Source organism: Pan paniscus, chromosome 17 (genome assembly GCF_029289425.2).
Source record: "Pan paniscus chromosome 17, NHGRI_mPanPan1-v2.0_pri, whole genome shotgun sequence".
NCBI lineage: Eukaryota > Metazoa > Chordata > Mammalia > Primates > Hominidae > Pan > Pan paniscus.
Window position 1 is genome coordinate 34,951,274 of NC_073266.2, and position 71,856 is coordinate 35,023,129.

Below are 71,856 nucleotides of genomic sequence, written 5' to 3' on the forward strand. Positions count from 1 at the left end.
CTACTTGAGTGATGGCATCATTAGAAACCCAAACCTCAGCACCATGCACTATAACCACGTAACAAATCTGCCATGTACCCCTAAAATCTAAAATTTAAAAATAATAATAAGAAATAAGAAATAGGGCCGGGTGCGGTGGCTCACGCCTGTAATCCCAGCACTTTGGGAGGCCAAGGCGGGCGGATCACGAGGTCAGGAGTTCAAGAGACGGCCAACATAGTGAAACCCCGTCTCTACTAAAAATACAAAAAATTAGCCAGGCATAGTGGAGGGTGCCTGTAATCCTAGCTACTCAGGAGGCTGAGGCAGGAGAATCACTTGAACCCAGGAGGCGGAGGTTGCAGTGAGCCGAGATCACGCCACTGCACTCCAGCCTGGGTGACAGTGTGAGATTCTGTCAAAAAAAAAAAAAGAAAGAAAGAAAGAAAAAGAAAGAAAGGAAGGAAGGAAGGAAGGAAGAAAGAAAGAAAGAAAGAAAGAAAGGAAGAAAGAAAGGAAGAAAGAAAGAAAGAAAGAGAGAGGCCGGGCACAGTGACTCACCCCTGTAATCCCAGCAACTTGGGAGGCCAAGTGGGGTGGATCACCTGAGGTCAGGAATTCAAGACCAGCCTGACCAATATGGTGAAACCCCGTCTCTATTAAAAATATAAAAAAAACTAGCCAGGCATGGTAGTGGACGCCTGTAATCCCAGTTACTCGGGAGCCTGGGCAGAATTGCTTGAACCCAGGAGGCGGAGGTTGCAGTGAGTCGCGACTGAGCCATTGCACTCCAGCCTGGGCAACAAGAGTGACATTCCATCTCAAAAAAAAAAAAAAAAAAGTAGTAAGAAATAAATAAAGCATATGGCCAGGTGCGGTGGCTCACGCCTGTAATCTCAGCACTTTGGGAGGCCGAGGCGGGTGGATCACGAGGTCAGGAATTCGAGAACAGCCTGGCCAACATGGTAAAACTTCATCTCTACTAAAAATACAAAAATTAGCCGGCGTGGTGGCGGGCACCTGTAATCCCAGCTACTTGGGAGGCTGAGGCAGAAGAATAGTTTGAACTCGGGAGGTGGAAGTTGCAGTGAGCTGAGATTGTGCCATTGCACTCCAGCCTGGGTGACAGAGTGAGACTCCGAATCAAAAAAAAAAAGCATAAAAAAACCGAACAACTTTTTAAATGAAAACAAACAGACAAACAAACAAAAAGCACTGAAAGACAGTAAAAGAAATTGGAAAATAACATCTTCAAACTTCCAGGTCCCCAGGGTCCCTGAGTTGTGGCCAATGAAAATGAAATGTCTCTCTAGGCTTCCTGGTAGCCAGGGCAAAGTGGACAGCATTTAAAAAAGTTAGTCTCTGGAGTACAGGCCGTTATTCTAAGTAAAGTAACTCGTATGTTCTCACTTAAATTGGGAGCGAAGCTATGGGTACACAAAGGCATCCAGCTTGGTATAATAGACACAGGAAACACAGAAGGGAGAGATAAAAAAACTATATATCAGGTGCAGTGTACCTATTTGGGTGGCTGGTGCACTAAAACCTCAGACTTCATCACTACGTAATTCATCCATGTAGCCAAAAACAACCGGTACCCCTAAAGCTATCGAAATAAATAAACAGAAAGAAAAAAAAGGTACTTGAAGTGCATTTAGCCCCCAAAATTTTAACCTGATAGAAATGAAACAAGTAAAGAAAATGACCATGCAAAGTCCTCTTCTTTCAACTGTAGAATAAAAACTGTTTGAGCAGAAAAATAGATTGTGGCAACTCCTGCCACCTAAATTTTCTGAACATAGAATCAGTTTCACAGTTAATTAACATTCTACAATAATATCGTAGTTAATGGCCATCAATTTATTAACATTTTATAATTATATTAATTATGGGATATAATTATAAATAATTATATAATTAATATTCTGTAACTAATGAATATTCAAACAGGAAACAAGAAAATATTTCTAAAAGCCTATTATGAATACTTAGAAAATCTCATAGCAGGCAATTGGAAATGCTGTATTTTTTAAATCTTTATAAGAAGAAAAAGATACGTTCACAACTTCTCAGATTTCATTCTATAATTCCTAGCTACACTAGAAAACAAAGATGATTGACTGATTTTCCTAAAAGCCTTTTATTAGGTAGTGGGCATTATGCATACATTATTACCTTATTTAATAAAATGTCTGTTGTTCTGTTAGAAATTTTCTACTTGTTATGATGTTGATATATGCCATTTGGAAATGTGAATTTATTTTTCTCCAAGAAAAATTTTCATGTTTGGAAATTTTTAAGAAAAGAGTCTCATTCACTTTGCAGACACCAAAACTTTCAACACCTCTTCTCTTTCAGAAAGCTACCAAATGATTTTGCATACATTGCAAACCTAATGTGTGAGCTCACAGGAGCACAACTTGCTAATCACAACATTGATAAATGACCACATAGAATGAAGTACAGCTATTGCATCTTTAAAATCAACTCTCTTTTATTTAACTGGTTTAAGTGACTTTTAGTTCTTAGCAAGCAAGTGGTCCCAGAATATGGTGGGGTTAGTTCTGACATCCTTGTTAAGTTCAACATCCTTTGGGGTTCAATCCAAGAATGTGTCCTTCTCTCTAGGAAGTAAGCAATATTTCAGTCAGTATTTTTTTTTCTTTTCTTTTCTTCTAAAGCAGACCTGACAGATGAGATGTCCTGGTTTTCCTGTTCAGACAAGGCCCATATCAGAGCCCGTGACTTTCGAGACCTGCTCGTCTGTGAGCAGGAACTCTTCATTTCCCAGATGTATCCCTTTGTCACGCTCGAGGGTGCCACCCTTTCCACCCTGCAGCCTCAGCCACTCCTCACTGGGCAAAAGACTTATCACTGGTGTCTGTGCTGTGACCCTGGACAGTAGTTTCAGCTGCGTTTAAGCCAACAGCTCTGTGCCTTTTAACACACATTAGGACGACTCTTCCTCAGTGTGAAAGAGCTCACAGAGGACTTCACACAGAAGCTGCCATTTTCTAAGGTCTGTTTAATATCTCTGGCCCAGACCTGGAAAGACTATGCTTTGGCACTGAATTTATTCAGCAATTTCTTTTCTTTCTTTCTCTCTTTTTTTTTTTTTAAGATGGATTTTTTGCTCTTGTCACCCAAGCTGGAGTGCAATGGTATGATCTTGGCTCACTACAACCTCCACCTCCTGGGTTCAAGCAATTCTCCTGACAGCCTCCCAAGTAACTGGGATTACAGGTGCGTGCCACCATGCGCAGCTAATTTTTGTGTTTTTAGTAGACACGGGGTTTCACCATGTCAGTCAGGCTGGTGTCGAGCTCCTAACCTCAGGTGATCCACCCGCCTTGGCCTCCCAAAGTGCTGGGATTACAGGCGTAAGCCACTGTGCCTGGCCGATTTCTTTATTAAATATAAAACAATGGACTAAGCTGTCCCCACCCCCTCGTAGCCACATTCTACTGCTTGAAAGGTGAGAAAGAGGGAAAAGGTTGCACGCTGCAAATGCAATAGAAGCAAACCCAACAAAAACTGGAAAATGGCCAAAGCATTCTACCTCTTACGAAATACACTCATAGACACACAAAGTGATGAATTGGAGTGGAGATAGGCAAAGATTTATGGAAGAAGTGGAGTTTGACTTGCAGGCTTTTGACAGCCTTCAGAGCAATGATTCTCAAACATCTGTGTTCCTAAGAATTGCTTGGGGCCCCCAAGCAGATCCTAACTTTGTAAGTCTATTCTGACAATCTGCCTGGATTTCTCACAATTCACCCAGTTGAGGCTAATGCCAGAGTTCATGGGCCAGCCTCCAAGACTCTGCTGTCCAGCAGTGCTTTTCAACCTGGGAAGCTTTGAGAAACCTGCACAGCAAACCAATTATATTAGACAAATGCACCTATGTTTTGCATGTTTTTGTGCCGCTGAGGTTGAGAATCCCTACTGCAGAGGTATTTGAAGCAAAAGAAGTAGGCTGAGCCAAGGCCGTGAGGAAGGTGGGAGCAGTGAGTGTTTGAAAACTCAGTCACAGGGAAGTATCATGGCTAGAATGACCCACTCATCATGGGAGTTGTATTTTAACTCATATTACAGGGCAAAGACAAGTAAGAACTAGTGGACTGTGTACCAGAAAAAAAAAAAATCTATCCTCACCTAAAGCATTACTAGGAAATGTATGACCCACTTACTAGCGGGACACAAACAATTTCTTGATTTGTATCTAAGGGGCATTTGTCTGGGGCATAAATGAGTATATCAGTCCGGTGTGAGGTTTCCCGTTGAGGTTAAACTTCTTGGTCAGCCTGGCTCTTTGGCAGTCATTCTGAGAATTAGAATGCAGCAGGCAGAAAGCTCAACATTGTACAGCACATTCTGATATAGTGACTAGCTTTTATTGGCTTATTTTCCAAAATATACTTTGCAATAATATGTGAATCAATTACTATGAAATGAGACTTTTCTGCATAGATACCTAGCACAGAGAATCAGCATCTTATAAGGAATGACCTAAAATGACAGTTTTCTTTTTTTTTAGAGACAAGTTCTCACTATGTTGCCCAGGCTGGTCTCAAAGTCCTGGCCTCAAGTGATCCTCCTGCCTCAGCCTCCAGGGTGGCTAGGATTACAGGAACAGCCACTGTACCCCGCGACAATTTTCTTATCTACCACTTTCCTGCTTTTATATAACCCCAGAATGGAGACTAATTGGTCACTTGTAGTCCATTTTAAACATAGTAACTAGTACTATTAATTCTCAGTTAGGAGCCCGGTGCAGTGGCTCACACCTGTAATCCCAGCACTTTGGGAGGCCAAGGTGGTCGGATCTCTTGAGGTCAGGAGTTCAAGACTAGCATGATCAACATGGTGAAACCTTGTCTCTACTAAAAATACAGAAAATTAGCCAGGCATGGTGGTGCATGCCTGTAATCCCAGCTATTCGGGAGGCTGAGGCAGGAGAATCACTTGAACCCAGGAGGCAGAGGTGGAGGTTGTGGTGAGTTGAGATCGCACTGTTGCACTCCAGCCTGGGCAACAGAGTAAGACTCTGTTAAAAAAAAAAAAAAAAAAAAAAAAAGCCGGGCGCAGTGGCTCATGCCTGTAATCCTAGTACTTTGGGAGGCCAAAGCAGGTGGATCACTTGAGGTCAGAAGTTCAAGACCAGCCTGGCCAACATGGCGAAACCCCTCCTCTACTAAAAATACAAAAATTTGCCGGGTGTGGTGGCACGTACCTGTAATTCCAGCTACTTGGGAGGCTGAGGCAGGAAAATCTCTTGAACCCAAGAGGCGGAGGTTGCAGTGAGCCAAGATTGCACCACTGCACTCCAGCCTGGGAGACAGAGTGAGATTCTGTCTTAAAAAAAAAAAAAAATTCTCAGTTATGGTCTTAAAGTCTGAGAGGCCAATTCCTATACAAGAAAAAGATAGTGATAGTCTGTGTCATGAAAAGATCCTCAGGCACACTGGCCCGTGGACAGACACCTTGCTGCAATCAACCTTTACAGCAATGAATTTCCTCTACAACCAAGCTCAAGATTTCTCTCTAGATACTTTATACAAGAATGAGATTTGAACAATAAGGAAGGAAACTGCAGATCCTGAATTTTCCAAGACAATTTAGATGTTAATCAATTTTGTCTATAGGTATCGATATTGGTACACATACAACCCAGAAAAAAAAAAAGTCCTTTGTCAGACCAAGCGTCCTGGTTTTTAGTTCAGAAGCATCGTGTTCTTCCTTCCCTCAAATCACTGCTGCTTCCTCCTCTCTCACTTGGAAATCTATGTGGATTTTCCTACAGATTATAATTTGCTGATCTAACTAGTCTCCAGATTAATCTCTCCTGCTCCTCCCTGCTTTAAAATAGCTCATAGGACTGCTGATCGTATTTATGTATGTATATGTAGACTTAGGCGTGCATAAATATCAGAGATTACATAGGCTTTCTGTGGCCCAAGAGGTGAAATTATTTTGAGCTACCCACTCCATCTTCCCTTCTCTCCCCACACCAGTTCTCTATCTGTGGAAGCCCAAAGTGATTGCATAGGATTTCTATTAATTCTCCAGCAGAGACTTAAAGTCTGGGGTCTTGTTAGCCTTTGGGTTCCTGCTTCCAGATATGATGCTTCTATTCTGTATCATGTTGATTTGGACCTAAACCCAGTCCCTCCTTCCATGTACACACGCACACACTCACACTCACACATGCACGGAGTCCAAATGACTCCATACATTCAGGATGTGGGGTACAAGGAGAAGAGTAGATGTCAAAAGCACCCAAAAGCAGTCTGCATAAAATGGTTCTTAAACTGGCCGGGCACAGTGGCTCACGCCTTTAATCCTAGCACTTTGGGAGACCAAGGCAGGTGGATCACCTGAGGTTGGCAGTCAAAGACCAAACTAGCCAACATGGCAAAACCCCGTCTCTACTAAAAATTCAAAAATTAGCCAGGCATGGTAGTGGGCACCTGTAATCCCAGCTATTTGGGAGGCTGAGGAAAGGAGAATTGCTTGAACCTGGGAGGCAGAGGTTGCAGTGAGCAGAGATCGCACTACTGTACTCCAGCCTGGGCGACAAAGCGAGACTCTGTCTCAAAAAAAAAAAGAATAAGTAAATAGATAAGAAAGAAATTAACTTTACACATTACAATTCTCTCTCTCCATGTGTATATATATATGTGTATACATACATCTATACACATATATATGTATAGATATGTATGGGGGTGGGAGGAAAGGAGACATTAACTGCAGAAGATGAGGTGACACTTTGGCAAAACTGAAAATTCGGAGTAGAAGAGGTCAATAAGAATGTAAGCTCCTGGATCCCTCCCCTAAAATTCTCAGCAATATTGGTGGTTGGAGGGAAGTACTAAATTCTCCCCATCCGGTAAGATGAGGGCTACAGTACATTTAGACAATTTTTTAAAGAAAGGGTGGTTGAACCAGAGGCAGAAAAACTGGAAATTTGAAACCTCAAATTCCAAAAATACACAAAAAGGAAGACACAACCACAGCGACCCAGAGCTGATGCAATGAGAATTCATGGGATAATAGAAATATCAGAAGCCAGAAAGCCAACTTTTCCATATCTGAAATGTGACTACATGCTCTCTGGAGCAATTTGCCTCAAGTTGAATTTGGGTGGGAGGTTTATAATCCAGGAAAATCCTACATGTAGTTATATTGCCAATACTTTAGAAATTTTAAAGCACACCCCTACATGTTTATCTTATTTGATTCTCCCAACATCTTCCTAAGTACCCCTCACACTGCACATAGCCACTGAGCCATGCCGCCCTAGTTCGGGAGCTGGGGCTTTGCTTCCTCCACCACTGAGCCGCTAGTGTCAGTTATCCTGCCCCGTTTTGGGTGTCCATGTGGGGAAAGTCTGGGGCTTTATCTATAGAATGAACCATGGGCAGTAGGCAGGCAGCTGGAGGAACAGCTGCCTTGACTCAAATAGCACAGAAGGCGATACTCTCTAAAACAGAGCTTGCCACCAGGGGTTCTGTAGGGGAGAAAATATTCTTTTCCTTACCCATTGCTAGGTCCATGGCTGAGGTACCTATAGCAAAAGACAGATTAACAAGAGCATACCAATTTATTTAAATTTCATGTAACACAAGAGCCTTTGGAAACCAAGACTCAAAGAAACAGGGAAACGTGTTTTTATGTTAAACTTGATGAAGAGGGGACAGTGGAGGAGAAGTGTGATGAGACAAAGGGAGTGTGATGTAATAGTAATAAACTAGAGGGAACTTAGCAAGGCCAGTTTACTCAGATTCTTCTCTGTGTTCCTGGGTGTTCATTGATAAGGACTGCTCAGCCCAGCGTGGTGGCTCACGTCTATAATCCCAGCACTTTGGGAGGCCCAGGTGAGCGGATCCCTGGAGCCTAGGAGTTCGAGATCAGCCTGGGCAACATAGGGAGACCACTGTCTCTACAAAAAAATGTAAAAATTAGCCTGCAGTCTCAGCTACCTGGGAGGCTGAGAGGTGGGAGGATCGCTTGAGCCCAGCAGGTCAAGGCTGCAGTGATTGTGCCACTGCGCTCCAGCCTGGGCGACAAGAGTGAGACAGCGAGGACTTACCTCAAAAAAATAAAAAGAAGAATGCTCCCTTTCTCTGGGTATACAAAGGGCACCTCTCACATGAGGATCTTATGATCCACTCCAGAGGCAGGTCAGAGAATTCTTTTCTGGCCTTCTTCAGGGGACAATGGCAGAGAAGATTAGAGAGTGAACTTCTTGCTTCTTCAGTTCTCTCAAATATAAGGTGTCATATTTTGGGGTAGTGAAGTCCCAAGCTCCCAAACTGCACACAGCACCTAGCATGGGCTTGGTTTGGAAGACTTTCATTTGCCTGACTCTTTTGCTGTCTCCCTTTGTATCAGCACCTCTCATCACCAGCCCAGACTATCTCCAAGGCCAGGATGCCCCATCTTTCTCTTCCTCACCCCTGCAGCACTGGTCATCTTTTGTGGTGACCTTGGCCTCATCACCCTCATCCCCTCACCTCACTTCCCTGCTGGGGTGAGTCTGCCAACTCCTCACTTCTCTTTTCATCCTATATTTACAGCATAAACCCTATGGCTTGCTGCTCCATTCCCTCTTTTGATTTCAAAAGTATACTTTGAGGCCAGGTGCAATGGCTCACGTCTGTAATCCAAGGACTTTGGGAGGCTGAGGCAGGAGGATCGCTTGAGGTCAGGAGTTTGAGACCTGCCTGGGCAACATGGTGAGACCTCATCTCTATAAAAAACAAAAAAATTCACCAAACGTGGTGGTACATACCTGTAGTTCCAGCTACTTAGGAGGCTGGGGCAGGAGGATCCCTTGAGCCAAAGAGTTTGAGGCTGCAGGGAACTATGACCTTCCTGTTGTGCTCCAGCCTGGGCAAGAGCAAGACCTTGTCTCTCAAAAAAAAAAAAAAAAACAAACCCTACTTTGAAAGCAAAACCAATGAGCAAGATGTATGTCTCTTTCCCTGCCCTTTTGCCATACACTCCTTGTGATCCTCAAGGCCTGTGAGCATCTCTGTCTGAACCTGGAAGAGGATGTACAAAGAGGTGAGGAGGAGGAAAGCACACAGCATCACGGTCTTTCTCCATACAGGTGAGATTTATTACCTGCATTTGCATATGAAGACATTGGGGTGAAGATTTGTAAGTGACTTATGCAAGTTCAGTCAGGCCAGCAGCAGCAGCACCGCTGGAAACAGAACTTCTGACCCATGCAGGCAGGCAGGGAGGGAGGTTTTACTGTATTGGGTGGCTGCTCAGAAGCCCACAGGGATTGGCTAACATATTCTAGACATATAACCCTAACTTTATTGTCAACTTTATGACATGTCAATAAGATTAAAGCAGCAGGCAGGCTGGGTGCAGTGGCTCATGCCTGTAACCCCAGCACTTTGGGAGGCCAAGGCGGGAGGGTTACTTGAGCTCAGGAGTTTGAGACCAAGCATGGTGGTGCACACCTGTAGTCCCAGATACTTGTGGCTGAGGTAGGAGGATCACTTAAGCCCAGCAGGTGGAGGCTGCAGTGAGCTGTGATCATGCCATGGCACTCCAACCTGGATGACAGAGCAAGACCCTGCCTCAAAAACAAAAAACAAAAAAAAACTCTACAAATAATTCACCATGTTTGTATAATATTTATGCTTTACCAAGCACATCACCATCCATCACCTCATTTATCCTTATGAAATCTCCATAACACAGATGTTATTCCCATTTTATATGTGAAGATATTAAGGCTCAGACAAGGTCATAAAACTGGGAATTTGCATAATCAAGAATTAAAGGCTGTTCTTGTCTTTGAAAGTGGAGGTCATTCTCCTGCACTTGGCTGCTCTGAAATCCTTTTATGTTGTTGTGGACAAAGAGTTTCACTCTGTCACCCAGGCTGGAGTGCAGTGGGGCAATCTCAGCTCACTGTAGCCTCAACCTCTCAAGTGATCCTTCCACCTCAGCCTCTAAATTAGCTGGAACTACAGGCGTGCCCCACCAGGCCTGGCTAATTTTTGTATTTTTTTGTAGAGACGGGTTTTTGTCATGTTGCCCAGGCTGGTCTTGAACTCCTGGGCTCAAGTGATCCTCCCACCTTGGCTTCCTAAAGTGCTAGGATTACCGGCCTGAGCCACCGTGCCTGGCCTGCTCTGAAATCCTTCATGACTGACCATCCCTACATCTCTTGGGGTTGTGGGTCATTGTGGCACAAGTAGCTTTAACTCAATTGCTCCATGAGTCTCAACAACTAAACAGTGTTGTAGGTTTGCTTTCTGTATGCCCCAGTTCACTTTATTGCACCTCACAGTCAGAGACCATTTGTCTAACCCAGGCCAAACATCTTTCAAATGGGTGTTTGTTCTTAATGACAATTCTATATGCATGAAAAATTGGGATAGATCGTTCCCTACGGCTACTGGAAAAGTGCTTGCCATAGATGCCTTAGTATTAGACATGGCATGAGAGCCTGTGTCAGTTAGGATATAGACAGTCACAATTAAGAGGAAAGGTAACTAGACCCGGTTGAAACTATAACATAATTTTCTTGGTTCTTCTAAGTGCCAAGTTTACAAACCACATAATCCTCAGGTATGGAATTATCTGGACATTTATGGCACAATCAGGGCTCTTGGACTCCATTCATTATCTCTACCCTCTTCCAAGCATTTGGTTTCTTCATTGTTCTGGCCTCTGTCCTAGTGGTGTAATGGACACATCAGTTCCTGTTTCCACATCTGTGCATACCCTGTCAGAAGGAAATGAGATCAGTTTTGTCCCAGAGGTCTAGGCTAAGCCATGAGTTTTATTCTTAATGGACTGGTGGAGTGCCATGCTGGAACCAGTCATCAAGGCCAAGGCCATGGATGCACCAATTGACTTAGCCCAAGTCCACATTCACCCTTTGAAGCCAGGGCGAGTATCACCTTTTCCTGTACCATATGGTCCCCCAAATGGAAAACATACACTGTTGGAAAGGAGAAAGGGGGAATGGCTACTGGGGAGGGAACGTCAAGTGTCTACGCCTGCAGAGCTTCCCACCCCGCATGCCAGGGCATGTGGAGTGACTAGGTTAAGATATGCTGAGATCACAGCAGGCCTTGGAGCTCACAAAAGGCTGGAACAGCCAGAGTACCCAGTGAGATCTCCATCCTTGAGCCATTGTATACGCTGTACAAATGTGTCTACTTTCTAAGCTTGCCATGATAAGAAAGAATTGCCAAGTACTGTGCTACCGAGCCATTTTGATGATTCTTATGCCATGAAAATAATTTCACAGTAATAGCCTCAGGCAATCTTCTCCTGACGGCAGTACTTTTATGAACTATCTTAAATTTCCATTTCTAGAAAAGGTTGTGGAAAAACTAGTTTGGATAGCACCTAATCTCTGAGTCTGAACATAAAGTATAGCTTTGATATCAAGAATCGATTGAGTGCTCTTCACCAACCTTCCCCATAAGTGGGTTTGGGATTTATCCAGCTAGGTTTGATTGGAGATGATACTAGACTTTAGCCCTCTAGCTCCCCTAGACCAGGGTTTCTTATTTGGGGGCCTCAGAGATAAACACTCTGCCCTCAACCTGGCTTCCATCACAGAGCTTTGGTTCCTAAGGTCTGAAAACAAAATGTAGGGTGAGAAGGAAGGGTAATCCCTCCCCAATGCCTCAAGCTGGTCCAACTCTTAAAGTTACAAAAATAATCTATCCAGAGTTTTTTCCAGGGCTGACCTGAAGCTTGGTGGTAGTTAACTCTTGAACTTACACTGAAAATGAGGACATAGGAGGAAAGGGAAAGAAGGGGCTAGCCAGAGTCCTTTCCTTTCCATCCTTTCACCCAGGCCTTTAGCAAGTGATTGGGGCCTGGCTCTTTCTTACTTTCCCCTCACCCTGCCTTCATTCTAGAGACCCTCAGTGCAAAATATAGAGAATATACCAGTCTGAAGTAAGATGTGTGTTGAGAAATGCTGAGGTGGGGCCAGGGCCACTCATGAGCATGCAGCCCCTGGAGTCACAAAGGGCTTCTTGCTCAGAGGGCCCTGCACTCAGACCAGCACTTTGCTATCCCCATCCTAAAGTAAGATGACAATGAAGTTTGCCACATCGATTGACTCTGCCTTTCATGAAAGATTTTTCTGTAGCATGTGATGCTGTTTGGTGGCATTTTACCCACAGTAGGACTACTTTCAAAATTGGAGTCTGATAAGGTTTGGCTTTGTCCTCACCCAAATCTCATCTTTTTTTTTTTTTTTTTTTTTTTTGAGATGGAGTCTCGCTCTCTTGCCAGGCTGGAGTGCAGTGGCACAATCTCGGCTCACTGCAACCTTTGCCTCCCGGATTCAAGCAATTCTCCCGCCTCAGCCTCCCGAGTAGCTGGGACTACAGCCACCCGCCAGCACGCCTGGCCAATTTTTGTATTTTTAGTAGAGACGGGGTTTCACCATGTTGGCCAGGATGGTCTCAATCTCCTGACCTCGTAATCCACCCGCCTCGGCCTCCCAAAGTGCTGGGATTACAGGTGTGAGCCACTGCGCCGGCCTTAACACTTCTTTTTTTAAAAAAAATCAAGTGGTCTTTAGTATTTTTCTATTGATTGAATGTTTCATAAAATGAGACTATACAGTAGTATATGGATAGAACTTATAAATAAACATATATAGGTAGTACGCCCCCAATTTTTTTTAATTGAGAGTACTTGATCATAAACGTGCTGGAATTACAGGCACGAGCCACTGCGCCCGGCCAAATCTCATCTTGAATTGTAGCTCCCATAATTCCCACGTGTTGTGGGAGGGACCCGGAGGGAGATAAGTGAATCATGGGGGTGGTTTCCCCCATACTGTTCTCATGGTAATGAATAAGTCTCACGAGATCTGATGGTTTTATAAGAAATTTCTTTCCCCTTTTTGCTCGGCTCTCATGCTCTCTTGTCTGCTGCCATATAAGACGTGCCTTTCGCCATGATTTTGTGGCCTCCCCAGCCATGTGGAACTGTGAGTCCATTAAACCTCTTTTTATTAGGCTGGGTGCAGTGGCTCATGCCTGTAATCCCAGCACTTTGGGAGGCGGAGGCAGGTGGATCACCTGAGGTCAGGAGGTAGAGACCAGCCTGGCCAACATGGTGAAACCCCATCTCTAATAGAAATATAAAAAGTTAGCTGGGCGTGGTGGCACATGCCTGTAATCCCAGCTACTCGGGAGGCTGAGGCAGGAGAATTGCTTCAATCCGGGATGTGGAGGTTGCAGTGAGCCAAGATCGTGCCATTGCCCACAGCCTGAGCAACAAGAGCAAGACTCCATCTCAAACAAACAAACAAACAAAAACCGGCCGGGCGCGGTGGCTCACGCCTGTAATCCCAGCATTTTGGGAGGCCAAGGCGGGCAGATCACCTGAGGTCAGGAGTTCAAGACCAGCCTGGCCAACATGGTGAAACCCCGTTTCTACTAAAAATATAAAAACTAGCCGGGCATGGTGGTGGACGCCTGTTATCCCAGCTACTCGGGTGGCTGAGGCAGGAGAATTGCTTGAACCCAGGAGACAGAGGTTGCAGTGAGCCGACACAGTGCCGCTGCACTCCAGCCTCAGCAACAGACTGAGACTCTGTCTCCAAAAAAAAAAAAAAATTCTTTTTATTTATAAATTACCCAGTCTCACGTATGTCTTTATCAGCAGTGTGAAATTGACTAATACAGAGTCAATTCTTTCAAACCCTGCCACTGTTTTATCAATCAACTAAGCTTCCAGAATATTCTAAATCCTTTGTTTTTGGTTTTTTGGTTTTTTTTTTTTGAGACGGAGTTTCACTCTTGTCGCCCACGCTGGAGTGCAGTGGTGTGATCTCAGCTCATTGCAACCTCCACCTTCCTGGTTCAAGCGATTCTCCTGCCTCAGCCTTCCGAGTAGCTGGGATTACAAGCGCCTGCCACCACAGCCAGCTAATTTTTGTATTTTTAGTAGAGATGGGGTTTCATAAAATGAGACTCTACAGTAGTATATGGATAGAACTTATAAATAAACATATATAGGTAGTACGCCCCCAGTTTGGCCCCATGTTGGCCAGGCTGGTCTCAAACTCCTGACCTCAGGTGATCCACACGCCTTGGCCTCCCAAAGTGCTGAGATTACTGGAGTGAGCCACCATGCCCAGCCTTTTGTTGTCAACAGCGTTCACAGCATCTTCATCAGGAGTAGATTCCATCTCAAGAAACCACTTTCTTTGCTCATCCTTAAGAAACAGCTCCTGATCCATTCACGTGTGATCATGAGATTGCAGCAATTCCACCACATGTTCAGGCTCCACTTCGAATTCTAATTATCTTGCTATTTGCAGCACATCTGCAGTGACTTCCTCCACTGAAGTCGTGAGCCCCTCAAAGTTACCCATGAGAATTGGAATCTTCCAAATTCCTGTTAATGTTGATATCTTGACCTCCTCCCATGAATCATAAATGTTCCTAATGGCATCTAGAGTGGTGAATTCTTTCCAGAAGGTTTTCAGTTGACTTTGCCCAGATCCATCAGAGGAATCACTATGGTAGCTCTAACCTTACAAATTGTGTTTCTCAAATAATAAGACTTGCAAGTTGAAATGACTCCTTGACGCATGAGCTGCCAAATGGATATTATGTTTGTAGGCATGAAAACAACATTCATCTTCTTGTACATCTCCATCAGAGCTCTTGGGTGACTAGCTTCATTGCCAATAAGCAGTAATATTTTGGAAGGAATTTTTTTTCTGAGCAGTAGATCTCAACAGTGGGCTTAAAATATTCAGCTCACGCCTGTAATCCCAGCACTTTGGGAGGCCAAGGCGGGCGGATCACAAGGTCAGGAGATTGAGACCATCCTGGCTAACACAGTGAAACCCCGTCTCCACTAAAAACGCAAAAAATTAGCCAGGCGTGGTGGCAGACACCTGTAGTCCCAGCTACTCGGGAGGCTGAGGCAAAAGAATGGCGTGAACCCAGGAGGAGGAGGTTGCAGCGAGCCGAGATTGTGCCACTGCACTCCAGCCTGGGTGACAGAGTGAGACTCCGTCTCAAAAAAAAAAAAAAAAATTTCAGCAAACCATGATGTAAACAGATGTGCTGTCATCCAGGCTGTATTGTTCTATCTGTAGAGCACAGGAAGAGTAGATTCAACATAATTCTTAAGGACTCAAGGATTTTTAGAATAGTAAGTGAGCATTGGTTTCAACTTAAAATCACCTGCTGCGGTAGCCCCTAATAAGAGAGTCAACCTGTCTCTTAAAGCTTAAAGCCAGACATTGACTTCTCTTCTCCAGCTATTAAAGGTCTAGATGGCATCTTCTACTAGTAGAAAGCTGTTTTGTCTACACTGAAAATCTGTTATTGAATGTAGCCACCTTCATCAATTACCTTAGCAAGATCTTCTGGATGACTTGCTGCAGCTTCCCCATCAGCACTTGCTGCTTCACCTTGCACTTTTATGTTATGGAGATGGCTTCTTTCCTTAAACCTCTGGATCAAGCTCTGCTAACTTCCAGGTTTTCTTCTGCAGCTTCCTCACCTCTTTCACCTTTTTCTTCTGCAACTTCCTTCACGGAACTGAAGAGAATTAAGACCTTGCTCTGGATTAGGCTTTGGCATAAGGGAATGCTGTGGCTGGTTTGATCTTTATCCAAACCATTCAAACTTTCTCCATATCAGCAATAGGGCTGTTTTGCTTTCTTATGACTTGTATGTTCATTGGAGTAGCACTTTTAATTTCTTTCAAGAACATTTGGCCAGGCACAGTGGCTCACGCCTGTAATCCCAGCACTTTGGGAGGCGGAGGCAGGCAGATCGCCTGAGGTCAGGATTTCGAGACCAGCCTGGCCAACGTGGCGAAACCCCATCTCTACTAAAAATAGAAAAAATTAGCTGGGCTTGGTGGCGAGGGCCTGTAATTCCAGCTACTTGGGAGGCTGAGGCAGGGAGAATTGCTTGAACCATGGGAGACAGAGGTTGCAGTGAGCTGAGATCATGCCATTGCACTCCAGCCTGGGCAACAGAGTGAGACTCCATCTCAAAAACAAACAAACAAACAAACAAAATAAAACCATTTCCTTTGCATTCACAACTTGGCTAACTAGTTGGCACAAGAGACCCAGCTTTTGGTCTGTCTCAGCTTTCAGCATGTCTTCCTCACTAAGCTTAATCATTTCTTGCTTTTGACTGAAAGTGAAAGACCTCTGACTTCCTTTCACTTCAACTCTTCTGGGTGATTATAGTTATCAATTGGCCTAATTCCAATATCATTTTATCCCCCGGAATAGGGAGACCCGAGGAGAGGGACAGAGATGAGGGAACAACCAGTCAGTGGAGCAATCAGAACACACATGTTTATTGATTAAGTTCATTGTCTTATATGTGTGCGGTTCGTGGTGACCCCAAACAATTACAATAGTAACATGAAAGATACTGGTCAGCCGGGCACAGTGGCTCACGCCTGTAATCGCAGCACTTTGGGAAGACAAGGTGGGTGGATCACGAGGTCAGGAGTTCAAGACCAGCCTGGCCAAGATGGTGAAACCCTGGCTCTACTAAAACCACAAAAATTAGTCAGGCGTGGTGGCAGGTGCCTGTAATCCCAGATACTCAAGAAGCTGAGGCAGGAGAATCGCTTGAATCCTGGGCGGCAGAGGTTGCATTGAGCCGAGATCGCATCCCTGCATTCCAGCCTGGGCGACAGAGTGAGACTCCGTTAAAAAAATAATAATAATAAATAAATAAAATTTCTGGTCACAGATTACCCTAACAGGTATAAAAGTCATGAAAAAGTTTGAAATACTGTGACAGTTACCAAAAATGTGACAGAGACCAGAAGTGAGCATATGCTACTGGAAAAACGGTGCCGACAGACTTGCTTGACACAGGGTTGCCACCAACCTTCATTTGTAAAATATGCGGTATCTGGAAAGTGCAGTAATACAAAGCACAATACAAGGCTAGTACAAGGTGCACTTGTATTAGCCAAACACTGATGCTGAAAACAATGACATATAAAGACAGGGAAAGAGAAGGTACCCCTCAGTTCCTTTTCCTTTCAGTCCTTCCTTACTAAGCCAAAGGTAGAGTGATGGTAGGATATGAGCATATTAAGAAGTGAAAAAAAAGCCAGTGCAGTGGCTCACACCTGTAATCCCAGCACCCTGGGAAGCCGAGTTGGGAGGATCACCTGAGCCCAGGAATTTGAGACCAGCCTGGGCAACATAGCGAGACCCCATCTCTACAAAAATTACAAAAAATTAGTGGGGCTTGATGGAGCATGCCTGTGGTCCTAGCTACTCAAGAGGCTGAGGCAGAAGGATCACTTGAGTCCAAGAGTTCAAGGCTGCAGTGAGCTATGATGGCACCACTGCACTAGGCAACAGAGCAAGACCCCATCTCATAAGAGAAGAAGTGAAGAGGCCCTGCACAGTTGCTCACGCTTGTAAACCTAGCACTCTGGGAGGCCGAGGTGGGCAGATACCTTGAGTTCAGGAGTTCAAGACCAGCCTGGCCAGATGGCGAAACCCCATCTGTACTAAACGTACAAAATTAGCCAGGCTTGGTGGCACACATCAGTAATCCCAGCTACTCAGGAGGTTGAGGCAAGAGAATCACTTGAACCTGGGAGACGGAGGTTGCAGTGAGCCCATATCCCACCACTACACTCCAGCTTGGATGACAGAGCAAGACTCCATCTCAAAGAAAAAAAAAGTAAAGGAAAAAAATCTTAGTTATTTGTATGTAGTGTTTCCCCTGTTCTAGTAAAAATAAAACATATATCTATGCATAAGCAATGAAATAGAAAGTGTGTAACTTAGGTGATTCTGAGTCTAAGTTAAATGCGCTTATCTTTCCCATTGAAAACTGCTACTGCACAATGTAAAGCCAAGTGGTAAAAATTCATGCGAATAATTTTAAATTGTAGTTTATCTCTACTTAAAACAATTCTAAATAGCAAACAGAAAACACCAAGACAAGTTGGCAGAGAGGAAAAAGACATTTGAGTACCTTTAATGATACTGTTTTTTGTGTTTTTGGGAGGGGCTATATATATGTACTTTGCCCTGGGCCCTGTGAATTCCAGAGCTGGCCCAGGGCTGAGCTTAGACACCTTCATTGGAAAACCACTGCCAGAAGATTCAGGTGCACAACCAGAGCTGGGGATCTTGGGTCTATTTCAAAGGCTTCGGAGTCCTCTACTCCTACCTGCCCGCTTCACTGCACACCTGGCCCCTCTCCACGTTTGCCTAAGGCAGTCCTGAACTCAAAGTATTCTGCCTTGCATAGCTGCAGCTCTCTCTCAAATAAGACTTACCCTATGTGCTTAATTTTTATTTTTTTATTTTTATTTTTTGAGACAGAATCTTGCTCTGTTGCCTAGGCTGGAATGCAGTGGCACAATCTCAGCTCATTGCAACCTCCGCCTCCCGGGTTCAAGCGATTATTCTGCCTCAGCCTCCCAAGTAGCTGGGATTACAGGCACGCATCACCACATACAGCTAATTTTTGTATTTTTAGTAGAGACGGGCTTTCACCATGTTGGTCAGGCTGGTCTCGAACTCCTGGCCTCAAGTGATCTGCCCACCTCTGCTTCCCAAAGTGCTGGGATTACAGATGTGAGCCACTGTGCCTGGCCAAATGTGCTTAATATTAAAGCCAACACTTGCCCAGCTGCTCTGAAAGGACAGCTCAGTTTTAAAAGCACTATGTCCTGACTGCACGTGTTACACATTTTTATTCCTTGAAGTAACAAGGCTCTTTTCTCTCGGTTTCCAAATGCTCCTTGACTTCTCAACTAAGTGTACATTGATACAATCACAGTCATTTTCCTAATCAACTCCTAATCAATGCCAGGTTTTCCATCCTTGGAGGTTCTTGAGGCTCCCTGAGGTCTTCCCACCTTCTTCTTCTGATGAAGAACATCACCCTTGGTCTTAGCAGGGCTGGCCTGGCTCCACCCACCAGGCCATGATGCCCCCTCTCTTCCTGCCTCTGTCTCCTCCACCCCTTTCTGTTCACCCTCCCTCTTCTGCCCTGTACCACCCTGGTGTTCTGCTCTCCACCATCTGCCCTGGCATCAGGGGATGCTTCCTCTTCACATCAATTCCTATTACTTCGACTAAAACAAACCCTTAGACCAGACTGTTATTTTCTTTTTCTTTTTTTGGGATGGAGTCTCACTCTGTCTCCCAGGCTGGAGTGCAGTGGTGCGATCTCAGCTTACTGTAACCTCTACCTCCCAGGTTCAAGCGATTCTTCTGCCTCAGCCTCCCGAATAGCTGGTATTACAAGCATAGGCCACCAGGCATAGGCCACCATGCTTGGCTAATTTTTGTATGTTTAGTAGAGATGGGGTTTCACCATGTTGGCAAGGCTGGTCTCAAACTCCTGGCATCAAGTGATCCATCGGTCTTGGCCTCCCAAAGTACTGGGATTGCAGGCATGAGCCAAGCCACCGTGCCTGGCTGACTGTCCTTTTCTCTGGACAGAAATGTCATCCCGAAAGTTTCAAATCACCCTATTGATGGTTTTGCCCAAAGAAACCAATCATTTCATCATTCTGAGATGCCCTCTACTGAACTTTTTATTTGCATTTTCTTCTATGGCAAACCTTTCACCTAGGCTTAGGATGAGAGGTATCTTATGGAACTTTCACTGATTTCAAATAGCCTACACTGTTACTAGATCTATATGTATTATTTATGTCCTTAGAAAGTTAGAGATTTCAGAGGCTAAAGATATCATCTAATCCAACTCTATGCTTTACTGACAAGAAAACTAGCTCAAAGAAGTTAGTTTACTCCTAGCCACCCAGCTAGTATTATGCTGGCCTAGTGTCATAGTTAGGTCTTCTGGAGCTAAGCTCAGTTCTCTTCCTTCTGTATCGGGGGCAGCTTCGGTTACTGCATATCAAAATCACAAAAAGCAGATTGAGGCTTCTTCAGAGTGTTCTACTTACATGAGCCCAGAGGGAGAAGGAGAAAGCAAATTGGAGGCTCTGAGTGGTTAGCCCTTTAGTAATAAAGAACCGGTGTTGGGCCAGGTGCGGTGGCTCACGCCTGTAATCCCAGCACTTTGGGAGGCCGAGGCGGGTGGATCACAAGGTCAGGAGTTTGAGACCAGCCTGGCCAACATGGTGAAACCCTGTCTCTACTAAAGATACAAAACATTAGCTGGGCGTGGTGGCACACGCCTGTAATCCCAGCTACTCAGGAGGCTGAGGCAGGAGAATCACTTGAACCCAGGAGGTGGAGGTTGCAGTGAGCCGAGATTGCGCCATTGCACTCCAGCCTGGGTGACAGGGAGAGACTCGGTCTCAAAAAAAAAAAAAAAAAAAAAAGACCTGGTGTTGTTTTCAGCATTATAGGAATGATGCCAGTGGTAAAAAAAAAAAAAAATCACGCAGCTTGGTTTCAGGGATGATGATGACCTCATCAGCACTACAACAGCCACCACTATCTCCAGCCTACAGCCCCCGCCTGAAGCCCTCACACTACTTCCTTGTATAACATCATAGGAGAGAAGTAAAGACAGCATTAAGGATCAGGGGGAAGGGAACTTTGCTGCTGCTGTTGTAAGAAACTGGAGAAAGGCAGACTAGAGGTGCGGGAAATAGGCGAGGCCAGGACCCAGCAGGACCAGCTCAGAGGCGGACTTGGGGACAGTCACCTCCCAGGCGGCAAGTGGAAACCGGAGTCAGAACCTGAGCCAGGTAGATTTGCTCATCTAAGATCCAACAATAACATGGATTTGTAGGTCAATCAGCTTTGCTCTAAAACTCTAAAGAGTTTCTACATTGTTACCTCATTTAATCCTCAACAACCTTGAAATTTAGGTATTTGTTTTTTTATATAATGAGAGATGAAGAAGCCCAGATTTAGAGATGCCAAATGACTTGAGCAGCTACAGAAGTTCAATTCTCTTTCCCCTGTTTCCTTAGTGTTTTTTTTTTTTTGAGACAAAGTCTCACTGTTGTGCAGGCTGGAGTGCCATGGCACAAATTCAGCTCGCTGCAACCTCCCCCTCCCAGGTACAAGTGATTCTCATTCCTCAGCCTCCTACTGATGCGTAGCTGGAACTACAGGCATGCGATATCATGCCTGGCTAATTTTTGTATTTTTAGTAGAGACAGCGTTTCGCTATGTTGGCCAGGCTGGTCTTGAACTCCTGACCTCAAGTAATCCACCAGCATCGGCCTCCTAGAGTGCTGGAATTACAGATGTCAGTCACCGCGCCCAGCTCCCCAGTGGTTCTAAAATATCTCCCAATGCAATGTAAAAAATGCATCAATTTTTTAAAATTCCAAACATGGGAGTGTAAGACTCTGGAGCAGAGTTAAGGGAAATGTGCCTGGAAAGGGAAATAAAGCCCAAGGGCAAGTATGAACCTGTCATTGAGAGTAAAAAGGATGAGAGGCCAAGGGCAATGGTTCATGCCTATAATCCCAGCACTTTGGGAGGCTGAGGCGGGAGGATCACTTGAGCCCAGGAGTTTGAGACTAGCCCCGACAACATAGAGAGACCCTGTCTGTAAAAAAAATTTTTTTTTTGAGACGGAGTTTCGCTTTTGTTGCCCAGGCTGGAGTGCATGATGCGATATCGGCTCACTGCAACCTCTGCCTTCCGGGTTCAAGCAATTCTCCTGCCTCAGTCTCCCGAGTAGCTGAGATCACAGGCACGCACCACCACACCTGGCTGATTTTGTATTTTTAGTAGAGATGGGGTTTCCCTATGTTGGTCAGACTGGTCTTGAACTCCCGACCTCAGGTGATCCCCATGCCTTGGCCTCTCAAAGTGCTGGGATAACAAGCGTGAGCCACTGCACCCAGCCTGTACATTTTTTTTTTTTAATTAGCCAAGTGTGGTGGTGTGCACCTGTAGTCCCAGCTACTCAGGAGGCTGAGGTGGGAGGATCACTTGAGCCTGGGATGGTGAGGCTGCTGTGAACTATGATTGTCCAGCCTGGACAAGTGAAACCTTGTCTCAAAAAAAAAAAAAGGGTAAGAGCTCAACTTTTCGAAAAAATACCCATGCTATCTGACCTACCACCCTGGCTTAGTAAAGGGTACTGCCATTATGTTTCTAGCTCAGAGTTCTCAATCCACTGCCAAAGCCTCAGTTACTATCACCCAAACCTGTTAGCCAAGTGTCAACTTCATGGACAGAATATGTTGCACTTAGCAGCTGCATTACGATAACAGAGTTCCCCGGAACTGAATTGTTGTTACTTCCAGCATTAGACGCAGGCATTAATTTACATATACCTGCATACACATCACTGTAAACGTGCCTGAGTCCAGATTCTCCTTTTGCAGAGAGATTTGATAGCCCCTGGATGTGGATGCAGGGCTTCACATCCTGATGCCCGGGATGATCATCCATAACGCACAATGTGGAAAATGCCCTGCCAGGAAACCAGGCTGCTGTGTGTGAACCTAGTGAGCAAGCATAGAAACAGGAAGGCTGAGATTAGAGCCTGCTCTACAGCGTTTTGATGTTTCCTGAGCCACTGCTGAGGCTCTGAGAGCTGATCAAAGGTACCTCTGCAGGCTCAAATTAACACAGAGTTGGTGAATCAGGCCAGCACCTGCCTGCAAATAGCAGCATATTTCACCAAATCAGGTTAATCTTTTCATCAAGGCAGGAGGTGGCAATCCTTTCATAAAACTTTCACAAGTTAAGTTTATTCCTGTTGTACCTTAGCTTTCTGAAGGAAAAGTAATGAATGGCCTGTTCAATTTTCTTCCCTTGGAGGTACGTATTTATTTTAAAGCTGATCTTTACCTCATGGTGTATACCATTGAAGACCTCCAGCCCTAAAGAACTTGCCTTGTTTCAAAAATGGTGGAGGTTTTGGGGTTGAAAGAGAAGAATGGGAAGGCATTGTCATAAATCTTCACTTTCCTTTTAATGCAGGTGGGATTTATAACTTCAAGTATTTGTATAAGAGCAGTACCTCACCTCTGTTTGGGGAAATATAGCTAAAAAGCCATAATTTTTGCAGAGAGAAAGCAGAAAGGCGCAGCACAGAGTAAACTATAGCCACTGGATAGATTTAAAGCTTCTAACAGAGCTCAAATAAAAAACAGAAACTAACTTAAAAAAAAAAGTTACTAGCCTAAGGCTGCAGGCTCAGAAAACCGATACCTACAAAGGGAAATGAAATGCATCGAATAATAGATTAAGTGTTAATACTTACGCAGAGAAGCTTCAAAACAGATTTCTTGCCTTGGAGGAGTTCATTATTTCAGGCATTGGCTAGTCATAAGACTTAGGAAACCAAGAGGATGTGTCAGATCCTGCAAGTCTCTCCAAGAAGCAGATGTGGTCACAAGGAAATGGAATGGGGGAGGGGAGGGAGGAATTCGAGAGAGCAGAAAAATAAGTTGAAATATTTGGAAAATAGAGCTTGCATATGATTATCTGCCAAAGCAACCCCCAAATTTTTATTGAACCGTATAATAAAAATGGAGACAGTTCCAAGTTGTTTCATTTCGGGGATAGGGTGTGGAAAGAGTGTGAGCTCACAGAATCACCCCATGACTGTGGGCCCCATTACAGCTGGTAACCACAGACAAGCTGAACTTTGAAGAGTGTCAGTTTCCTCAGCTACACAATGGGAATAACACGTCCCATTAGGGTTGTGAGGACTAAATATGTATATGTGGTATTCAACAAATACAATAATAATATAATAGATAATAATTTAATATAAGGTGTTTGATAAGTATATCTTTTCCTTCTCAAATTAATCCAACACTTTCACTTCAATACTGGGTTTACAGATGATACCAGAAAATAACACTATAATGGAAAGGGCTATTGTTATTTATCTATTTGTTTTTGAGATGGAGTCTCATTCTTGCCCAGGCTGGAATGCAGTGGCGTGATCTCCTCTCACTGCAACCTCCGCCTCCCAAGTCCAGGCGATCCTCCTGCTTCAGCCTCCCAAGTAGCTGGGATTACAGGCATGCACCACCATGCTCTGCTAATCTTTGTATTTTTAGTAGAGATGGGGTTTCACCATGTTGGCCAGGCTGGTCTCGAACTCCTAGCCTCAAGTGATCTGCCCACCTTGGCCTCTCAAAGCACTGGGATTACAGATGTGAGCCATCACGCCTGGCTGGGCTATTTTTTTGTTTAAGTTTCTTACTTACATTTTTTCAATTAACAAAAGTATATATTTATGGTATACAACATGGTGTTTTGATATGTGTATACATTGTGAAATGACTGAATCAAGCTGTTAATTAGAGAATTTAAAATAAATGATGTTCTAGATTGTGTAGATTTATTGTACAAGCAGGCTAGGGGAAAAAATGTTTTGTTCGTTTTGTTTTGTTTTGAGACGGAGTCTCGCTCTGTCGCCCAGGCTGGAGTGCAGTGGCGCGATCTCGGCTCACTGCAAGCTCTGCCTCCCAGGTTCACGCCATTCTCCTGCCTCAGCCTCCCGAGTAGCTGGGACTACAGGTGCCCGCTACCACGCCCGGCTAATTTTTTGTATTTTTAGTAGAGATGGGGTTTCACCGTGTTAACCAGGATGGTCTCGATCTCCTGACCTCGTGATCCGCTGGCCTCGGCCTCCCCAAGTGCTGGGATTACAGGCGTGAGCCACAGCGCCCGGCCAATGTTTTGTTTTTTTTTTTTTTGAGACAGTGCCTTGCTCTGTTGCCCATGCTGGAGTGCAGTGGCGCAACCACCGCTCACTGCAGCCTCAAACTCCTGGGCTCTAGCAATCCTCCTGCCTCAGCCTCCCAAGTAGTTGGGACTAAAGGTGCACACCACCATGCCTGGCTAATTTTTAATTTTTTTGTAGAGACAAGATCTCGCTATGCTGCCCAGACTGGTAAGCCCCCACGCTCAGCTGGGAAAAGATGTTGACTAATGTAATACACTTTGGCTTTTCACAGAATCATTCAAGTGAATCAAATTTCAAAATGAAAATCAGGCTAGGCACAGTGGCTCACACTTGTAATCCCAGCACTTTGGGAAGCCGAGGCAGAAGGATTGCTTGAGCTCAGGAGTTTGGGACCAGCCTGAGCAACACAGCGAGACTTCATCTCTATAAAATTTTAAAAGCTAGGCCTGGTGGAGCTCACCTGTAGTCCTAGGTACTCAGGAGGCTGAGGCAGGAGGATCATTTGAGCCCAGGAGTTCAAGACTGCAATGAGCTATGACCACATCACTGCATTCCAGCCTGGGTGGCACAGCAAGATCCATTCTCAAAACAATAACCACCACCACCAAAAAATCCCTGAAAATCATTGGAAAGAAATTAAAAGCAATAAAACATTAATAATCAGACTAGGTAACAGTCAAAAAGTTGTTTTGACTTGTTAAACAGGATAATTTTTTAAAAGAGGCATATGTAAAAATTTAAATGTGTACCTTTTGTTGCATTTCAACCTATTTACAGTCTCTGAAAGCCTTATCCTCACATTACAATTTATATGGAGATAATTTATGCCTTTAGAGTATTAAAATATATATTAGCAAAAATTTGAGACAAGATAGGAGAATTGAATTTGTCCTAAGATCATAAGTTAGAATGATCTGATCAAATAAGAATATGTTCAAGTTTCAGTAATTTTCTTTATAAAGAAAATAATTTGGAGGCTGGGCACGGTGGCTCACGCCTGTAATCCCAACACTTTGGGAGGCCAAGGCGGGTGGATCATTTGAGGTCAGGAGTTCAAGACCAGCCTAGCCAACATGGTGAAACCCTGTGTCTACTAAAAATACAAAAAAAGAGTGGGACGTGGTGGCACACGCCTGTAATTCCAGCTACTTGGGAGGCTGAGGCAGGAAAGTCACTTGAACCTGGGAGGTGGAGGTTGCAGTGAGCCGAGATTGAGCCACTGCACTCCAGCCTGGGTGACAGAATGAGACCCTGTCTCAGGAAAAAAAAAAAGGAAAATAGTTTGGAATATTTTTTAAAAACAAAACAAGCTGACACTTCCTAGAGTAACAATTTATCTTCTGAAATCCCTCCATGGTTTTATTTTCCTTACCTGTATGTTAAATATTTGTCTATAAATATGTTCCTTCTAAACCTGAGTAAATTTCCATCATTGGATTTGGTTTCCTTTCTAAGTCACCCACAGTGTGCTTCAAAGGTTGCACGTTCTATTGATGTCTATAACACATTTCATTCAAAAACCCCGTTTCCTTGATATTTAGTTAAATCTCTGTACTACTTATTATTTTTATTCATTGATTTCTCATGCTTCCTTTCTTTGCCAGCTGTGCTATTGTAACCATCAACCCTAAGTTACTGCTCTTCTTTCAGCCACAAAGCATTTGTTGAATGTCTCTCTTTTCAGCCTCTGAATCATAAAACTCAGCCCAGAACATAGCCTGTTTTTAATTAGAGGTCACGATTTTTGGAGGTTAAGACTTGACACATTCTCCTGTTAATGAGCTGAATGAGACCTAAAACTGATCTCTAAACATTGCTTTTTGCTCTCTGGCCAGTTTCCAGAGATAAATTTTACTTTTTGATTTAATACAAATGAATATTTTGTATTCCTGCAGTAAGTTTTGGGGTCTATCACTCAGAGGCTTAGCTTTACATATGGTATGAGCTATGTGTATATAGTACCAAATATCAAATTTATGCTAAACTCTAATTGAACAAGCTGACCTGGGTGACAAAATAATTCTACAGCAAATTATATTTCTGTAAGACAAATTACATTTCTGTAAGACTCTAATCTTCAGTCCTTCTGTCCAAACAAAAAAGACTACAGAAACAATTTTTGTTTTGTTTTTAGGTCTGGAAAAAGAACGGTCAACTCCCCATGTTCTGGATAAGGACAGAAACAATGGCTGATTTAAAGAATTATTTAAGGCAATGGTTCTCAATCTTGTCTATGCATTGGAATCACTAAGAGATCTAAAAATTCCCAACTCGAGGCCACAGTTTTTTTTTTTGTTTGTTTTGTTTTGTTTTTTGTTTGTTTTTTTTAGCTTTCTAGGTGATTCCAGTGTTCAGTTAAGTTTGAGAACCACTGATTTGGAGTTTCAAAGTAACTATAGTAAAATTCTAGTTTCTAGTAATAGTGGATTTTTTTTTTTCCTTTTTCAGACTAATTCCCTCCAGGTTAACAATCATAAAGTGTGAATGAACAAAAAGTTAAATAAACAAAAAGCTAGTTGAAGGCCTGAAGAGTAACCAAAAGCATAAACTGGAGGGTCGTCTTCCCCTAAAAGAAGAGAACTTCAAGATGTACAAGTTTGCACCTTTTGCCTGAAGGCAGTCCTCATTCTTCAGAAGGTTAGGGGTGGCAGAAAGCTGCATCTTCAGTGGCTTGAGATGTCAAGGACAGAAATGGGGTGGGCAGAGCAGAGCAAAAGTTAAGAAAGTTAGGAGAAGAATTCTGGAAAGAGGGGAACTGAAGAAGGAGCAAATCTCAACCTCTGAATAGAAATTTTGTTCAAATCCCTAGTTGGTTTGTGCAGCAGGGGAGACGCCAGTGGGCCCATTGAAGGCATCAGCCGGAAGCTGAAAACTAATCAGAGACTTCGGCTGCTATCCATTATAGGATGGTTTGAAGTTTCAGTTCAGGCGAATGAGCTGCTTGAGGACAAAAGTTAACTATTCTGAGGAATGTAGCCAAATCCATAGTCTTTATTAATGTACCATCCATACTGTCCAGCATATAATAAAAAATCACTAGACAAGCAAAAAAAAAAAAAAAAAAAGTGACCCCATACAGAAGTGAAATATGATCAATGGAAACTGATTCTGATTAGGACATGTTACAATTAGCAAACAAGTATTTAAGGCAGCTATTATAAATGCTTATAAGGATATATATTCATAATTAGTAATGAGGAATCTCAGAGAATTAGGAATGCTAAAGAACCAAGTGGAAATTTTACATGTGAAAAATACTAGCACTATAATGAAAGTCCACTGGATACGTTCATGAGCAGACTGAAGACAGCAGAAGAGTTAGTGAATTGCAAATAAATTATACAAATTATTCAATCTAAAACAGAAACAAGACTGAAGAAAAAAGAGCTTCAGAGACATACAGGACAACCTCAAGTGATCTAATGTAAATTTGCTGGAGTTCTGAGACAGGAAAGCAAGAAATAAATTGAAAAAATGGCCAAAATTTCCACAAGTTTGATTTTAAAATAAATAAAAAAACATAGATTTACAGATCCAAAAGTTCAATGAACCCCAGCTAAATAAGTACAAACAAACCATACCTAGGCATATTTTAGTGACACTGCTGAAATTCAAAAATAAGACAGCCAGAGAAAAAGACATTATATTTATGAGAATGATACAAATGACAGCTGATGTCTCATCAGAAACAATGGAGGCCAAAAGACAATAAATGCCTGCCAAGTGCTGTAAGAAAAAAAGCTATCAACCCAGAATTCCCCATCAGTGAAATGATCCTTCAAAGATTAAAGTGAAATAAAGTCATTTTCCATGAACTCATTTTCAAAGCGTTTCAATGAGCCTAAACTTGTCACTGGACTACAATTCTCAAAGAAATCATTCAAGCTGAAAAGGAAAGACCTCAGATGTCACTCAAATCTATAGGAGACAATGAAGAACATCAGAAATGGTCAATGTTTGGCAAATATAAAAGATACATTCTTTTTTCTCTTAATCATTTAAATGACGCTTGTTTTAAGTGAAAATGATAGCATCGTACTGTTGCGTTTATTATGTATGTAGCTGTAATATATGTGAAAAACCAAGGAAGAGAGGAGAGGGTGAATGGAACTATACTGTTGCAAGGTTCTGTATTTTATGAAGCTGTATCATATTAACCCTAAGTGGATGGTAGTAGGTCAAAGATGTATGCTGTAATACCTAGAAGAACCATTTTAAAAATATGGTGTATAGTTTATAAACCAATAGAAAAATTAAAACACAAAACTGTACTTGTACCCCCTAAATCTATAAAAACAGGCCAGGCTTGGTGGCTCACATCTGTAACCCCAGCACTTTGGGAGTCTGAGGAGGCCAATTCACTTGAGGCCAGGAGTTCAAGACCAACCTGGGCAACATGGCGAAATCCCATCTCTACTAAAAATACAAAAAAATTAGCCTGGCATGGTGGTGCATGCCTGTAATCTCAGCTACTTGGGAGGCTGAGTCACAAGAATCCCTTGAACCCAGGAGGTGGAGGTTGCAGTGAGCCAAGATCACGCCACTGCACTCCAGCCTGGGTGACGGAGCGAGACCCCGTCTCAAAAAAAAAAAAAAAAAAAGAATACTTTTTTAAAAAGAAAAATTAAAACAAAATCAGAGAAAAAGACATTATATATATGAGAATGCTGACATTCTCATATATCTTAATGATATATAATATATAATAATAATGATATAATGATATATAATAAAAATATTCAACCTGAAAGAAGGCAGGAAAAGAGGAGCAAAGAAAAAAGCCAAATGGTAAACTCAATCTAAACATATCAATAATTACAGTAAATGTAAATTGACAAATGCTAAGTAAAAGGCAGAGATCATTAGACTAAATAAAAAAGCAAGACCCAAACTATATGCTATGGGATGAACTTCAAAAACACAAATAGGTGAAAAGTAAACAAATTAAAAAGATATATTGCACCATGTAAATTATAAGCATAAAAATCATTTCTATTTGGCTTTGATATGAACAGCTTTTTACATTTATCTTTTCACTTAAATGTACCTGTTTTTAAATAATGGATTACATTCATTCAACACCAACTATTATCAACCATGACCTGTAACAACCTCAATAGGGAAAAAATGAACTAAAACATAGGGAATTTAAGGTGACTTACAGTTTTTCTTTTAAATGAGTCATATGGCTCCTTTCCTTCTCCTTCCAGTATGAGTGATGAAACACCGTAACAGGGCAAACCTTTTAGGACTTGCTCATTTCCCTCATCTATACTAAAGCAAAATGTTCAGCCTTTGATCTAGCTGTTGGAGCAAGTAATGATTCTGGATCACCTTTGCGTCATTCATTTTTATTAATGTTTATTTTGTTCCTTGTATTTACTTTACTAGTACTTTTTGGGTTTTTGTCTATTTCTGTGACTCTCTGAGGTGAGGCCAGACCATTCTAAGCTGATGTGCCCTACGAAGCTGCACCCCACAGGCTAGAGCACAACATTCCCTCACCTAATTTTCTTACGCCTCTTGGTAGTCATCAGCAGTTTTTTTCTTTCACTTACAAGAAAAGTCTTTGAGTTTAGCTCTTTCTACAGTAGGGACTTTCTAAAATAGTTTCAAAATTAGACAAATTTGTATTTTTCTACATTCTTTAAACAATACTGAAGCTCTGATGCTCCCTCACACTTAGACAATTCATAGCTGGGGCAGGGCTGGAAAGAACATGACTGTAACAACAAAGAAAGCTCATACTAAGCATGACTACAAAGAATGGTTTTGTGGCATGTGACAAATCTGCTCAACCATACAAGTGAAAGGAGCAACACCAATTCCCTTCTGGCCATCTGGGCTTTGTAAGTGATTGTCTATCCCAACAAACTCCACTTGTACATAGCACCATTTTTTCACAAACTGTGACCTTGGAAAATACTCACCTAATAAACTGACAATCCCACCATAGACAGAACCCCACTGTTTATTTCATCATTTTAGAAAACACTTTGAGATGTTTTAAAAGGTAATTTCTCTGCAAATACTATGCTACATTTGAATACAAATGCCTTAACTAAATGTACCACTGAACAAAGGTTATTTTAAAGGGTAACGTGGAAAAAGGGCAAGAGATTGCTTGCGTTGTTTTCTTCTGAAAACTTAGCAATAACCGGATGCTTCAAGACTTTTCTTTATAACATGGCCACATTTTAAACTACGCAGGACAGATCAGTAAGGGATTTAGTGGCTAGCTAAACACTAAAATGATTCATTTCAATTTGCCATGCAGTTTAAGTAAAGCTCTAAGGGCCTGCTATGCCTCCTATCAAGAGTAAATATCACACATCCTGTTTATGCAAACTGGCTTGTTGTCCACAGGTTTTCAAAGAGCTGGTGACACCCCCTAACACTGCACCCTACCCCCCCAGCTTCCTGCTCACTGGGGTGCTATATTCCTACTTATTTTTAAGAAGCACCTCCCTCAACAGAAATACTCCGAATTACAACAATTTTTAAAGAAAATACTTTATTATGTCATGAAAAAAAAGGCATCAATCAACTAGATTCATACTTGTTTGAAAAAAAATGGAAAATTTATTAATTAGACAGTATGTGGGCATCCTGTTCCACATGGGAATGAGAAGATGCTATAGGTTCTCTAAGTATTGCACAGTCTGAAAAAATAACAAAAAAAGGGAAGGGGAGGAAAAAAAAAATCACATGATATTGGGAACCATCTCACATTATGAATAATCTACCAAGAAACATTTAAAAAAGAAAACCCTTTGTTTCTGCAGTAGCTTTAAGTTTATAGTTCTTGGAATGACTGTATTCCATTGAAGACATCTCAGTAACAGGAAGCTGTTTAAGCAATCCCATGTGCAAATATTAATAAAAAATATATAAAATAATGCAATTCATCTCTTGCCTTCACCCCGGCAATCATGACATTTCTGAGAACTGTTTTGCTTGAAAATGGGTTAAGCTGTAAGTTTTGCCTGAAGCTCCATCTCTGCAGCCCGTTTGAGTGCAACATCCACTAGAAGCTGAAATCCACTAAAGTCCTGGTTGAGGTCCGGTGGAGTAGGGGGAGGAGTGTTGAAAAGACCACTCTGTGTATTCGTACTTGGTCCAGATTTACATGTGTCCTCTGGGTACATGAGAGAGGTGTCTGTGAAGTTGTTGGCCGCTATCTGCTGTATATCTGTGCTTTGTCCCACACCAACCGACTGGCAGAGAGAGAAAGGGACATCTTTCAATGCAGTCACAGTGGTATGGCAGATCACTGATGGACGAGCCAAAACTGATCCTGGGGATGACGGCTTAGGAGACAGTGGCCTCCCTAGGGTTGGGTTTGGCCCAGCTGTACAGGAATGAAACGGGGTCTCCTCTAGAGCTGGCATGAAGTTTTTGATGCCCATCACGGACTCCACAGAGCTCGTTTCAGAAATCTTGGCCCCACGGCGGGAAATTGTGAACTGATTTGGATCTTTGCCATCCTTTCTCAGCATGTCAGGGAGGAGCCTGCGGCGGGCGTTGATGAACCAGTTACAGACCTGAAATCATATCGGTACGCTTTAACACTTTCCTCATTCACTCAGCCAACGGGTTCTGAGAATGTTCTATGGGGTACCTAATTGATCTTGCTCTCTGTATTAAAGAAAGCATGAAAAGGCTTATCTGAATTTACAATGTTATTTCAAGGTATTTGAGCTCCGCCAAGAAAGCAAGCTACCACCTGTCATAAGCCTTCTAGTTTCTAATACAAATTTCCTTTTTTGTCTCTTCATACTTAAACCTTTTCAGGACGAAGAAAAAGATATAAAATCTCAAATGCTCAAAAATGATTTGAGAGAGAGGTTTACTTTTTAACTCTCCCCATTTTAACCTATCACCTACTGCCCCAACATTTAAGTTAATCAACTACAGGAAAACCTCTCCTTATGAAAAGGGCCACTCCTCCCAGTAACTGATTTTTCCCAGTTCAAATGACTATGTCAACAGACATAACATGAATTACCTCACTGAAGTCGTCCTTGTTTAAATATCAAACCAGTTTCCTGGACAATAGAGTAAGGTTTAACCTCCTTTTAATGTCTGTTGCATAAAGGAAGGTTCTTTTAGGCATTAAAGGAAATGCTATCTGATAGATGACTGTCAACTGTTTCTGTGTTCTCTAAATAGCTAGTTATTAGCTTTTAACACTATCAAGTTTACAATAAAAAGATATTCCTTCTGTCTTTGAGTGGCAAGGAGCTTAATGACTTGACACACAGGAATGCCATAAAATGACTTTGAAACTAAAAATGCATCCGTAAACCTCACGCTCTCTTTCTTTACCTGTAGCGTAGACAGGTGTGTTTGCTGGGACAGCAACGCTTTTTCTTGCTCTGAAGGATAGGCATTGTAACGGTGCTCATACAGCCAATCCCGAAGAATCTGCACAGACTCCTTGGGTAGGTTGCCCCTTCTCCTTCTCTTGCCTGAGCCAGCGGATGAAGAAAGGTCCAAGGGAATGTCCATGCTGTCCTCATCCTCAGTCTCACTGCCAGATGCTGCAACAATACCTAGGAAAGGACAAGGGCCAGTTGTCAGTTGCTTTATAAGCACAGCAACTATTGCAAAGCTCACTTAACGCTGACCATTCAATGTAACCATGCTTTCCCAACAACTGAGAGCGAGGAGAAGGAGCAGTGTTTTCTGTCCTGAATTCAGGGTCCAAGTAAAAGTAGTTTGACTAGCACCACATAGGAGGCTCTCAACCAAATGCCAGATGCCTTTTCTCAGCCGCTTTCCTCGAGGATTCATTAACTTCTCACATTCCTTTTGAATGATGGTCAGAAAACTCTTTCATCTAATCATTGGAGGAGACAAACTGCACCCAAAATGAATAACCTGCCACATTTGAAACAGGAAGGGTGCTATGGCAGTTGGAATGTGCCTACCAACCTTCTTTCTAAGATCAGTGCTAACTAGGAAAAGCAACCTAACCAGTCTTAATGTACATTTTAAATGCTACTCTTCCTCCTTCCTCTACTGAAGGTTTGAAATGAAAGGGAGCACTCGTACATTTTTTTTTTCACGGATATAAGGAAGGAAAATTACATACTACGCTGAACCCAGTTAGTATTCTAAAGGTAAAACACATGTTAAAATTTTCTGCTAACACCATGCATGGTCATTTCTTATTCATTGCTATCCACATTTATTCAAAGTTAGACATCTACTTTAAATGGGCAGTACTAGTCACCTTTTATTAAATACGACCACTGATGTTTTCAGTTTCATCACACAAAAATATTTTTCTACTACTGGTACTTTAGTAACGTCAAAAGATGCCTAATACTAAATGAATTAAAAATGTGTCCTAAATTTCAGCTACCAGTTTGATCTCAACCTAGAATAGAATACTACATATCAATAAGCAGAGTTCAGTCTTAAATGATTACATGACAAAGGAAACTGAATATGCAAGCCCCAGAGGAAGCTCTTTTGGCTGTAAGTACTTTAATCCTGCCAGAAATTTTAAGAATTCACAAGCCATAGAGAATATTTAAATCACAGATGGACTGGGTTCAATAAAGCTTCAGAACTGGCCTTTACAGATATTTAAACGTCATTCTGAACTTAAAAAAAATTAAATAACAAATGCTATTAATTCCACCTTTCAAAAACTACAGCAGGCTACTCCGAATGACTAAAGAAATACATTCTTTTGCTTGTAGACAATCTAGAATCTTAAAAACAGAAATGAATTACAAACAATGGCATGCTTGAACAAAATCAGTACTTCTATATTAGGGGAAGTAATTAAAATAACAAAAATGTAAAGGTAAGCATTTTTAGCTTTGTATGCTTTCTTTCCTCTGTAGTATGTAATTTTGGTTGAAAATATGACTTGACCTTAATTGAGCCAGTTCCCTTGACAGGAAATAAAAACGGAATATTCCTCTTAAGCTAAACACCATGTTTTTTAAAGGAATTTTCCCCACCCTTTTAATGACTCTGACTTGGTGACACATTTTTAGTTTTGGACTGCAGGGGGCAGAAGGTGCTGCAGGGTATTCCTACAAAAGGCAGAACTCTCCAAAGACAAAGTAAAGTTCTAACAAAGAGGTGGATGATCTTGCAAATTCACTTTAGCTCACAGCTTAACAAACAGCTACAAATAAACTGCACAAGAATCCTAAGTTTTAACTGCCATGTATTTGAAATTCCCCTCCCCTGATGATTTAAGTTTTTAAAAAGGTTTTTAAAAGTGCCCATTTAAAACTGAAACTACTTTCACTATTGGCAAGAAGAGACTTTAAAAACCCATATTGAAATTTGGGTGAAGAACTATTAATAAAATAGCTTAAAGAAATTATAGCTGAGTTCCTGTCTCACATTGGCTTTAATAATTAAAGAAATCGAACTTTTAAAAAAAGTGTCAAGTTAATTAAATGACTAAAGCAAATTTGAATAAAGCAATTTGTTTAAACTCTCCAACGTCTGAAAAGCCAGACATTCTTCTCAAGGCTATTATCTCCTTCCATTTTTTAATCTAGAAAAAGTGTGAAAATTTGCTCATTGAACAGTGAATTCCCAACTGTAAGTTGGTAATCACAAAGAGTTTGAAACAAAAAAGGCCCCTGAAGGCTGCCCTTTGATCTGCTTGCCTAGTTTGACAAGAAGCCTGATCTTTCAGAATAGGTTAGTGACACACAAAAGCAGGTTTCAGTTAAGCAACACCAAACTGCAGCGCGACTTTACTCTGTTCTCAGTTCATTTAAATAAATGAATGCCAGGCCTCTGGAACTCTTAACAAATATTTCCAATATGTGCACAAAAGCTGAAGTAACAGGAAGTTAAGACTTCAGTGCCTTGGCTACGCCAGCTGATATTTCACTGCAGTAAAACCACGTTTGCTGCTGTCAGGACTGTTTTCATTAAAACTCTCCCTCCTGGTTGTGGCTCAGCTTGGAAAAACAAAGACTTTTTTTCCTCCTTACTCATTTCCTATTGTAACAGCGCTTTTGAAAAGTTTCCCGGTTAAGACTTATTTCCAAACGTCTTGCTTTGCTTACACTTTAAAAAATGTGGCGGTGGGGAGGGTGGGGGCAGGATCACAAGCTTCTTTCACGCTATCCACATACAAGGAAATGTTGTGGAGAAAGCCACAACATGGCCTGAGGATCCCACCGCTCTAAGCAGCGACCTTGTTCCTGCACGTTCTTTTTTTTTTTTTTTGAGACAGAGTTTCACTCTTGTCACCCAGGCTGGAGTGCAATGCCGCAACCTCGGCTCACCGCAACCTCCGCCTCCAGGGTTCAAGCGATTCTCTTGCCTCAGCCTCCCGAATAGCTGGGATTACAGGCAAAAGCCACCACGCCCGGCTAATTTTGTGTTTTTAGTAGAGACGGGGTTTCTCCATGTTGGTCAGGCTGGTCTCGAACTCCCGACCTCAGATGATCTGCTCGCCTAGGCCTCCCAAAGTGCTGGGATTACAGGCGTGAACCACCGCGCCCAGCCCTGCACTTTCTTTTCTGAATAGCTCGGTAACATCGTGAGACAGGGAGGCAGGCAGACACCAGTTGTGAAGAGCCTCTAGAAATAAGATTGATGGGAAAAGTCGAGATGCACAATTAGGAAAAAGCAAATTTAACTCAACAAGTTTCCTGACCAGAAGTTCTCCTTTGAGCTGGGAGCAATGTCTCTTGCCTGTAATCCCAGAACTTTGGGAGGCCAAGGCGAGAGGATTTCTTGCGCCCAGGAGTTCGAGACTAGCCTGGGCAACATAGCCAGACCCGGTCTCCAGGAACAAAAGAAAAAAAAAATCAGTATCTCCTTGGGAGAAGCAACAGGCATTGAACACTCAAGCCACCAAATCCAAGGTATGGTTGGCTACCCCAGCCAAAGAGCAATCCCAAAGCAGGAATTCAACAGTTAAAAACTGGGAGCAAAAAGACTTAGTGGATTTTCCTTATCGATCCTTCTCATTGTTTTTAAGTCATTTTAGGAGATCTTTTGGCGTCACTCTCAGCTTTCTGGGAGGACACACTATTATCACAAAACAAGCTTACCCCGGGCTCAGGAATGGAGCTGAAAGTGCACTTGTTTTAAGAAAACTTGAAAATATTTGCAGACTTTTATAAGACAAGACAGTAAGGAGGGCCCGACTTCCTCAGGAGTCTTTCCAGAGCCGACGGGGAAGGCTCCCCCCTCCCAGGTAGTTTTAGAGGAGGACGGCGGAGGAGCACGGGGAGAGGGAGGGGCCCAAGGAGGAAAAGCAAGTAGCTTTTGTTCTTGAGAGTTCCTCGGCCTCAAGTGAAACAGGGCGGCCCGCACACTGCACGAGTTAGCACAAGCAAAGGAACTCCAGGACCCAAGAAACTAGAAATGAGGCCGTGAATCCCACTTTCTCACAGGCCTGCCCACCCCAGACGACTCGCCAGGGAAACCTAAAAGGGGAAAGAAACCCGGGTAACCTCGGCAGCCTCGGCTCCCCCAAAGAGCCCTGAACCAGTCGCAAAGTTTCCCCTTCAACCCGTCACCTTTCATTGTTTCCATGAGTCGGCGCCGAGGAGCTGGACCCTGTGCGCCCTGGGATGGGGACCGCGGAAGTTCCCACCGATGCGGCCGGCGGGGCCCAGCCTTGGTCCCCAGCTCCGGGGAGAGGGCACGCGGCTGTGGGCAGCGCGCCGGTGGAGGAGGGGGGGCGCAGGAGGACCCCAGGAGCGCAGAGGGGGTCGCCAGGGAGGACCACAGCGCTGGGGGAAGGTAGGCCAAAGTGCCGCGGGAGAGTCGGGGGGACGCCAGAAAAGCCGTGGAAAAGGAGCACTGGGGATTCCCGGGGTGGGAGGCGGGCCATGGAAAGTAATCAGAGCCGCCCCCGCCAGAGCCCGAACAATGCGGGGAGCCCACCCCGGCGGACACCCGGCTCTGCGCTAGAACCATCCTCGAAACACAGAGCCCCTCACTTATTCCAGGGAGGCCCACCACAACAGACAGCGCGTGTCTCTAGACCTGTCAGTCCTCCCAAGGGTCGGCACGGCTTTCACGGGGCGTCTCGGACGCTCCCCGCGCGTTTTCTCCCACGGCCAATTCCCTGTCCCGAGTCCTCCCTCCGTCCCGCGGGGAGGGGTCCTTAGGGCGTTCTACCAACAACGACTACCAGTTGATCCGAGTTTCAAGTTTAATTTCACTCTCGCTGGGAAAGCCTGGAGGCAGAGGGAAGCTCCGCGCGTTTCAGGGCCTCCCACAGAAACGCAGCCGAAGGAACCCCGCTGGCCTTGAGGCTACCCCCCAGGAACGCCCCCCAGCGGGCCGGGTCTGAAAGAATGTGGAGTTCCAAACTCCAGGCGGCTCCCGGGCATGCGCAGTAGCGCCGCCCCTCCCGTCCGCTTCCCGAGTGATTAACTTCTGTTTTGAACCACTCCACATAAATCACAACAGAAACGCCACCTCCAGCCCACAGCGGAACACTCGGGGGACCTCCCAGCCAGGGACTCAATTTTTGTTAACTTCAAAAGGGACTTCACATTCTTTGACCTTTCGGGGTGTTTTGTGTGGTTTCTCCACCCCCCGTCCCCCTCCGGTGTATTTTGTTTTTAAACCAAACTGACGGCAAGTTTTAGTTGTAAAGCTTCCAGAACACTTCGTGGAAACAATGACAGCCTTGCTCTTTGCACTTACAACCAAGCCTGCTTGTCACATTTGGACGCATTTTGACTGCATGCCGCTTGAAGCTGCTGGCCCTGGGTGCTAACTCTTCCTCCTGGCCCAAAATTCATCGTGGGAAAACTTTTAGAGACTGGGGATTTGTAAAAGTCTAGCTTTCCAAAGCTGTTTACACCCGAGGGCGATGAGGGGGGTCCAGAATCGCATTCCTTCGATCGTAAAAACACCACATCCCTAAAGAACAGTGCTAGGGCCCGGCGGGGAGTAGGGGGGCGGCGGGGGCCGGGGCGGGGGGAGCCTAGGAGTGGAACTTTCAGACAAAGGCGCGGCGGTCCCGCGGCCCCGGCCGCCTGGGTCCGGATCGGGAAAAACGAGGTGCTGGGTCCTCCCTACTCGGACCCCATATCCCCAGCACGCGAGAAAGAGCGAGAAGCCACGCGGCGGCTGGGCCGAGCGTGGGGTGTCGGCGGAGACAATGAAACTTGCAGGCGCACAAACAAGGCGCTGAGCGTGTTTCTTGACAACGTGCCAGCAGCGTGGAGAGGCTCGCCCCACAACAGCCCCTCGTGTTGTGTCTAGCAGGAAAACAGCCGCTGCCGTTTCAGACGCAGCCTCAACAAAGAGCACGGCCGCCACTCCAGCATGAGAGCCCCTGGGCGGAAAAGTCCACCAAGTGACTCCGCGCGGCGCGGCCCGGCCAGCACGTTTCCCGGGACTCGCGTCTTCTGGTGCGCGCAGCCCGCGGCCGCCTTACCTTTCTTGCCTTTCATTCTGGATCTCCCCTCCCAGCGCGAGGCAAGGCTGGGGTCTGGAGGGGCCAGGAGCGGGGACACAGGGGATAAGCGAACGTCTCCTTCACAGCCGACTCTCCCGTAACTTGTAGGACGTGCTCCAGCCGTTATTGCTAAACAGGGCGCTCTGATCCCAGGCGCCCGCTCCTTGGGTGGAATTCAAGTGACACTTGGGCTTCCTCCCGCCGGGATCTTCTGGCAGCCGGCCGGGGGCTCTCCTTCGCCCAACTCTCTCCCCTCCCCTCTCCGCTCCTTTGTTCCCTGCTCCTGCTCGGCGCACCTCGGCGCTGTCAGAGTGAGAGAGGCGAGGAGGGAAGGTACAGGAGGTCCTGCCTCCGCCCCCAGCCGCCCGCCCCGTCCCCCTCCCGCCCCGCCGCTCCTCCGCCCCTCCCCCGCACCTTCCAGCCGGGAAGACTGGACCGAGCGCGGCGGCCGCTGTCACTCGTCCCTCGGGGGCGGCGGTGCGGACGCGGGGGGTGGCCGGGTCCAGAAACACGATCCTTTCCGCCTGCCGCGCACGGACCGCCCGCATCCCTCGCCCGGCGGTGGGGGCACCAGCCGAGCGCCCCAGGTTTCTCCCTTGGGCCTTTCTTCCCGGGGCTGGCGAGGGTGCGTTTGGTTCGGAAACTGCAACAGATGGAAAAAAGGACACCTCCCTCCTTCCCTCCTCCACCCCCGGGAAGAAAAGCCTCCCCGTCTCGTTTTTGACAGTTGCCCCGAACTCTACTGGCCCTGCTCTAGCCGCACAAGACAGCCGCCTCTGATTCAAGGGGCGGGGCACGGGAGGAAAAGTATTCGAGACAAGAACCAACTTCTTCCAGAATGCGCGGCTGCCATTGACACGCGGGCGCGGCGCGGCGCACCCTTCTCCTCCCGGGGCTCTTCCTCCAGCAGCAACAGTGGGAGGTCGGCGGGGGTGGGGCGGGGGGGAATGATGAGACACAGCCTAAACGAACGTCTGTTCCCCCGGGCTAAAGCTGCGAGTTCCGGACTGGATTGCAAGGCAGTTTCGAAATCTGACACGTTGCGGACAGACACTTGTCATGCTCACATGCTCTTTAAACGTCTCTGCCTGGGGACGGCCGGGCGCGCGCCTGCCTCACCAAGACTCCGCCTGACACCCCGAGTCGCCGAACCCCGGCAGCGGCCACTTTTATAGCTAAGGGGTGACCACGCCGTGGCTGCTCATCTGTTTCGGTCAACAGTGTCTACTCTTAGGATTGGAACCCTGCTAGGGGATCCCTCCTCCCATTTCAAACAGAAACTAGCCATTAAGTAAACACCCGTTCCTGTTGGCTTATTTTGGTCCACAGTTAGGAGGGATCCAACAGGAGTTTCTTGATGAAATTGCGCTTTCAAAGACCAGATGCTGTTTGGCTGACTTGAAGAAACGCATGCCCCCTCCTCTGGTTCTAGTTTTCGCGTGGTTACGTCCTGTTGTTTTGAAGCAAACGAACTGTCACATGCCACACAATGAGACTTCCCCCATCACTTTAAAAAAAGGAAAGAAAAGCCCTAAACGTAAATAAGCCTAGCAGAGACAGCGCCCGGGTCTGCCTCCAGTCTGGGCTCTGTGCTGTTTTTGTTCGGTAACCTCGGTGGAGATCCCGGCAGAAGAAACTCTGTGGAAATAAGATTAAACCCGAGGAGTACTAAGACGGCCAAGGGATAACTAACTCGACTTCGGAGCGTCTGTTTCAGGAATTAGAGCCAGCCTGCCACCCTCTCTCAAAAAAAAAAAAAAAAAAGACACCCCCGCCCCTAGAATGCGTGGAGGCCAGAGTTTAAAAAGCTTGGGTGGTTTTTCCAATTACAGGACTAAAATGAATCAACAGGGAAAAAAAGCGTCTCTCTAAGAAGGCAGCAACCTTACGATTTTTTTCTTCTGTGGTTTGCTGACTGCTCGGCACAGAAGAGAACACACACCTAAAACGGCTCGGGGGGAACGTGGTCCTGGGGAGAAGCCACCCGCCCGGACGCTGCCCTGCAACTGCCGGGAGCACAGTTCCTTCCCGGACCTGGCTGCAGATGAATCAGCTGCTGCGCCCGGTGCGGGACAGATGTGGCGCAGGGAGGGGGCCAGCGCCCCCGCCGCCCGTTAGAGGGCCGCCTCGCTATTTCATTTGAAGGGTTGTTTGTGGCTGGGATTGGTGGCTCATATCCGCTGGGGAGCCGGGAGCGGAGGGAGGAGAGACGCAGGGAGGAGGAGCCGGGGGCTGGGCGACGCTGCGACTCCGCGGCCTGAGTGGCAGGAGCCTCGTCTGGAACCGGGCGGTTACTGGGGAGACGCTTTGTTTGCTAACTTCGAAAGCGGCTTCGGCTACCTCGGCCGCTTTCGAAGCCACTCCACAAAACACGCCTTCGGTCGGTTTAACCCTACCTCCCCCCGCCCGCTTTAGCCAGCTCGAGACAAAAATGTTTCCCTCTTCCCCGTGGTTCTCCTTGGCCACGCGGTGGCTCTCATTATGTACACAAAGGTAGCTTTGCTTTCGTCCAAGTGGACTTGGCTAATGACTGCGATTCTCAGGCAACCGAGATGGAAACCGAGAATTGGAAAGGGTTTATAGCTTGAAAACAAACTTTCCAGGGGAAGGGGGGAGGGGCGGAGACAATTAAAAGCCTCTTTCAAATTAGGGGGAGGAAAAAACGGAGATGTGAACTCACCTTGGCTAGAAGTCAGGCTTGATCGGGCCAATGCACAACTTTTGCCCGAGCAAGTCATATCCAAACAGTTATTAAAGCTGGCGAGGCACTCCAAAGAGAAACACTGGCACAGTTCTGTGATGTAGCGAAAGCTTACAGCCCAACCGCTCCCGTAGATGCACCCCCACTGCCTCCCCCCAGCCAACGCTGATCTCAAACTTGTTTGGAGTTTTGGATTCTTGGTGCATTCTGGGAAGAAAGTGCCTAGGGTCAGCGCAACGTAACAAAGGGAACAGCCTCAAAAAAGTGGGCTTCAGATACCAGCAATTGCTTAGTGTATTTTTTGTTGATTCGTTTTTCTCGAGGTGGAAAAACAAGTTTCATTTCTAGCTCTGTCAGTCCCTTCCAGTCTCGGGGCCTTGCTATAAAACGGATTCAATGACTTTTAAGATTCTTTCCAGTGCTTTTTTTTTTTTAAAGTATATAGATTCAAATTTGCTACATATTATTTGCTGATTCATATGAATGTTACTTGAATTGGGAAATTGCTTGAGTAAAATTGAGGCGTTGCTTGGTGCTGGCGGAGGCTGCTGATAAACGTTTTTCACCATTATTTTTTTTCTCTCCAGGCACACATAGTTCCTTTTGGTGTCTTATCTTCTGAAGCTGCCTCAAAGCCAAGCAAAGAAAGTTGTTAAAAAGTTAAGTTACTTTTCACAGCCTGCAAACCCTTCAAAGGCAAGAACTCAAATAGAAACTTGGAAAGGCAGATAAGCCAGAAAAGTGTACTAATAAATGCACTTAATATGATTATTTTTTGATGCCAGGTCCACCAAGTGAAGATTGGAGGATGTATTTGTTTCTTCTACTCAACAACAATTGATAAAGCATGAGTTCCATCAAGGACTGTGTTCTAGGTGGAGAAAGGGTGACTCACCCAGTCATTGGATCTCTTTCACTTCCAGTCTCTGGAAGGCAGATATCTTTATAAAATATGCAGACAGCTAGGCTCTAAACACTGGACAAGAGGTCTGTAATCATCCAGTCACATCTCAGGTCAGAGGGTCTTGGACTGCTTAAGAAAGAGCTGACCATTGTCTTAAGAACCTGGGGCTGGCCTAGAGCCATCTTGAGGTGATTTTATCAGCCCCATCAGGATAATTCTCCTCAGCTTCCTTGCATGAATAGTGTAACTGGTGCTACTACTTTTGTTTTTAGTCACTTTTCCCAGCCCTCCTTTTTCCTCTGTAGCCAAGTCATCACTTCTCTTTACCTAAATGAGTTTTGGAATCCAGGGGATAAAACGGAAAGATAGGCAGGGCGCTGTGGCTCACACCTGTAATCCCACCACTTTGGGAGGCCGAGGTGGGTGGATCACCTGAGGTCAGGAGTTTGAGACCAGCCTGACCAATATGGTGAAACCCCATCTCTACTAAAAATACAAAAATTAGCCGGGCGTGGTGGCGTGTGACTGTAGTCCCAGCTACTTGGGAGGCTGAGACAGGAGGGTTGCTTGAACCTGGGAGACAGAGGTTGCAGAAAGCTGAGATCGTGCCATTGCACTCCAGCCTGGGTGACAGAGCAAGACTCTGTCTCAAAAACAAAAACAAAAAAACGGAAAGATAATTCCTTGAGCACAAGCTTCACTCTCCTTATTCTCAACATCTGTGTCTATATTATTCTTTACAGTTTATGAAACACTTATTTAATCTCACTTAATGCCCAAACTAGTGATGTTAGTTATTTTTTTAAAAAAGTCAAGATCACTTAACACATCCAAATATAACAAAGTTAAAAGGCATAAAACTGGGTACCCAACATAAATTATCTGATGATAAATCAAGTGGTCTCTGGGAAATCTTGTCATTTCAGAAGGTCAGATGGATGTGGAGGGCAGAAACTAACCTCAGATTATGCCAGGGACGCCAGGGCCTCCTGAACACTGTAGGGGGTTGTGCTCTGAAATCTACCTCCAGTTTTACAAGAAGCTGTCTTCCAATCTGTCTGCGCTTTTTTTTTTTTTTGCTTCTCTTTTATTTATTTATTTATTTTTTTTGAGACAGAGTTTTGCTCTGTCGCCCCAGGCTGGAGTGCAGTGGCGCAATCTCGGCTCACTGCAAGCTCGCGATCTCGGCTCACTGCAAGCTCCGCCTCCTGGGTTCACGCCATTCTCCTGCCTCAGCCTCCCGAGTAGCTGGGACCACAGGCGCCTGCCACCACGCCCAGCTAATTTTTTGTGTTTTTAGTAGAGACAGGGTTTCACCATGTTAGCCAGGATGGTCTCGATCTCCTGACCTCATGATCCGCCCGCCTCAGCCTCCCAAAGTGCTGGGATTACAGGCGTGAGCCACTACGCCCGGCCTTCTTCTCATTTTTTAACTACAAAAAAAGTTCTGAAAATTCAAGCAAGAGAGAATATACTAAGTGAGACATGGCCGACCTGGTAACTGCCCCCTTCCATTCTTCATTTAGGCATTTGTATATTATGCACAAATGTAATGGGTTTTCCATTGTTATTTGTTCCCAAGTCCCCTCTGCCCGGGATGTTCCTTCACCACTTGTTGATCCTCTGGTAGTTTCTCACCAGTCAAGGCTAGGCCTAAATGTTACTTCTTAGAGGAGTCTTCGCTGATCACCTGACCTAAATTAGGTAGCCCCACTGCCATCGTGTAGCTCAGGAGTTCTCAACCATAGCCCTATTGACATTTGGGGCTGGATCATTCTTTCTTGTGGGGCTGTCCTGTGCATTGTAGGATATTTAGCAACATCCCTGGACACTAACCAGTGTGTGCCAGTAGCATCCTTCCCCCAAGTTGTGACAAACACAGATGTCTCCATATGTTGGCAGATGTTCCATGGGGATAGAAATGGGGGAGGGGGATCACCCCTGGTTCAGAAACACAAATCTAGCTCAATCCTTTATTTCTTCCATAACATCACAGTTTTCAATTATTTTGCTTATTTGACTGTTGGCTTGGTTTTTTCCCTCTGACCTCCCACTCAAATGTATGTTCATTATTAAATCCTTTTTTAAATTTGTTTTGTTTTTTTATTTTTAAAAAATTTTCATTATTAAATATTTATGCACTTAAGTGAACCGAGATCGCACCACTGTACTCAAGCCTGGGTGACAGAGTGAGACTCCGTCTCAAAAACAACAACAACAAAAAACAAAAACAAATAAAACCTTTATGCACTTAATACAGTGCCTAACACATCATAGGTACCCAATATTTATCAAATGAATAATGCATGAAAGTGAGACTATATGGGAGCTAAATGATAAGAACTTACGAACACAAAGAAGGAAACATCAGACACTGGGGTTTACTTGAGTGAGGAGGGTGGGAGGAGGGAGAGGAGCAGAAATTTTGGGTACTGGGCTTATCTGGATGATGAAATAATATGTACAACAAACCCTGTGACATGTTTTCTTATTTAAGAAACCTTCACATGTACCACCAAATGTAAATTAAAGTTAAAAAATTTTAAAAAGACAAAAAAAAAAAAAAGAAAAGAAAGTGAGACTATAAGAATAATTAAAAATAAGAAAACAGGCCGGGTGCAATGGTTCATGCCTGTAATCCCAGCATTTTGGGAGGCTGAGGCAGGTGGATCATGAGGTCAGGACCTCGAGACCAGCCTAGCCCATATGGTGAAACCCGTCTCTACTAAAAATACAAAAATTAGCTGGGCATGGTGGCACAGTGGTGGCACGCGCCTGTAGTCCCAGCTGCTCGGTAGGCTGAGGCAGGAGAATCGTTTGAACCCGGGAGGTGGAGGTTGCAGTGAGCCGAGATCGTGCCACTGCACTCCAGCCTGGGTGAAAGAGCTAGACTCCGTCTCAAAAAAAAAAAAAAAGAAAGAATACAATCATTTATTGTATACAGCATGCCAGGCAGTATGCAAATACTTTCCTTCTTTTATTTTATTTACTACTTAAAACAACCCTAAGAAGTACTCATGGCCAGGTACAGTGGCTCATGTCTGTAATCCCAGCACTTTGGGAGGCCAAGGTGGGCAGATCATCTGAGGTCAGGAGTTCGAGACCAGCCTGGCCAACATGGTGAAACCCCATGGTGAATTCAAGTGAATTTCAAGTGAATTCGTGAGGCACGAGAATTCACTTGAACCTGGGAGGTGGAGTGAGCCGAGATTGCGCCATTGCACTCCAGCCTGGGTAACAGAACGAAATTACATCTCAAAAAAAAAGTTCTCATTATTATTATTTTCATATTATATTGGCTGGGCTTGGTGGTATACACCTGTAGTGCATAGAGTTAGAGCCTGCAGAGCCTGGAAGTTCAAGGCTGCAGTGAGCTATATTGCACCACTGTTGTCCAGTCTGGGAGACAAGAGCGAAACCCTATCTGGAAAAAAAAAAAAAAGTATTATTATCCCCACCTTACAGATGAAGAAGTTGTAGTCTGTGGGAGTTAATTAATTTATCCTGCCAGTATAACCCATGAGCCAATAATCTAAACAATACTAATATTCTGCAATTTGCTTTTTCATTTATTTTCTTAGTAATGAGCATTTAATTGTTTCCAATGTGTAACTCAGCACAAAAAGATAGTGCAATTACATTTGAAATATTTAACAACTGATAGAATACGCGCATCAGCCAATTAGAAGAGCCCCTTCTGATTGTGTACTGGGGCATACTGATAATGAACCAGCTGGGCCCAACAGAATGTTAGTTTGTATGCAGATCTTTTGGGGCTTCTGTGAGCATATCTGTAGGAGTTTCTGGGAGGTGGAATAGCTGCATCAAAACGTGTTTCATTCAGAATTTTGATAGATATTGCCAAATTGCCTCCAAATGATCTTACCTATTTAAAATCTCACCAAAGTTATGTGAGATCTCTTTCTTTGTGCCCTCACTAACGCTGAATATTATCAATCAATTTCCTATTTGTCTATCTCCCAGGTAAGTAAATGGAACCAAATGTTTTTATTGTTCACATTTCTTTGAGAGGGTGAGCCCATTTTTGTGTATGTATTAGTCATCTTTATTTCTTCTTCTTGCTTATTCATAACATTATTTTTTAAAGATTTTTTATTTATTTAATAAAAGTAGAGATGTGGTCTCACTATGTTGCCCAGGCTGGTCTTGAACTCCTTGGTTTCAAGGGATCCTCCCATCTCAGTCTCCCAAAGTGCTTGGATTACAAGTTGAGCTACTGCACAATCCTGTTCATAACTTTTGCCAACTTTTCTATTGTATTGATTTTTTTGGTATATTCTTTTTTCTTTTCTTTTTAAAATGATAAGTAAGGGACAGCCTATTTTTGTATTAGCTTAAAAGCTCATCTGACAAAGAGCAAAAAGCAGTGAACTAATATTATAAATGCAAGAAGGCAATGTGTCCCCATTTGTTTAAAAAAAAATCATTGGACTAAGTACTATATTTATATTATAAAAGACCTTCAGAATACTGTACCAGTTTTTAACTTATTCCTTTTCTTTCCACTAAAGGGTTAATTCATCCACATTTCCATTTATCACAGTTACTTCTTCCCAAAGCTCTAGAGTAGCCATTTATAATAGCAATAAAATGATGAAATATCTAGGAATAAAATTGACAGAAATTTGTGCAAGGTTTATAAAGAAAACTTTAAAACCCTACTGAGAGACATAAAGGAAGACAAGTAAAATAAAAGACAACTTATTCTTTCTAGCAAGATCCAATAGTGAAAGTTATATAAAGATGTTTATTCTCCCCAAATCAGTCTTTAAATTCAAAGTGATTTTCATTAAAATACCAACAGGGCTTTCTTTTTCTTTTTAATTGATGAAACAATGCCACAGTTCATTGAAATTAAAACCTCACAGCAGCTGGGGAAATTCTGAAAGAGAAGAGCTGGTATAGGGGAACACTGGGGAAGCCTTCCAAATATTAAAGCATATTTTGAAGTCTATAATTTAAATGTAAAAGTTTTATGCTGGAGAAATAATAAAGAAGAAACAATAAGGAGGCAGATTAGAATATAATGGGGATTTAGATTTTGGCAAAGGTGGCTTTTCATATCAGAGATAAATTGAATTGGGATAATTGACTACCTTCGGTTAAAAAAATAAAGCTAAATCTCCATTTCACTCCCTTAACGTAAGTACAATTCATCTGAATGAAATGTAAAAGTAATTTAAAATGCACCTATGTATATTCTAGAATAGTGGTTCTCAAAGCAGGGTGTGTATGTGGCAATTTTTCCTTCCAGGGAACATTTGACAATGTCGGGAGACATGTTTGGTGACTGCAACTGGAGACGAGGTGTTGCTACTGGCATCTAGTGGATAGAGACCAGGGATGCTGCTCAACATTCTACCATGCACACCACAGCCCCCACAACAAGAATTCTCCTGTTCAAAATGTCAGTAGTGCCAAGGGTGAAACACACACTTCTAGAAGAAAGCATGAGTAAATGTATGATCTTGGAGTGGGGAAGGCCTTTCTAATCAGAGCACAAAATCAAGAAATGATGAGATATAAATGTTTATAAGTACTTTGTTTCTTAGAAAGAATTTATGTTTAAGGAAAAATTGTATACAATTTTCAAAAGCTAAGAAACTTGGAAAAATAGTTGTAGTACATTCAGGCATAAGCCCAATTGACTTAATTCATGAAGAGCTTATACAAACCGTAGAAAAGAAAAACTGTGTTTAAAAAGTTGGACAGCCTGTAGATTTGTATTTTACCTAAAAAGGAATCCAGATAACCAAAAAACATGGAGGAGGGGACATGAAAACTTTGTTTTTCTGTCATTACAACAATAAAGTAAATCAGACTGAACTGATACGGAAAGATTATTAATAGATGTTAAGTTGTTTTATTTAAAAGCAAGGTATAGAACTCTACAATATTATCCCTTTTGCATAAAATTTTTGTATGCCTATATTTTTCTGGAAGGATAAGTGTAGAAAGATTAACAGTTACTACCTTTGGAGTGATGTAAGTGTGGAGAGGAAGACACCAGCCCAATCTTAGACTGACTCAGGGAGCCTACATCCGTTTTTAACAACTAAATAATAGTCCATTGTAACTATGGATATAATTTATGTACCAATGCCCAATTATCGGACATTTACGTTTGGTTCTCATTTGTGTTAAAGGAGATTTTTTCACAAATCTTGTATAAAAACCTGAGCAGGCATCTGAAATGGGACACAGTTGTGTTTAGACTGGGGAAGGCCTTTCTAATCGGGGTGGAAAGTGGTAAGTTGAAGTCAGTGTCTGGAGTCCAAGAGCCATTGGTGGTTAATCATCAGCAAATGTGAATAACCCCTAATGACACTCTGGGAGCCAACTATTCATTGCCTTTTACAAGAAATAAGAACAAATACTGTCAAACCATTTACCAACCCAAATGGCTTTGGATTTGGATGACCAAATCTGCAAAACTGGAAATGTTAATCCTAATGCAGGTAATTTTTTTTTTTTTTTTTTTTTTTTGGAGAAAGAGTCTTGCTCTGTCACCCAGGTTGGACTGCAGTGGCACGATATCGGCTCACTTGCAACCTCTGCCTCCCAGGTTCAAGCGATTCTCCTGCCTCAGCCTCCCAAGTAATGAGGAATACAGACATGAACCACCATGTTTGGCTAATTTTTGTATTTTTAGTAGAGACCGGGTTTTGCCATGTTGGCCAGCCTGGTCTCAAACTTCTGACCTCAAGGGATCTGCTCTCCTCAGCCTCCCAAAGTGCGGGGTTACAGAGTAGACTAGTAGAGCTCCTTTTCAAGGGTGAAATAAATGTCTAAATCAGTACTTTTTTTTTTTTCTTTGAGACAGGGTCTTCCTCTGTTGCCCAAGCTGGAGTGCAGTGGTTCGATCTTGGCTCACTGCAACCTCCGCCTCCTGGGCTCAGGTGATTCTCTCACCTCAGCCTCCCTAATAGCTGGGACCAAAGGCGCCCACGACAACGCCTGGCTGATTTTTGTATTTTTTTTAGAGACCGGGTTTCACTACGTTGCCCAGTCTGGTCTTGAACTCCTGGGCTCAATCTATCCGCCCACCTCGGCTTCCCCAAGTGCTGGGATTACAGGCATGAGGTGCCATGCCTGGCCCCATTCCTATTTTTCTTTTCTGCTTTCCCTGAGACAGGCAACAATTCACACACGTCTACTAGTCCTGAATAAATTTTATTTAAAAAAAATCTTTAGAGCTGGGCACGATGGCTCATGCCTGTAATCTCAGCACTTTGGGAGGTTGAGGCGGGCGAATCACCTGAGGTTGGGAGTTCAAGGCCAGCCTGACCAAAATGGAGAAACCCCGTCTCTACTAAAAATACAAAATTAGCCAAGCATGGTGGAGCATGCCAGTAATCCCAGCTAATCGGGTGGCTGAGGCAGGAGAATCGCTTGAACCTGGGAGGAGGTTGCGGTGAGCCGAGATCTGCCACTGTACTCCAACCTGGGCAATAGAGCAAGACTCCGTCTCAAAAAAAAAAAAAAAATTAAAATAGTGAGGTGACTTCAGAAACAAGGACTCTGTTGTGTCCAGAGTGTTTCTGTTTGTTTTGCTTTTTTTACTTTTGATTATGGAAAATTTTAAATATATCCAATAGTGAGGAGATCCTAGTGTAATAAATCCCCAAAGAACCATCACCCAGCTTCAACAATGATCAATTCATGACCCATCTAGTGTCGCCTTCTCCCTTACACACTTCGTCTTCACCTATATTACTTTAAAGCAAATTCCAGACATCATACGTCTTCTGGATAAGCTCTCATAGTGAATGATCCTGCTTGCCTGATCAGTAACTCCTTATTCCTCGGTCTAAATGATTTGTTTACTAATGGGGCCAAGTAGTCCCAGAATTATGCTCTATTGTCTTTTTCTTTCTAGCTATTTATATTCCTATGTTTATACAATTTCTTCTTGTCAGAGAGAACAATTCCATTTTATTTTTAGATGGAACTTTAATGCTTTTAGTTCTACTAGCTTGTTTTAGACCAATCACAGAGGGAAAACTTCTCTTTTGGATAGTCCTACTCTCAAATATTTATTTCCACTTCTGTTTGCACCGGTCAGACTACGCGCCTTGATTTTTTTTGGTTCAGGAAACATGTTCACCAAATCAGTATCTCACTTTGAGATCTCCAGGAACATTGTTTTACTTTATTGACTAGACAAATTTAACTTTTAGAAAAAGTAATGGCTAATGATTTCCTTCTCGTGTGTGTGTGTGTGTGTGTGTGTGTGTGTGTGTGTGTGTTTGTGTGTATGAAATGATGGGAATGGAAGATGGGGGGTGAAGTCTAGAAGGACTTGATACATCCAACATGGAGCTGTTTTTAGCCAGCACAGCCAGATGGTGACATAGAAACACAAACAGCCATATTACAAAGTTTTAAAACATAACATTCTGACCTTTAGGTTTGAAAAAAGTAGGAGAATTTCAGGTAACTTATCTGAATGCTTGTCCTCCCTCCCTCACCTTCTCTCTCTTCTCCCATCGCTCATAACTCTTGCACACATGACCCTTCGCTGCAAGTCACACATCTGTAATTTGTGACTAAATATTTTTTGCTTCACAAGAATCCCATTTGGTTTTAAAAACTAAACCAACTTTTTCAAAAGCAGGGTCTAGATTGCTTGACTTAGGTTCACTGCGCTTTCAACTAATAAAATGATATATTGATTCTATCAGCTTCTTTATGGAAAAAAAATACAACAACCACCTACACTAACTTCTATTTAATTAGTCACTTGTCACTTTTTTTTTTTGAGACGGACTTTCGCTCTTGTCACCCAGGTTGGAGTTCAATGGCGTGATCTTGGCTCACTGCAACCTCTGCCTCCCAGGTTCAAGCGATTCTCCTGCCTCAGTCTCCCAAGTGGCTGGGATTACAAGCGTGCACCACCACACCTGGCTAATTTTTGTATTTTTAGTAGAGATGGGGTTTCACCATGTTGGCCAGGCTGGTCTCGAACTCCCGACCTCAGGTGATCCGCCTGCCTTGGCCTCCCAAAGTGCTGGGATTACAGGCATGAGCCACCGTGCCCGGCCACTTGTCACTTCTTGTCTGATCACAAAATGCATTTTCCAAGGGGATTAGTGATTCTATAACCATATGTGCTTTGACTTCTGTCATCATTTTGCTGAGTTTCCAAGAAGCATTTCTTTGAACCACCAGCCCCAGCCAGAAATACAAGCCCTTCCGTGTAGCTTTGAAATACAATTAACAAATAACCTCTGTTTTTCATACTAAAATTGCTGTTTAGAAAAAAGCTTTCTCTCTAATATAACTTCAATATACACTTTCTGTTCCCATTTCTCCCTCACCCACTCCCAAAATATATCACTTATTATTTTGCAAATGGTAATCATTAAAAATGCAAAATAAATTTTAGTCCAGGAAAAAAATAACATAAATTATGTATTGTTGGACTTCAAGATAGGTAAAGGTTTAATTAATTTACTGCTAGGAAATCCTTATCTGGTAACAGGTGGCCTAAGCTAGAAACAAGAAAACGTATACTGGAATGGAACGTTTACACTCATTCCTCATTGATTATCTGCAGGATAAGAATGCAGATCCCCCATGCTCGCACACCTCCACACACAGAGAAGTCATGTCAACTATCGATTGTTCTTGAAAAATACAGTTGAGAAGGTTTGGAGGATGTGCAAAAAGAGTTGGCACTCTTTTTTCTGGGTAAATAAAATTGAGGGTTTATTTTATTTTATTATTATTGTTATTTTTGAGATGGAGTCTTGCGCTGTCACCCAGGTTGGAGTGCAGTGGCGCAATCTCGGCTCACTGCAACTTCTGCCTCCTGGGGTCAGGCCATTCTCGTGCCTCAGCCTCCCAAGTAGCTGGGATTACAGGCATGAGCCACCAGGCCTGGCTAATTTTTGTATTTTTAGTAGAGATGGAGTTTCACCATGTTGGCCAGGCTGGTCTTGAACTCCTGACCTGGAATGATCCACCCACCTCGGCCTCCCAGAGTGCTGGAATTACAGGTGTGAGCCACCAAACCCAGCCCTCTTTTTTTGAGTCTCCCTCTATCTCCCAGGCTGGAGTGCAGTGGCACGATCTTGGCTCACTGGAACCTCCACTTCCCGGGTTCAAGAGATTCTCCTGCCTCAGCCTCCTGGGTAGCTGGGACTACAGGAGTGCGACACCACAACCGGCTAATTTTTGTATTTTTAGTAGAGACGGGCTTTCACCATGTTGGCCAGGCTGGTCTCGAACTCCTGACCTCAGGTGATCCACCTGCCTCGGCCTCCCAAAGTGCTGGAATTACAGGCATGAGCCACCATGCCCGGCTACATTCAGGGCTTCTTTTATTTAATCTGGGGCCTATAGATTTACATTCTAACCTACATCCACTCCAGACATTATTTGAGTGTTCATAGAAACAAAGCAAAACACAAATTAAAATTTTGTGCCTCCCTTCTGGGATTCAGCTTCATCTGCTGGATAAAATTTGACTATTTGTCAGCCAAAATGTAAATAATGCTTATGCCCAAGTTGTGGGATTATGGCTCTTCACTGTTTTTAGCCTTTTGCAAGTTTTCTGCAATTAGCTGGTACTGTCTTACTTTTATCATCATAAGAAGCAATAGGCATTATTTTTTAAGTTAATAAAAAAAGTTGCTGAAATAGTGATATTCTCACTTGACAAATATTGACAAATATTCCTGAGGGCTCACTATGTGTGAAGTATTAACCTTGCTGGTGTGAAAATAAGTAAACAAAGAATAAAAGAGGAACGTGCTCAGGCGTTCAGAGGAAGAGAAAAAATGAGTAGCTTGGGAATTTCAAAAATTGAAGGAAGGCCAGGTGCACTGGCTCACGCCTGTAATCCCAGAAACTCAGGTGGCAGAGACAGGAAGATCGTTTGAGCCCAGGAGTTCGAGACTGTTATGAACTATGATCATGCCACTGCACTCCAGCCTGGGTGACAGAGTGAGACCTTGTCCCTAAATATATATACATATATATTTAGTCCTCTTTATCCCAAACCCTTACCAACTAGTTTGGGGAAAAGGAGACCTTTTGTTCACAGCTAGTGAGAGAGCAACTCATCAATGCATATGCAAAGTTTTGAAAATGCGTACATTCTGTGGCCGAGCAATTATTGGGGATTTATTCTAAAGTTTGGGAGTCTAACTTGACAGCTACAGAAGGAATAGCAAAAGGGAAACCTCAAAAGGTACACTGAGGTCAAGTTACTAGATTGAGATGGGATCAGTGCCTTATTCTATAAGAAATGATGACTATGTGGCAACAGTTGAGGAAGATGAAGTTTGCAATTTTCTCCAGAATCAATTAGAGACAGAGTCTGGTTAATAGGGTTTTAAGGCCGGGAGCGGTGGCTCACACCTGTAATCCTAGCACTTTGGGAGGCCGAGGCAGGCGGATTGCCTGAGCTCAGGAGTTCGAGACCAGCCTGGGCAACAATGGTGAAACCCCATCTCTACTAAAATACAAAAAATTAGCCGGACGTGGCAGCATGCGCCTGCAGTCCCAGCTACTTGGGAGGCTGAGGCAGGAAGGAGAATCGCTTGAACCTGGGAGGCGGAGGTTGCAGTGAGCCGAGATCACACCACTGCACTCCAGCCTGGGCAAGAGAGCAAGACTCCATCTCAAAAAAAAAATATATATATATATAGGGTTTTAAAAGATTAAAAGCCTGAAATTTAATTGTGCCTTTGAAAATGGAAATGAGTTTTTCACTTGGTACTTTAAGTTTTTAAAAATAAGACAAGATTGACTGTGCCTTGGTATTTGACACTTACAGGCAAATTACTACAGACACTTAAAGCATGAAAGACACTTTACCATTGCTTATACTGTAAAAAAGCAATGAGTAACCTTAATGAGAAGTGAACCCACTTCAGGCCAGGTCCATGCCAGAATTAAGACTGTATAAGTCAGCTATTTTACTTGGCTTTATTTTTCCTGTTCACATTGCAGAGGTCAAAGGGTGTGAAAGGGAAGAACTTGCAAAATGCTTGGTTCCTGAGGGTCACGGGTCACCAAGCATGCTTGGGAAGTGTTATCATGAAGTCTTCGATGTTGTCTAATTACTGTAGTGTTTACCTCCTGAGCCTGCTCATAACTATATTTACTTATTTATTTTTGTTTTTTGAGACAGTCTCACTCTGTCGCCCAGACTGGAGTGCAGTGGTGCAATCTCAGCTCACTGCAGCCTGCGCTTCTTGGGTTCAAGCGATTCTCCTGCCTCAGCCTCCCGAGTAGCTGGGATTACAGGCGCATGCCACCACGCCTGGCTAATTTTTTTTATTTTTTTATTTTTATTTTTTGAGATGCAGTTTAGCTCTTGTTGCCCAGGCTGGAGTGCAATGGCATGATCTTGCCTCACCGCAACCTCTGTCTCCTGGGTTTAAGGGATTCTCCTGCCTCAGCCTCCCGAGTAGCTGGGATTACAGGCATGCACAACCACGCCCGGGTAATTTTGTATTTTTAGTAGAGACGGGGTTTCTACATGTTGGTCAGGCTGGTCTCGAACTCCTGACCTCAGGTGATCCACCCATCTCAGCCTCCCAGTGTGCTGAGATTACAGGCATAAGCCACCGCACCCGGCCCAAGGCCCAGCTAATTTTTGTATTTTTAGTAGAGATGTGGTTTCACCATGTTGGCCAGGGTGGTCTCAAACTTCTGACTTCAAGTGCTCCACCTGCCTCAGCCTCCCAAAGTGCTGAGATTATAGGCGTGAGCCAGCGCACCTGGCCCATAGCTATTATTTAAATGGGCTGTTTCTCACTTCGACTGGCAAGATGGTACAAGATCTCTGGTAGGGAAGGAGGCTGTTCCTTAAATGTTTTTATAGAATGAAACTGCATTTTGTAATCAGTTCTGGGGAAGACATGCTGATATTGTAGTTAAAGTATAAACCTGGGACTGTGAACCCTCATTTACTTTTTTTGTATATGTGGTACAATATACACAACATAAAATATACCATTTTGACCAATTTTAAATATACAGTTCAGTGGCATTAAGTATATTCACTTGGCTGTGCAACCATCATGACTATCCATTTTCAGAACTCTTTTCATCTGACAAAACTTAAATTCTTCAAGGTTACATTGAGCTATTATTAAACCAGAGCACTCCAGACTGGGTGATGGAGCAAGACCCTGTCTCTAAAATAAAAAATAACCTCTTTACCCATTAAACACTAAGTCATCGTTCTCTCCTCCCCACAGTCCCTAGTAACTTCTCTTCTGTATTCTAGTTCATTCTAAAATGGAGGCTTTCCGTCTTAACCTCCATGAATTTGACTATTCTAGGTTCTTCATAAAAGTAGAATCACAATATTTGTCCTTCTGTGTCTGGCTTATTTCACTTAGCATAGTGTCTTCAACCTTCGGCCATGTTATAGAATATGTCAGAATTGTATTACTTTCGTCTTGTAATTTTTAATCTTAAAGTGATTTTAGCCTTATAGAAAATTCATAAGGGCCAGGCGTGGTGGCTGACGCCTGTAATCCTAGCACTTTGGGAGGCTGAGGCGGGCGGATCATGTGAGGCCAGGAGTTGGAGACCAGCCTGGCCAACATGGGGAAATCCCGTCTCTACCAAAAATACAAAAATCAGCCCAGCGTGGTGGCATGTGCCTGTAATCCTAGCTACTTGGGAGGCTGAAGCAAAAGGAGTGCTTGAGCCCAGAAGGTGGAGGCTGCAGTGAGCTGAGATTGCCCCACTGCACTCAAACCTGGGTGACAGAGTGAGAATCAGAATCAGTCTCAAAAAAAAAAAAAAAAAAAAGAAGAAGAAGAAGGCCAGGCGCAGTGGCTCACGCCAGTAATCCCAGCTCTTTGGGAGGCCAAGCCGGGCGGATGACCTGAGGTCGGGAGTTCGAGACCAGTCTGACCAACATGGAGAAACCCCGTCTCTACTAAAAATACAAAATTAGCCGGGCTTGGTGGCGCATGCCTGTAATCCCAGCTACTCGGGAGGCTGAGGCAGGAGAATTGCTTGAACCCAGGCGGCGGAGGTTGTGGTGAGCCGAGATCACACCATTGCACTCCAGCCTGGGAAACAAGTGCGAAACTCCATCTCAAAAAAAAAACAAACAAAAAAAGAAAAGTCTGAAGAATGGTATAAAGAAATCTCATATACTCTTCACCATCCAGATTCCCCAGATTTGATCCATTATTTTCCATATAGACAAACACAGGTGCACACACTACATATAATCATTTCCCATATATGTCTTTTATTCCTGAATCATTTGAGAGTAAACTGCAGATATGTTGCCCTTTGTGCCCTAAATACTTCAGTGTGTACTTCCTGAGAACAAGGACATTCTCTTATACACCAGAGAATGTATTACAATTATCAAAATTAGGAAATTAACATTGATATAATGCTATTACCTAGTATACTGACCATATTCATATTTTTTGTTGTCAAATAATGTCCTTTATAAGAAAGCAAAAATTTTCAGACTAAGATCCAATCTAGGATCACGCACTGTATTGAGTAAGCATATCTCTTTAGTTTCCTTTAATGTAGAATGGTCTGTATTTGTCGTTCAGGACCTTGGCATTTTTGAAAGTAAAGTCCTGTTAGTTTATAGCACATCCCTCACTTTGGCAGTCCCATGTTTCCTCATGATTAGATTGAGGCTGTGCATTTTTGACAGATATATCACAAAATTGATATTTCGCCTTCCTTAGCTTTCTCAGTGCTTTTTTTTTTTTTTTTTTTTTTTTGACAGTTTTGTTCTGTTGCCCAGGTTGGAGTGCAATGGCACAATCTCGGCTCACTGTAATCTCCGCCTCCTGGGTTCAAGCCATTCTCCTGCCTCAGCCTCCCAAGTAGCTGGGACTACAGGTGTGTACCACCATGCCCAGCTAATTTTTGTATTTTAGTAGAGATGGGGTTTCACCAGGTTGGCCAGGATAGTCTCGATCTCTTGACCTCATCATCTGCCTGCCTCAGCCTCCCAAAGAGCTGGGATTACAGGCGTGAGCCACAGCACCCGGCCCTTAGTACATTTTATTAGGTGGCACCTGATTTTAATGTGGGCTTGTCCCCTTACTGGTAATGTTAACTTTGATGATTAACTTTGATGACTTGGTTAAGGTGGTGTCAGCCAGGCCTCTCCATCTGAAATAATAATAAAGTTATTATTTCTCCCTATTTTGAAACAAGATAGATGTCCTATTCCTCAAACTTTTACTCTTTAGTTTTATCATCCATCGTTTCTTCTACATTTATTTGTTGGTTTTCTACTCTGTGGAAAAGCTTTTCCTTCTCCATTTGTTTGTTTGCTTATTTGTATCAGTATGGATTTGTGGAGCCCTACTTTATTCACTAGGTTAAAAATCCATTACTATTATTTATTTATGATTTAATTATTTTATTTTAGTTTTAGTTTTTATTTTTTTTGAGACAGAGTCTCGCTCCTGTCGCCCAGACTGGAGTGCAATGGCACAACCTCTGCTCACTACGACCTCCACCTCCCGGGTTCAAGCCTTAGCCTCATGAATAGTTGGGATTACCGGCACCCACCACTACACCCGACTAATTCTTATATTTTTACTACAGACGGAGTTTCACTACGTTGGCCAGGCTGGTCTTGAACTCCTGACCTCAGGTTATCCGCCTGCCTCGGCCTCCCAAAGTGCTGGGATTAAAGGTGCGAGCCACCGCGCCGGACCTCCTATTATTATTTATTTCTGTGCTCAGATTATCTTGGATTTGGCCAGTGGGAGCTCCTCAAATTGGGTGCCTTATCCTTTCGACTTGCCTCCATCACTCCTTCAGGGTTTTTTTATTTTCTGGCATAACAAAATGTTCCAGGTTCATATCGTATTCTCCCTGCCCCAGCCCTGGAATCGGTCATTTCAGATCATACAGACATGTGTATATTTGTTATTATACAATAAGTAGTAAGTCTCAGATTGTTTTAGGCTCAGGACCTCTTCACCCTATTAAAAGCTACTGAAGAGCCAAAAAGCTTTTGTTTATGTGGACTATATCTATTATATTTACTGCATTAGACACTAAAACTAGCCGGGTGCAGTGGCTTGTGCCTATAATCCCAGCATTTTGGGAGGCTGAGGCAGGAGGATAAGCTGAGCTCAGAAGTTTGATAACAGCCTGGGCAACATGGCAAGACCCTATCTCTACCAAAAAAAAAAAAAAAATTAGCCGGGTGTGGTGGCATGGGCCTGTAGTCCCAGCTACTCAGGAGGCTGAGGTGGGAGGATTGCTTGAGCCTGTGTCAGGTGGAGGCTGCAGTGAACTAATATCACACCACTGCACCCCAGCCTGGGTGACAGAGCAAGACTTCGTCTCAAAAAAAGAAAAAACAAAACAAAACTAAACCAAAACTGAGAAATTGTAAAAATACGCATTTATTAAATACATGTAAAATAATAATATAAATTCATGACACGTAAATATAAGTAACATTTCACATTTTTATTAATAAAAACTCCATTTTATCAAAAATATAGAAAGAAGGATAGCATTGTTTTATATTTCTGCAAATCTCTTTAATGCCTGGTTTAATAGAAGACAGTTGGACTCTCATATCTGATTCCTCTAGTAATCTCTTGAAATACATTGTTTTGGTAAAAGCATCTAAAGAAAACTTGGCACCAAACAGATATGTAGTTGGAAAAAGGATGAGTATTTTCACAGTCTTTTCTCTTTTGTTGAGACAGTCTTACTCTGTCACCCAGCTGGAGTGCAATGTTGCGATCTCAGCTCACTGCAACCCCTGCCTCCCAATTTCAAGCAATTCTCCTGCCTCAGCCTCCCGAGTATCTGGGATTACAGGTGCCCACCACCACGCCTGGCTAATTTTTTGTATTTTTAGTAGAGAAGGGGTTTTGCCATGTTGGCTAGGCAGGTCTCCAACTCCTGACCTCAGGTGATCCACCCACCTTGGCCTCCCAAAGTGTTGGAATTACAGGCACAAGCCACTGTGCCCAGCCTCAGCCTTTTCAGGTAATTGTGTTTGTTCCTCTTTGACAACACTAAAACACAATAGTGATTGTTTCTCAGAAGTTAGTTGCAATGTGGATTCTGAAATCACATTCACAAACTTTTTTGTGGTGTTAACATTAAAATGCATTGCCCTATCTTGTACTTTGATTGTGTTTTTTAACCATGCGTGATTTTGTAACATCATGCTTTGGTCACTTGGAAAATAATGGTTCACTGAAGTATATACATCTTCCAAATGTTGACACATTTTATTGTACATAAAAGAAGTTACTTCATTTACTATCTTCTCTGACCCGATTCGGTAAAGCCCATGGTAGTGGATGAGAGATTTTCCAAATTAAATTTAAATTTAAATTTTGAATCTTTCCATTAGCAACATTTACTATCCATTTTTTTTTTTTTGCTTGGAATGTTAGGCTTACTTCACTCATAGTTGAGAAAATAACTGTGAAATCCCATGTCCAACTAGCAGTAGTTTGCCTTTCCGGTTTCACCTTGAAATGGTGTTCCACAGGCTGGGCATGGTGGCTCATGCCTGTAATTCCAATGCTTTGGGAGGATTGTTTGAGCAAGAAGTTCAAGACCAGCCTGGACAAACAAAGCGAGACTCCAGTCTCTACAAAAAAAAAAATTACAAAATTAGCTGGGCCTGGTGGCATGTGCCTGTAGTCTCAAATACTCAGGAGGCTGAGGCACAAGAATTGATTGAGCCCAGAAGTTTGAGGCTGCAGTGAGCTATAATCCTACCACTACACTCTACACTGGGCAACAGAGCAAGGCCCGTCTCTATAAAATAATTTTTTTTTTTTTTTTTTGGAGACGGAGTCTTGCTCTGTCACCCAGGCTGGAGTGCAGTGGCGCGATCTCGGCTCACTCTAACCTCCGCCTCCTGGGTTCAAGCACTTCTCCTGCTTCAGCCTCCTGAGTAGCTGGGACTACAGGGGCACGCCGCCATGCTCGGCTTATTTTATTTTTTATTTTTGTATTTTAGTAGAGACAGGGTTTCACCGTGTTGCCCAGGCTGGTCTCGAACTCCTGAGCTCAGGCAATCTGCCCACCTTGGCCTCCCAAAGTGCTAGGATCTCAGGCGTGAGCCACTGCGCCTGACCTATAAAATAACTTTTTTTTTTTTGAGATGAAGTCTTGCTCTGTCGCCCAAACTGGAGTGCAGTGGTGCGATTTTGGCTCACTGCAACCTCCACCTCCTGAATTCAAGTGATTCTCCCGCCTCAGCCTCCTAAACAGCTGGGACTACAGGCGCGTGCCACCATGCCCGGATAATCTTTTTGTATTTTAGTGGAGATGGGGTTTCGCTATGTTGGCCAGGATGGTGTCGATCTCCTGACCTCATGATCTGCCCGCCTCAGCCTCCTAAAGTGCTGGGATTACAGGCATGAGCCGCCACCATACCCAGCCAAAATAATTTTTAAAAACAAAAAAATTTTTTTTAATTAAAAAATTAAAAATGATGTTCATGAAAAAATGGCTACCTCATCTTGCAACTCAAACAACTGCAGAAACACTGTTCCACAAGATCACCATCATATGCCATGCACATAGGAAGTGCTCTTGTGAACCTCCCATTTGGTCACACAGAATAGTAAAAAGATGTGAACTCAGGGTCAAGTTCTGATAAAATTACCAATTTTTATTGCTTCATCAAGGAAATTCTTAAGTAAAACTGTCTCTCCCTCCCCCCAGCCCCCAGAGTGTGTGGCAGTGGAGAGAGCTTGCCATGGCCTTGATTTGTGAAGGGCTTGCAGTTTTATCTGCATCCGTTCCACATCAACAATGCAAATGTCAGCACAGTGAAAAAGGCAAACAATGCATTATTTGGAAAATAGTTTTAACCTCATGGGCCACCTGAAAGTGCCTCAGGTACCCCCAGGGGTGTGGGCACCACGTTTTGAGAATGGCAGCCATAGATTGTTTTTGGCATTTTCCTTTATTCACTTAAGAATATATTCTGAGGCCAGGTGTGGTGGTTCACGCCTATAATCCCATCCCTTTGGGAGGCCCAGGCAGGCGGATCACCTGCAGTCAAGAGTTCGAGACCATCCTGGCCAACATGTCGAAACCCTGTCTCCACTAAAAATATAAAAATTAGCCAGGTGTGGTGGCAGTTGCCTGTAATCCCAGTTACTCGGGTGGCTGAGGCAGGAGAATTGCTTGAACCCGGGAGGTGGAGGTTGCAGTAAACTGAGAGCCCGTCACTGCACTCCAGCCTGGGTGACAGAGGGAAACCCTGTCTCAAAAAAAAAAAAGAATATATTCTGGCTCAGGCACGGTGGCTCACGCCTGTAATCCTAGCACTCTGGGAGGCTGAGGCAGGCGGATCACTTGAGATCAAGAGTTGGAGACCAGCCTAGCCAACCTGGGAAACCCCGTCTCTACTAAAAATACAAAAATTAGCCAGGTGTGGTGGCGCACACCTGTAGTCCCAGCTACTCGGGAGGCTGAGGAAGAGAATCGCTTGAACCTAGTGGGGTGAAGGTTGCAGTGTCCCGAAATTGTGCCTCTGCACTCTAGCCTGGGCAACAGAGTGAGGCTTCATCTCAAGGAAAAAAAAAAAAAAAAGGGAGAATGTATTCTGGAAATCACTCCATATCAGTTTATAGAGATCATTGGCCGGGCGCGGTGGCTCACGCCTGTAATCCCAGCACTTTGAGAGGCCGAGGCGGGTGGATTGCCTGAGGTCAGGAGTTCGAGGCTAGCCTGGCCAACATGGTGAAACCCCGTCTGTACTAAAAATACAAAAATTAGCTGGGCATGGTGGTGCAAGCCTGTAATCCCAGCTATTTGGGAGGCTGAGGCAGGAGAATCGCTTGAACCCGGGAGGTGGAGGTTGAACCCGGGAGGCGGAGGTTGCAGTGAGCCGAGATCATGCCATTGCACTCCAGCCTAGGCTACAAGAGTGAAACTCCGTCTCCAAAAACAAAAAAAAACAAAAAAAGAGATCATCCTTATTAATTTTTTTACCGCTGCATAGTACCCCACTGCTTGGATGTACCATGGTTTAATTACTTTCTCATGTTTGGCATTTGGACTGCAATTCTAAATAGTGCTGCAAAGAACAATCTTGTTCACATGTATTTTCATATTATTGAAGCTATATCCTCAGAACAACTTCCTAAAAGTGTGATTCTTATGTCAAAAAATAAACGTGTGGCTTTGTTAGATATTGCCAAATTCTACTTCACAAGGGTTGTACCAATTTGCATTTCCACTAGCAATGAATGGGAATTCCTGCTTCTTTCTCCACAGTATTAGCAAACAAAATACAAATATGGAAGACAGACATATATTAGGCCCATAGGTTATCTGTACAGCTAACACCAGTCTTTTCTGAGAACATTCTCCATTATCAGTCTATGGGTTGACTGAATAAGTGGACCCTAGCTGGGCCAGGGGCAGTGGCTCATGCCTGTAATCCCAGCACTTTGGGAGGCAGAGGCAGGCGGATCGCTGGAGGTCAGGAGTTTGAGACCAGCCTAGACAACACAGTGAAACCCTGTCTCTATACAAAACACAAAAATCAGCTAGGTGTGGTGGTGTGCATCTGTAGTCCCAGCAACTTGGGAGGCTGAGGTGTGAGAATCACTTGAGCCCAGGAGGAGGACGTTGCAGTGAGCCAAGATTGTGTCACTGCATTCCAGCCTGGGCAACAGAGCAAGACCCTGTCTCAAAAAAAAAAAAAAAAAAAAAAAAAAAGGACCCTAGCCAGAACTGGGCCTGAGATTAGGGCTAAAGTCTTAGTGTGTCTCAGGAAATTCAAAGTTGGGGGACTGCTCACTTATACATGGCCATATACCAAACAAAATAGATAAAAGGATACATGTAAAAACACTTTCTCCTACTATACTCTCACAACGTAGGATGCTGCTGTGACCAAATATGGGGCGGGGGCAGGGCAGGGCAGGGGGACGGTGCGGGTTTCCTCACACACCAAGCAAGCAATCAATTCTGCAAGAGATTCTCCAGCACACACCAGTTGGATGTCCTTGTAACTGCCTGATGGGTTCTTCCTGCACAGACCCAATCCACTGAGCCCATGGCATTGCAGTCAAGAAAGAGTTCAGTTGACACGATGCTGGCACTACGCAGGAGACAGTTATCACCCAAATCAATATCCCAGAATGCCTGGAGGTTAGGGGTTTTTCAAGGATAGTTTGGTAGGCAGGAGGCTAGGGAAGGGGCCATGCGGATTGGCTGGGGATGCAATCATAGGGGTGTGGAAAACAGTCCTTGTATGCTGAGTTGGCTTCTGGGTGGGGCCCACCAGAGGAGTCACTGGTCTGGGTGGGGCCATCCAGTACTTAGAAATGCAAAAGCCTGAAAAGACATCCCAAAAGGCCAATCTTAAGCTCTACAATAGTGATGTTATTTACAGGATTAATTGGGGAAGTTGCAAATCTTATGACTTTCGGAATAATGGCTGGTAATTATTTAACTACACCCACATCTTAGTAGAATTCAGGCCCCTCTCATCCTCCTAACTTCATGATGTTCATCAGTTTTACAAGGGTAGTTTAGTTTTTGGAAAGGGCTATCATCACGTAAACTATAAACTAAATTTCTCCCGTGGTTAGCTTGGCCTATGCCCAGGTATGAGCAAGGACAGCCAGTCTGTGAGGATAGAAGCAAGATGGAGTTAGCCATGTCACATTTCTCTTGCTGTCATAATTTTGCAAAGGCAGTTTCATCCTCTAGAATTCAGTTCAATTCTGACACTATCTACCTGAAGGTAGCATCAAACCTCACGGGTTGAGAGTTCAGTCCCACAAGACTGCCCCACTTTAGACATCACAAGTAGTAGGTTGTCACCAATACTTCTGACCAACTGGCTATACATCAGGGTTCCCATGCCCCTTCCACAGGTTTGATTAATTTGCTAGAGCAGCTCACAGACCTTTGGGAAACACTTACTTATGTTTACCTGTTTATTATAAAGGATATTAGAAAGGATACAGATGAACGGCCAGATGGAAGAGATGCATAGGGCAAGGTATGGGGAAGGGGTGCAGAGCTTCTGTGCCCGCTCCAGGCATATCACCCTCCCAGCACCTCCAAGGGTTAAGCAACTCAGAAGCTCTCCAACTTCTATCCTTTGGGGGTTTTATGGAGGGGTCAATAAGTAGGCATGATTGATTACATCATTGGCCATTGGTGAATAACTCAAACTTCAGCTACTCTCTCCTCCCCGAGGCTGGGGGTGGGGCTGAAAGTTCCTACCCTCTAATCAAGTGGCAACCACTATCCTGGGGCTATCCAGTAGCCCCTACCCACCCACCCAAAGGTCAATTCATTAGCACACAAGGAGATTCCAAGGATTTTAGAAGTTGCTTGCCAGGAAATGGGTAGAAGACCAAGTAGTATTTCACAGTATCACAGGAGAGAAATCTGGTTTGCAGAAGCTGATATGAGAATGACCTCAGTTACTGATGGCTTCTCTATTTCCTGTTTCAGATCCTGCAAGGTGTGGCTGAACTTCCCACCCTTGGATTACAGTAAAAACTTAACTGCATGTGATCCTTTGTAGTTAATAACATGATGATTGTGTTTTCACACTCTCGTGTGAGATATGCCTCCCTCAAATCTTGGCACATTACCCATCTGACATTAAAAAAAACAACAAAAAAAACTTACTTTGCTGATATTATTACTGATGATTACTTATAATAAAATAATCATAATTAGAGAAATAGCTACAATACAATGAGATATGTACTTGATCATAAACCTACATTAATTAGGTCGCAGCTTGAGTTGCTCTCACATAGACCCAAATAAACATGAAAGAATTTGACTTGTCTCTGCGTCACAGTGTGAACATAAGCACTCCAGGGCTGCGGAAGCTCCACAATGTTGGTGACGCAGACCCCTTCTGTATTGTCACTCCATCGTGGCTGCCCTCTTTAGTTTAAGATAGCTGCTTTAATTCTCTCTACCTCTCAACATTTAGGCCACTGGAAAGAGAGGAAGAAACGAGGGCAGGTGTGCCTTTTTTTGTTTTGTTGTTTTTGAGACAGAGCACTGCTCTGTCACCCAGGCTGGAGTGCAGTGGTGTGATCATAGCTCACTCCAGCCTTGACCTCCTGGGCTCCAATGATCCTCCTGCCTTAGTCTCCCGAGTAGCTGGGATTGCAAGTGTGCACCACCACACCCGGCTAATTTTTAAAACTCTTTTTTTTTTGAGATGGGAGTCTCGCTCTGTTGTGCAGGCTGGAGGGCAGTGGCGCGATCTCTGCTCACTGCAAGCTCCGCCTCCTGGGTTCACGCCATTCTCCTGCCTCAGTAGCTCCTGAGTAGCTGGGATCACAGGCGCCTGACACCAAGCCCGGCTAATTTTTTGTATTTTTTTAGTAGAGACGGGGTTTCGCCGTGTTAGCCAGGATGGTCTCGATGTCCTGACCTCGTGATCTGTCCGCCCTGGCCTCCCAAAGTGCTGGGATTACAAGCGTGAGCCACTGCGCTCAGCCTTAAAACTTTTTTTTGTAGAGACAAGGTCTCACTATGTTGCCCAGGCTGGTTGAGAGCTCTGGGCTCAAGGGACCCTCCTGCCACAGCTTCCCAAAGTGTTGGGATTAGAGGCCTGAGCCACCACGCCCAGCCATGACTATTTTTTCAATAGTACAATATGTGATATACTGTCATGCATCAACGACGGGGAGACATTCTGAGAAATGTGTCTTCAGGTGTTAGGCGTGTACTCAGACAAACTTAGAGCCGACTACATGCATTAGGCTTATGGTATGGCCTATTGCTCCTATGCTACTAGGAGTGATGTAACCATATGAGTACTGCAGGTGATTGCAACACAATGGTAAGTATTGATCTATCTAAACCTAGAACATGTATAATAAAAATATGGCATAAAAGACAAAAAAAGCCTGGGCGCGGTGGCTCACGCCTACAATCCCAGCACTTTGGGAGGCCGAGGCAGGCGGATCTTGAGGTCAGGAGATAGAGACCATCCTGGATAACACGGTGAAACCCCGTCTCTACTAAAATACAAAAAATTAGCTGGGCGTGGTGGCGGGTGCCTGTAGTCCCAGCTACTCAGGAGGCTGAGGCAGGAGAATGGTGTGAACCCAGGAGGTGGAGCTTGCAGTGAGCGGAGATAACGCCACTGCACTCCAGACTGGACGACAGAGCCAGACTCTGTCTCAAAAAAAACAAAAAACAAAAAAAGACAAAAAAAGGCACACCTATATAGGGCACTTAACATTAATGGAGCCTGCAGGACTGAATGTTGCTTTCAGTGAGTTGGTGAGTGAGTGGTGAGTGAATGGGAAGGCCTACAAAATATTACTGTACACTATTGTAGACTTTATAAATGATTACACACTTTGGCTACATTTTATTTTTTAAAATTTCTTTCTTCAATAATAAATTACCTTACTATAACTTTTTTATTTTATAAAGTTTTAAATTTTTAAAAACTTTTTGACTTTGTCACAACACTAAGCCTAAAAACAAGCACACTGTACAGCTCTATGAAAATGTATTCGTTCCTCATGTCCATATTCTATAAGCTTTTTCTATCAAATTTTTTTTCTTTTTTCTTTTTTTTACTTTTTAAACTTTTTGTTAAAAACTGAAACACAAACACACACATTAGCCTAGGCCTACACAGGGTCAGGATCATCAACATCACTGTCTTTTTTTTTTTTTTTTTGACGGTGTCTCACTCTGTCGCCCAGGCTGGAGTGCAGTGGCGCCATCTCTGCTCACTGCAATCTCTGCCTCCCAGGTTCAAGCGATTCTCCTGCCTCAGCCTCCTGAGTAGCTAGGATTACAGGTGACCACCTCCATGCCCAATTAATTTTTCTATTTTTAGTAGAGACGGGGTTTCACCATGTTGGCCAGGCTAGTCTCGAACTCCTGACCTCAAGTGATCTGCTCACCTCAGCCTCGCAAAGTGCTGGGATTACAGGCGTGAGCCACTGTGCCCGGCCAATATCCCTGTCTTTCACCTGTATATCTTTCCCACTGAGAGGTCTTTGGGGCAATAACACTTATGGAGTGTTCAGCTTTCATGGTAACAATGCCATCTTTTGCAATACCTCCTGAAGGAACCTGCCTGAGGTTGCTTTACAGTTAATTTTTTTTAATAAACAGAAAGAGTACACTCTAAAATAACAATTAAAAATATAGTATAGATGGGCGCGGTGGCTCACGCCTGTAATCCCAACACTTTAGGCGGCCGAGATGGGTGGATCACCTGAGGTCGGGAGTTGGAGACCAGCCTGGCCAGTATGGAGAAACCCTGTCTCTACTAAAAATACAAAATTAGCTGGGTTTGGTGGTGCATGCCTGTAATCCCAGCTACTCAGGAGGCTGAGGCAGGAGAATCACCTGAACCTGGGAGGTGGAAGTTGCGGTGAGCCAAGATCAAGCCATTGCACTCCAGCTTGGGGCAACAAGATGCAAACTCCATCTCAAATATGTGTGTATATATATATTTTATATACTATATATATATAAATGTATATATATAGTATAGTAAGATGCAAACTCCATCTCAAATATATATATATTTTATATACTATATATAAATGTATATATATAGTATAGTAAACTCATAAACAGGTAACTTGGTCATTTATTATCAAGTGCTAGTACCATCAAATACAGTAGATTTGTTTACACCAGCATCAGCATCACCACAAACATGTGAATAATGTGTTGCACCACAAAGTTAGGACAGCTTTGACGTCACAAGGCAACAGGAATTTTTCAGCTCCCTTATAATCTTATGGGACCACCATCATATACGTAGTCTGTCTTTGACCAAAATGTTATGAGGTACATGACTGTATATAATTTCTCCTCACATCCCATTGATTAGAACCAAGTCACACTGTCAAACTCCTCCTGTGAGGAAATGTATTCCATTCTAGTCTGCTTTCTAACTGGCTAATTCTTGCTTTGGTTCATCAGTCTCACAGAACTTGGCTAAAAGCAGCAAAAAGCAGTCAAAATACATAAACATTGATATTTCTTAAACACCCCTCCTAGAACTAAGGGCTAAGGGCCTGACATGTGAACTGTCTTCCAAGATATTGCAGGAGATAATTTGTCTGAAATTAACATAGCTACCATAGCTTTCTTTTGATCAGTGTTAGTGTGGCATATCTGTATTCATCCTTTTACTTTTCACCTGTGCCTGCATATTTAAAGTGAGTTTCTTGTGAACAATGTATAGTTGGGTGTTGTTATTTTATCCACTCTGATAGTCTCTGTCTTTTAATTAATGTATTTAGATCATTCACATTTAAAGTGATCATTGATATAGTTGGATTAACATGTACCTTAATTGTAGTTTATTTTATTTCATTGCTCTTATTCTTTGTTTCCTTTTTGTTTTCCACTCTTTTTCTTTCTTGTTTGGTTTTATTAATATTATTTTTTTTTTGAGAGGGAGTCTCACTCTGTTGCCCAGGCTGGAGTGCAGTGGCGTGATCTTGGCTCACTGCAAACTCCACCTCCTGGATTCAAGTGATTCTTCTGCCTCAGCCTCCTCTGAGTAGCTGGGATGACAGGCACCCACCATCAAGCATGACTAATTTTTGTATGTTTAGTAGAGATAGGGTTTCATCATGTTGGCCACGATGGTCTCAAACTCTGCCTGACCTCAAGTGATCCACCCACCTTGTCCTCCCAAAGTGCTTTAATTATAGGCTTGAGCCACCATGCCTGGCCACTTGTTTGATTTTAATTGAGCATTTACATGATTACAAACCCGTGTTTAAATCAGGTTATTTTCTTTTTTTCTTTTTCTTTTTTTTTTGAGACGGAGTCTTGCCCCGTTACCCAGGTTGGAGTGCAATGGCACGATCTCAGTTCACTGCAACCTCTGCCTCCCGGGTTCAAGTGATTCTCCTGCCTCAGCCTCCTGAGTAGCTGGGATTACAGGCAGGCACCACCATGCCCAGCTAATTTTTGTATTTTTAGTAGAGGAGGGGTTTTGCTATGTTGGCCAGGCTGGTTTTGAACACCTGACCTCAGGTGATCCACTCGCCTTGGCCTCCCACAGTGCTGGGATTACAGGCGTGAGCCACCGTGCCCAGCCTACTTTTTTTCTTGTTGAGTTGGAGACTAATTTTTATATGGAGCATATAGAATCAGATACACACCAAGGGTAGTCCAGTGATGGAAATTAGAAGTCATTATGTGGATTATTAGTTTTGTGCATTTTATCTATCAATAAAGAAGATCAACAAAAAGAAGATCAACATAAAAAAGACTGCTTCAAAAGAAAGATAGAAAAAACCAGCTAACCAACCAACTAACCAACAAACACACAAAAATAAAAAGCATTCTCCTGACCTAATACAAGCGTGGTGTCTTCTATATGTGGTGTATGGTTTGCAGTTCTGGTTGCTGAAGGTCAAGGAAAAGATAATTATTCTCAATAAGGTCCAGAAATCTGTAGAATGGGGGACCAACTAAAGCAGGGGTCATAATCTGGTTGCCATTTTCATCTATATTTCCCTACAGAAAGTTAAGTTTTTATGTGGAATGAATTTTGTCATTTAATCTAACTTTGTTTTTTCCAAATGGTTTTCCAATTCTCTCAACATTATTGAGTTTATTTTCCTCCATCTTAATTTATATGCTTTAATCTTATATGAATTCCAGTGTATTTATGGTTGTCCTAGTCTTTTTATTTATTCCTGTGCCAGAATCACAGTATTATAACTATTGTACATTTTTATTTATTTTTAATTTTTTTTTTGAGATGGAGTTTTGCTCTTGTCACCCAAGCTGGAGTGTAATGGCATGATCTCGGCTCAATGCAACCTTGGCCTCCCAGGTTCAAGAGATTCTCCTGCCTCAGCCTCCTGAGTAGATGGAATTACAGGCACCTGCCATCACGCCCATCTAATTGTTGTATTTTTAGTAGAGATGGTTTTTCACCATGTTGGCCAGGCTGGTCTCAAACTCCTGACCTCCGGTGATCCGCCCACCTTGGCGTCCCAAAGTACTGGGATTACAGGCGTGAGCCACCACGCCCAGCCTAGATTTTTAATATCTAAATAAGAGTCCAATGAGTCCATCTCTCACTATTCCTACTCATCTTTAGTAATAATCCTTTCCCCCTAAATTTTAGCTGAATACACACACACACACACACACACACAGTTGGCCCTGGGTTTCCATGGGTTCTGTATGTGCAGATTCAACCAACTGTGGATAGAAAATGTAGTTAGGCCTACTATAGTTGCATCTGTACTGAATAATATAGTATAACAACTATTTATATAGCATTCACATTGTATTAGATATTATAAGTAATCTAAAGATGATTACAAGTATGCAGGTGGGTATGCACAGGTTATATGCAAATACTATGCCATTTTATATAATGAACTTGAGCATTTGCACATTTTAATTTCTGAGGTAGCATCCTGGAACCAATCCCCCATGGATACCAAGGGACAACTGTACATGGCTGACAGCTGGAGACTATAGATCGCAGCCTGCCTTCTTGACTGATGTGGTCACATGACTAGGTTCAAGCCAATGGTGAGTGAAAATGAAGTGTGCAACTACCAGGTCATCCCCCTTAAAGAAATATCTACTTACCTTGGACTTTCCCTTGGGCTGGAATGTGGAAGTGGAGGTTAGCCAGCTTCTACCACGTGGAAAAGACACCAACCTAGATAACAGCAGCACAAAATCAGGACCCCTGAGTAACTTTGTGGAGTACAGCTTCATTGTAACACTGGGCCCTTCACCGATAGACAATTTGGGGAGAGGAAAAAAAAAACCAACTTCGATCATATGTAAGCCCTATATTTTTTGTATCTCTGCTTTTAGCTTAACTAACAAAAAGCTGTTAAGAATAACTCCCCACTTTTTTTGTAGAGATGGGGTCTTGCTATGTTGCCCAGGCTGGTCTTGAACTCCTGGGCTCAAGGGATCTTCCTACCTTGGTCTCCCAAAGTGCTAGGGTTACAGGCATGAGCCACTGCACCCGGCCAGAATAACCGTTTTACTATTCCAAAAGTGATATATGTCAATTGTAGAAAATTCAGAAAACAGTGAACAAAAAGAAGAAATATAACATATTTCTTAATAATTCCATTTTTAAGAAATGAATATTTGGAAATATCTATTTTTGTTTTGTGTGATCTCAATAATGATAGATATATACACGAATAGGTAGCTAAATTTACAATAACAGTTATATAGACAAAAATAGATA

General features: G+C 43.5%; 1 protein-coding gene, 1 long non-coding RNA gene and 1 pseudogene across 8 annotated transcripts; 1 reads left to right on the forward strand and 2 right to left on the reverse strand.

The window, feature by feature from the left end:
- Nucleotides 1-16,297: 16,297 nt before the first annotated feature.
- LOC134729244 (uncharacterized) lies at nt 16,298-23,486 on the reverse strand. Its single transcript, XR_010110137.1, has 3 exons — nt 23,178-23,486; nt 22,243-22,413; nt 16,298-16,669 (listed from the first exon to the last, which is right to left on the reverse strand). It is a non-coding gene; the product is annotated as an uncharacterized LOC134729244 (long non-coding RNA).
- Nucleotides 23,487-31,114: 7,628 nt separating this feature from the next.
- On the reverse strand, nt 31,115-42,379 carry TGIF1 (TGFB induced factor homeobox 1). 7 transcript variants are annotated; one of them, XM_008971152.4, is made up of 3 exons: nt 41,720-42,379; nt 32,946-33,172; nt 31,115-32,161 (listed from the first exon to the last, which is right to left on the reverse strand). In XM_008971152.4, exons 1-3 carry the CDS (start codon nt 41,775-41,777, stop codon nt 31,586-31,588), a joined length of 861 nt encoding a protein of 286 aa, XP_008969400.1. In that variant the 5' UTR covers nt 41,778-42,379; the 3' UTR covers nt 31,115-31,585. The 7 variants fall into 7 exon arrangements, with proteins under 7 accessions (XP_008969400.1, XP_008969407.1, XP_008969401.1 ...); XM_008971159.5 differs by lacking the exon at nt 41,720-42,379 and adding an exon at nt 40,982-41,090; XM_008971153.6 differs by lacking the exon at nt 41,720-42,379 and adding an exon at nt 39,868-40,115.
- Nucleotides 42,380-65,170: 22,791 nt separating this feature from the next.
- LOC112437821 (small nucleolar RNA U13) lies at nt 65,171-65,261 on the forward strand (annotated as a pseudogene).
- The last annotated feature ends 6,595 nt before the right edge of the window (nt 65,262-71,856 follow it).

Excerpts from the sequence above, each read along its gene's own strand:
- TGIF1 (XM_003817896.5), bottom strand. The coding sequence starts at position 37,541 with ATGGTTCTAGCGCAGAGCCGGGTGTCCGCCGGGGTGGGCTCCCCGCAT. Across the intron at positions 33,173-37,138 it reads ACTCATGGAAACAATGAAAG|GTATTGTTGCAGCATCTGGC; the intron begins GTGACGGGTTGA and ends GTCCTTTCCTAG. Across the intron at positions 32,162-32,945 it reads CACACCTGTCTACGCTACAG|GTCTGTAACTGGTTCATCAA; the intron begins GTAAAGAAAGAG and ends ATATGATTTCAG.